Below are 71272 nucleotides of genomic sequence, written 5' to 3' on the forward strand. Positions count from 1 at the left end.
ATTCCTTCTAACACGTTCTACCCACTTCAATCAAATATTGTTAAGTTACCCTTTAGTACCCGTAGACTATTACACCCCACTCCTATTCTCGGATTTCATCCCCTTGACCCGTGAGGTAACTGTCATTGAAGAAGGGTGAGGCTCATATTGGGTATAAGGCAAGACGAAAAATTTAAAATACAACATTTAAATCACACTAAAGTAATAAATGTATGCATATAAAATTGAAAGTGTGTTTTTGCGCTTTTATCATGTTTTGTCTATTATTTATTTATCATTTTAACCGCAAAATATCATACTGTTCAATAAGGAATTCGTCCTGATCCAAAAAAATTACATAAATACGCCGGATATTTCACATTTCGATTATTATAAAAGCTATATTTCATTTGCCTTAGCAACCGGCAAACATACCCGGCGTCTCCCAAGTCAAAATTAATTGGCAACGTGTAACTGTTAAAATACTACTATTGAAATTATATAAATATATGTATGTACATATATCATTTTAAATTCGGCATATTATATTATGTAAATCTGGGAAGATTTTATGTAAATACGTTCTAAATATATGTACATGCTCGGCGTCACCCAAGACTTAATTATTATTCAATAGCAGCCAATCTGATACTGACTATTTTTGTCTTATTTTATTCATGTTTTGTGAATATTTATTTATTTATTTTTTAAAAACAGAAACAAACAGCAAAACACATAACATTGATGCCGAAAATAGATTACAACAATAAAATAAAATAAAAACAAGAAGAAAAGCATTGAATAGTGGTATATATGAAATATATGTATATGATATTAAGGGCGAAAACACACTGAGTGGTACGGGACGTAGCGTCCTTTGGCTCACCACTGTGACTGTTTCACAGTGGGGGTTCCCCAAATTGAATTCGGGTGAATTTGCACGTGCAGAATACATATGTTTGAGAGCTCGCACGTGTGTGCATATCCATATTCAACCGAGATCAGAAAAGTTTCTCCTACATTTCTTCAAATATGGGATTGTCAAGCAAGGACAAATACAACGATAAAATATCACCGAAAACACTCCAGGGGGTGATTTTTGGTACTGTGTACCATGTATGTATATGGCCTAGAGATATTTAAAAGTATCTAAAAAAAAAACACGTACTACGTACCATTCAGTGTGTTTTCGCCCAAAAAATATTGACCATATACGTAAAAGAAATTTAAAGCAATAAAAGGCTCAACAAATTGGATCAATATGAGGGGTAATATTGTTCAGAAAAGAGTTAGATCTTAATATATAAAGAGGAATTACAAGAATAGTCAATGAGTAGAACAGGGATTAATGTGAAATAATAATGTATTAAAATAGAATATTTTTTTTTTTTTGTTATTTAATATTTATAAAATGTAGTATCTATTGAATTTAGAATTCTGTCAAAGACGAAGTCATTAGTAATTTTTTAATTTTGATATTAATAAGTTTTTTAATTTAGTAATTAAATTTAGTTTAATGATAGCTTTACTCATTTTTGATAAAAAAAATTGATGGATGAAAGTTTGCTCTTCAAACCAGAAACATATATTTTATTATAAGATAAACCTTAGCGTGGAATAAAAAATCAAAATGTGTTCTAAATTAGTTAAGTTAACTTTTCAAGTCAACCAATTCCAGATTGAAACGTATTGAATGATAAATAAATTTATTGTTCTGGTAAAATGATGTACATACAGTCGAAAGTCACTGTCATATCCTATCTCATATTGTTGAGCCAACCATTAACTATTCAAAATATCGCTCATTTGCATTTATAATGGAGATAATTTATTACTTACAATTTGAAAGGAAGCCATAGCGATGAAGGTAATGATATTACGAAGGGAACAAACGATAGGTCGTAAAGGTAGATCGGTTGCGTACTGGCGGACAAATTAGTTGCAATATCATTTTATACGGCGATCGAAAGCGCGATTTCTCGCCGTGAAATTGATCTGAAAAACGGAAATAAACGAGACAATAAAAAAAAGTAACGGCAAAATATATGTAGTTCGATTGAGACATTTTTTTTATATTCCTTTCGAACGGATAGCGGTTCGTTAACCGCTCTGGACAATTTTCACTCTTCAAGATCAGCGAATGTTCCGGATCGATTCGCTTCGGTTTCAAACACGATCACCCCAATTTCCTATTATCTGACGCAGATTTCGACGCACGTAGTAAAGGTGGTTATGCACGATGCAAGTAGATAGGCACATACATAAGTCAGGTCAGTCAAAAAAAGTATAGTCACTTGCATTAATGCTGCAGATTAACTATAAATATAATATTGTAACGTGGGAATATGGGAGAGAGTATACACTGTCTTTGTGCATTCTTGGGTGAACAGTAAAGACCCCGGATTAGGCTAACGGGACTTATTCGTAAGTGCCCGGACTAAAGATACTCTGGAGTTCTCACAGAACTGGACGAGTGCGTGCGTAGACAATAGACTCGCCAAAGTAGACCTTAAAGTGCCTAGACAATAATGGATCGGGAAAGCTGTAGTGTGCAACTTGTCCTTTATAAGGAGGTGCACGCGGTATATCAGATTATTCTGGAGTGAGCATGAGGACCTCTTGAATCGTGGAATAAATGCTGTAAAGCGACTTTGGCTTTTCATTTGGATGCTGAACTCCATAGAGATTATTGGATGCTTGCTTCATAATATACAGCATTTTTTTAGCTTTTGTCTGATAATTTGTTTCGGAGTAGGGCTTCCAAGGCGGCTTAAAATCGAAAAACGATTTTTCAAACTACCAAAAATCGGCTTTTTTGGCTTGATCAACCGACCTTTTAAGGTTTTTTTTTTCTCAAAGCTAACAATTATAAATTTCAAATTTTTATGAAAGAACGATAAAAATGAGCATATGCAAAAGTTTTTTAGGGAATAGCACTTGAGATTTAGGAACGAGCGAGGACCAGGTCATAAACCAATAAAATATTGAAATTCGAAAAAGTTAAATAATGCCACAGAACGCAAAGACTCGAGAGGTGATTAAAACGAGAAGTAAAACTTTCTTACGACGAAAGATACAACATATACCATGGTTCTCCAACGGATCGCAAACTTATTTAATCCAGCGTAGGATTTACCTTGATTCCAGCTCGTGACCCTTTTATTTTTAATTTCTAAGCTTCACCGAAATAATTAAAAAAAAAACTGTATATATATAATTTCCGATTACATTATTATATTCAGAATAATTTTTTTTATTTTTTCGAGTTTTTCATGAATATTTTAATCTATTTCTGGTTATTTTACAAAAAAATATCAGTAAAAACTAATTCAATTAAATTTATGTATAAGCAATTATTTTATTTGCATTAAGGTTTATAATTTACAATTTTTCAACAATACAAATTTTAAACTTAATTTTAATATCTTAATTTTCTGAAGCCTGTGAAAACCGGTTAGCCGGCTTTTGATTTGTAAAAAGAGACTAAATAGTTGTCTGCAAAGTGTGCTGAAACATGATTTTGCAAAATTACCTATTGAATTTCACTGATCAAAACAATATCTTAATATTGTTTTCATATGCTACCTACTAGGTTTTTGAGCTCTTTTTCCTATTACGCTGTACATATGTATTAACATTATAATAATATAATACTATGATTACTAACAAAACTAATTTAAAATTGTAAAATAGAAAATTATCAGTAGATCAGTAGCTATTAAAATATATATAAGATGTATTGTGAACATAATTTAGTAATAATAAAAAGCATTTAAAAATCAAAATATGCTACCTATTAGTCTATCTTACTAAGTCTATCATCCCTGATGATAAATTGTCCAACTAAGTCGTTCTGTCTATATGCTTTTAATTATTGTATATAGTTAAAAAGTACAAGTAAACGTGGTAAATCAGCATTTACATATAATATACAAGTACATACATATGTATGTAACTTTGATAGGTCCACTTGAGAATCTAACCTTCCTCCTACTTATGTACATACATACATCGTGAATAGACAATTCTTTTGTAGATACAGTTTGCACCAACGTTGAATTGAATTGTGAAATCGCATGTAAAAATAGAGCTATACACGACAATATATTGTGAACACGCCAAGTTTGAAGCTCATAAATCACTTGGTAATAAAAATTATGATCCGATTGTCGAAGAAAGTAAAAGTGGCCGATCGACCACATCCGAAAGCCATTTTTTAGCTCACCGTTCCAGCGGTGGCGTCAAAACAACGACTTTATCTTAGACAAGGTGTACCCAGCCCACCTTTCGAGTATTCGACAACTTATTTGGGCCATTTTCACGCTTTTTCGCTCGCAAAAACTGCGTCGAAATCGCCCACGGCGAACGCGGAAAGAAAAGTGTGGCGACAACTAAAAAATCCGGTGCTTTGTCTTTTTTCACGACCCAAGAGTGTTGTGGTCGTATAAATAGTTAAAATTCGAAACCGAATGGCACAATAGACGGTCGATTCTCGTACAGCAAACATGAAGATAAGTGACAGGACTCGTATCCAGGTTCGAAACGATACGGTAGCAGTTGATTTGTTGCATATTCAAAGTTGAGGCTAATCTTTTGTTGTTGTTTGAAGCTGGGGGTGGTGTTGTTGACAGTGGTGGTAACAGTCAATAGCGTCAATGTCGAAAAGGTCAACAAGAGACAAGTAGGTGCTGACAAAGGTGTGCTTTTGGATACCACCGAAGACAGAACTGCAGAAGCTACAGGTTTCCTTGGAGCTGGAGCTGGAGCTGTCCAAGCACATTCCAAATACTTCCAGTCAGTATAATAACCTTTCGTTGCAAATCTTTTGGGTCCATGTAAAATTACATACAATTTCAATAACTAGTTAGTTAATCTAAACAAATGCTCCCATAGTTTTACACGGTCTTATACTCAAACATACTTAATGCGTTTACTTTCAGTTGAATTCTTCTGGGTAAAATTTGTAAGGTCGTCTTTATTTGTGATCTTCTTCTTAGTCTGATTGTGTTGATGTAAAGTGGGGCGTTTTTATAGGGACTTTTTTTCCGTGCAACTGGCACCTCACAAGATAGAGTTTGGCCACGTGTGCGAGAACCCAGACGAGTGGGAGCAGCGTTACGAGAGAAAAGACCTCAAAAATCACCGAGACCAAGGAAAAGTAATTATAAAATGCAACGTTCATGTGTCATTCGTCTTTTTCTTCTTTCTATGTGCTCTCACTGTGCTGCCGAATTAACCCACCGACTAATAACACTTTCCGCTGATCTTGGACTAACAATGGCTAAATAACAATGAAGGTATGCGCACGTGCCCCACAAGGACCACTATGAGGTAGGGCACAGGAAGGGCAACGACCACCACTTCATCGAGAGACACGAGAAGGCCCACCCCCACGCTGGAGAGTTCAAGACCAAAGTACGACATGATTCACAATTACAAAACTACAAAATGAAAACTTGGGTCTGACAGTTGACTAACCCCCACATCCTACTTGTGTGTGAAGGTGGCCATTCGCGTAGAAATTTGTCTAGAGACAAGTCTCTCGTAGAGTCACTGACTATGACATATGTCGTAGCTATAGACACAAGTAGAGAAACATCTGTTATAGCTATAAGAGACAAATCTCTCGACGTATTCTTTCTTCTTTCATCAAATGCAATTTTAAGATCATAATGGCTAAAGAAACTAAATATCATCGTTACATGATGTATATTTTGACTTGTGTATCTGTTAGCAGACTACTTGTTGAGTCTCTGTGGAACTTGAGATTTGTCTCTGTGTGAATTCCCACCTTAAAACTATCTAATTTCCAAATGGGTTAACTTAATTTTGCACCCAGATCTTCAAATCTCTCTGATAACATACCATCTAAAATTAACAGTTATACTGCTGCTACGCTTCGCTTCGGAGTGCAGTGGGTCAAGCGGTAGTGGGTTGAAAACTGTAACCCATTCTCACTAACCAGATTGGCTTTACAACTTGTCATGTTCTAAGTCTGGTTTTGGTTTTTAGGTTCGTTGGGGGGACAAGCACGGAGGGTACGGCGAGCATTTTTGGGACTACAATCACGCCGGCCACGGTGACTCTCATGATGAAGGCACTGAACAAGTCGCCGACTACCAGAACTATGAAGATGGACAAGCCAGGAAGAAGAGACACCCTGACGAAGAGCAGGAACCATCTCTAGTTCTGGACCAAGATTCTGGAATGATCGTAGACCAGATCACGGGACGCAAATACGTGCTGAGACCCATCAACTGAGTCAGAACAGAGAGTCGGATCTAGTGTTCTGATTCAATTAAAATTATGTTTATAAAAGCTCAAACACCAAAGTTGTACATGAAGCACTTTTCAACCGAGTGCTAATGTACTAGGATATTTTTTTAAATTTAAGTCGAATCAATTGTAACACATTATTTTGATTAAAAATAAATATTATTTTTCGTATGATATTATCATTTTATCTGAATAACCCTTATTTATTGCGAAAGTCTCTATATATATATATATATATATATATATATATATATATATATATATATATATATATATATATATATATATATATATATATATATATATATATATATATATATATATATATATATATATATATATATACATATATATACTAGATGTTTGTACTATGCAGTCTACGTTTGACAAATGTTTTCACATTTTTTTACTCCTCGATTAAGACACAAATACATTTACATATGTAGTAGGTAAATATTTGGTAATCCAGACTGATTGATCATGAATATTATAATACTAGTGTTGTGGCCGATGAAATATCATCGCATGGGCTATGGAATATTAAGCTATTAATTAAAAAAAAATTAAAAGAAATGTGTCTGTCCTGTGTTCGATCCACATGCGGTCGTATTTTTTTTAAACACCTTTTAAATATATTTAATTTAATATTTATATTTAATTGTATAATATGAAAAAAAGGCTAAAACTACCTACCTACATATAAACAATATAAAACACCAATAGAAAAATGAATTAATGAAATAAATGTTCAATATATGGCGCTAAATACCCAAAGACTTATTAGCCAAGAGTAAATATTGATAGCAAACAGTATATATAGAAGTTTTTTGTTGATCTGTTATTATATTCGTACGTTTTGTTAGCATTGTTTTTACATATGTACATATGTCGAATCAAAACGATTATTATAGTACGGCGAGCGTCATCTCAAACAGACACATACACAGACGCACAGAATAGCGTTATTATATAATTTTTTCTATTTAGTCAAATTTTTGAGACAAAGACAAGTTAAAATAGGATGAACTAGGGTTATGTAGACTTTTACTAAAAAACAAATTTTAAGGAAGCTGAAAGTAAAAAATGTCATGTATTAAGTTTGTTTTTCATTTTAAAACATTTATCAGCTAAACATACTTAGCTATATGGCCAAAACTTAACAGGGACTTTTTTCAGCAAGGACACAAAATCGTCAACAATAAAAATGTTGATGGGATTTCACTTGATAATATTCCTAGCAAATGATATAATCATAATATTCCTAGAATATGTATTATTTTGAAACATATTTATTCTTCAAATTAAGATAAATAAATATAAATCAATTCGTTATCAGTGGGTCCAAATTTTTAATTTTAAAATTTGTCTTACTTTGGAATTGTTGAAGTTAAATATGCATATTTTTTAGTGCTGTTAATACTACGAGTATACATACATAAATATAATATGAAAAAATAAAATGTAAATTAAGAATGTAATAAAATGTACAGTAAGAAATTAAATATAGCGCGACCCACAGTTTATAGCGCAACCCTTAAGCCGAAGAGAACAATGCCTCGACCTTCGCAACCCTTATTCGTATTCAACAGGTAGGAGTAAACAGGTTTTCACTGTCCAATGAATAGAAATGGTCAAACAATGAAAGGGGTCGGTTATCTATTGAAGGGGTCACGTAGACTTCACCCCATGAAGAATACGGTTCAACCCCATTGAAAGTGGGTGAGCGCAAATGCAATACTTACTCGTTGCATCATTACTGCAATAAAACCGGTCACTCCGGTTTTTTGCAAGGAAGTGTCCTTTCGACGGACACCCCTGCGATTCGCGCCAGAGCAATTGCACCCCTAGCGCGTAGGTTCGAGGGGCCACTTTCGCTCGATCGGGGGTGCTTCTCACGGTGTCTATTGAAAAATAGCCAAGAGTGGTCTGTCCAGTTTTGAACCGATGGGAAAGCGGAAGGGTTAACTTTTAAGTCCCTAGACAAGGTATGCAGGCAAGTGATGACCTCAAAGGAAAGCCAGTACCCCAGAAATCAGATAATGGAGACAATAAAGTGCCACATTCTAACTGCATAATGGCCTTTTGTCCGTTTCGAAGGGACATTGGACAATTTTCAACGAATTTTTAAGGAACAGTAAGTGGTAGAAGGGGTTGAATCGTCTTCGCCAGCGGGTTAAACTAGTTCCTTGACACAATCGTTTCGAGCTTTGCACTGGCAACTTCTTCAGACCACTTCCTGAAAAGGCGAAAGAAAGTAAAAGGTCAGTGTTTTAATACAGAGTTCCTTATATTTTTTTTTTCAGTTGGTATACAAATTGTTTTAGTTTACACTCTGCATTTTTCAAAAGAAATCAAAACCAAAATATACATTTTTTTGTTATTTTACAATACAGTTCGAATAAAAAGCGTGACTTCTGTTTAAAACTTCTCAAATGCTTTGTTCGCTGACAAATTAACGTGTTGTGGCAAATTAAAATAAAACTTTTGTTCGTAATGATCGATGAGATGATTGATTCATGGTGGTCGAATTTAACTTCTGGTGGTTTCTTCTTTTAGTTTCAGTTGCAGACATTTCACTCGTTTTCTATTTTTTTGTAAGATTTTTAAAGTTGATTTTTCATTTTTTTTACTATTTTTCAATTATTTTTTATATCCCGCGAATTCTCAAACTATTTGCGTTGCATTCGAAGAATGCCCAACTTTTGATGTTCCTTCTTCAGTCTTTATTTCTGGTCTTTTATGGCGTAGTTCTTGGTTTATTCTGGTTCATTGAGACGAAGACGTGCAAAATCTTCGAAGACAATGTTGTCCTCATCTTCGTTGGTGTACAATGAGTTTTCGTAACGATGACGTTCAATGGATTGCATCTTCTTCATGGCATTAACGCGTTGACGTTCAATGGTGCCTATTCAAAACAATCACAATAAGTAATCATATACAAATTTAAAAATCTATCATTTCAAGAATGGTTATAACCTGGTGCTGGATGCAACAGTTTGAAGGGCACATCTGTGACCAATTCTCCTCCCAAAGTACCGCAGTTCAACTTAACTCGAACTGAGTACGATATGACGATACCAATTGCATCCGTAGTGCACTTTCCTTCAGCTACCAAAGTAGAGCTAGCCAAATTGACATCATCTTCCTTCAAGTGGCCATCGAGAGCAACGCCTGAAAATAAACAATCGATTAACTTCAATACTCCAATTTACGCCAAAATGAGTTGTATAGTTGTACTCACCTCGAGAGTCCTTGTTGGTGCGAGCTAGAGGCACCATGTAGAATGTTTTGGAAAGGCTAGCTCCTGGTGTGATGGGGCAGCCCTCCCTGCTCTCTAGGGATGCAACGTGTCTGCTGAATTGCGAGTTGATCATGGTAATCTCACAGTGTTGGATCACATAGCACTTGATGCCACGCACTGATTTCCTGGAGTTGTTGGAGATGATAATGTTGGCGGCAATCTTTTCACCATGATAGTAGGTCTCGCGGTCCAAAGTAACTTCCAAATTGATCTTGCCATTGCTGAAAGTGAAGCCCTTGCTTACCAAGGAGCTGGGTAGACGACGGCCACGAGTGGCTGGTGCGTATTGCAACTGAAATTTATCATAACACCAATGTAATCAACTCATTTGCCAGCTTTTTATAAGACCAAACTGATTAAAATCCATTTTATAAACCTTCTTTATAGCTAGAGTGACCGAGCTTCGTTTGTGTCCTTTGTCATCTTCATTGTCTGCCACGTACGTCCTGACGCTGTACTCCACTCCAAGAGGCTTTCCCTGATCATCATCACCAGGTTGGAGTGTGATCTAAAACAGCAAAAATTAGTTTTACTCGAAAACAAAAGGTGAGTGACTCTATTTGTACTGGTATTTGCCAAGAATACTACTGACTGAGCTGGGTGACATGTCCGGGAAGTTGAAAGTGAACGGGAACGCGTTAGGTCCCAACTTCTTCAGCAGTTTTTCTTGGATTGGCGTCAATTCCATCTTGTTGTTCACCATCGGCACTACTTGTTCGTGGTTTAAAACCATTTCCTTTGAAAACTTGAGGCCCATGACTTCATCTTCTTCGCGACCATATCGGTAGGTTGTTACGAGCTGTAAAAAGACGTATGTATATTATGCACTACGATCTTCGACGAAGCAAAGCCACACGTTTGGTATATGTACTCGTCGTTTCATACCTGACTGTAGATTTTTCTTCCTTTGAGATAATCACTGTCGACGACTATAATTCCGTCGACGGGATCACAGAAGTCCAGATGGTCGACAAAGTCCCTCTTCCCGAGATAGACGGTGACTTTTCCATTGGGTGTTGTCTTCTTGAAGACCTTGACGGCCACGATGAACACTAGGCCCAATAGAGAAATCATCTCGGTTGTTTTGGGTTTCTGTGAGATCACAACTTAGAGCGAGCGTCCGCTGGTTTCACTGGTGGAGTCTATCCACCAGAAGTGTCCTCAAATACCGAGCATTTGGTTTTTATACTACTGTGGCATTTGTGAGGATTCGCATTATCGATCCGTAATGGGATCAGGCAGAATCTAAACAAGATTACATACGGGCGACGTGTCATCATCCGACGAAAATAAACATCGGTTATTGATTCGTTCTTCCTTCACCCCACACCCAATCCCCACCCCCATCCTCCCAATAACCATTCTGAAGCTCATGACACATGGGGGTGACACCCCTTCACCCGGGCATGCGTTATTCCGCATGTGCACGTCACACCTTCATAGTTAAATATATGTATATTCACGATATAATATATACATACGTCAGTTCTATTGAATTTACCATTCTTACCTACCTATTGGTTGTCTTACAACATTTAAAACTATTTTTCAAAACAATAAATAGTAAATCGTTTGAAAAAAAAACATGCGGCTTAAATCGCAACATAGATCTACATAAATATGTTGCAATTTTAGAATGTTTCAAAAAGTGCAATGGAAGATTCAATCGACGCATCCTGTTCAATGTTTCTCCAACTGTTTCGAAAGTACACTACAATATATGGACAGTTTTTTTTATTATTATATTACAATATATGGACAGTTTTTTTTATTATTATATTACAATATTAGAGACGTTTATTTCGCCAGTCATTTAGTCATTTCAGTGGCCGTATTAATATTGATATATTGAAGGCTTGAGGAGTGGATGTCAGTCATTCAGTCAAACAGCTATTTTTATACAATTTTGTAAAATAATATAGTCAATTGAAGAAAAATCAATAATAGTCAATGTTCAAATGTATGATTTACCACATTTTCCCTGTAGAATTGAGTAACGTTTCGACAACGTGGTGGAATTTAATGACATATTTAGCCTCAATGGGTCCGAATTACTAAAGAACCTATGTATATTGTAAGAATTTATCATTATTTGGAATTCTGATAAAAAAATTGTCAGCCGAAAAAACGAAAGCAACTTGATATGAGGCTTGTAACAAAATCGTTAGTGAAGTAAGAAGAGGCTAGTAAAAATAATGATTATGAGTAAAAAGGGAATAAGAAATTGAGAACGTAACATGCAAATTTATTCATGCTCTTTGCGATGGATTTATTATAGTCATTATTAGAGGTAGGACCGGAAGCGCGCCGTCTATTGTTCCATTATTGTAAATGCTTTGTAAAAAAGGTTCGGCAAACCTTTAACAATGCATTTACAACATGTGAACAATAAACAGCGCGCTCTGGGTCCGCTCTTTAGTCATTATACCATAAAATTGGATAGTACTGCAATGTTTAATTATTTTAGTTTACTTTTTTTATCATTTTCATACCTTTTTCCATTACACTCTATAATATTATAGTATACTAGTGTTGTACCCGATGAAATATCATCGCATGGGTGTTGGCATATTAAGTTATTAAATAAAAAAAAATTAAAAGAAATGTGTCGGACCTGTGTTCAATCCCCACGCGGTCGATTTTTTTCAAATACCTTTTAAATATATTTATGTTTAATTGTTTAATATGAAAAAAAATGGTAAAAACTACCTACCTACATATATAAACAATATAAAATACCAATAGAAAAATTAATTAATTAAATAAATTTTCAATAGATGGCGCTAAATGCTCAGAGACTAATTTTCCTAGAGGATATATTGGTAGCAAACAGTATTTATTAAGTTTTTATATTCGTACATTTTGTTGACAGTGTACATATTTATGTCGAATCGAAGCGACTATTATAGTACGGCGAGCGTTATCGCAGATACACAGATACACACCAAAGACACACAGAATAGCGATATTATATATATGATTACATTAGAATACTTTTGATCTTAGTGAAAAATAAAATTTTTAATTGTTCTTCTTATTCTATAAATTTTCAAATGAAAAATGTTTCATTTTACTGCAGTATATTTGATTTGATTTTAATAAGAATTCATCTTGGAAAAGTCCAAAAATAACAATACTTTAATTTCCATTGCTTTTTTAAATTAGTATTTATGTCAAATTAACTATGATAAAAACGAGATTAGATAATATGTATTTGAAAGAATGTAAATGTGGCGCGTAACAAATGTTGGGAGTGTGCGTGACGTCAGTTTGCGCAATCCGTTCGCTCAATATGTGGTGGCGGACTTCAAACCGGATGACAGCCGGTCTGCTCTGGACGGGCCTTAATCCGCTGGATTAAATCCACATCCTCAAACCAGTACTCGACGCCCGATTACCAAACCATGCCTAACTACCACTGAAACGTCAGGTAAACCTATCGACACGTTCCATTTCCCCACTTTGACACATCGAGCATTTTCCATCAACTGTCAAAACGCCACAAGGAAAATTGTATCAACTGTCAAAGTTGGCATCGCTGTTCGGAAAATGGATCATATTCATAGATGATAAAAAATATATTGTTTTCTACAATTTTGTTTTTTTTTTTATTTACATACATTTATTTTTCAATTCCGCAAATTTTGGAATAAATTTGATATATTTTCTGATATATGTAATTACAATATATGTCATGTTATATTGACAAATTTAATCCAAATTAAAATCACACTCTTTTACATATATTTTATATCAAAGGTTGAACAATGCCATGGCTTTGGCATGGCATGGCATTATACAAAGAAAATACTGCAGTGCTATTTAAAATTGATAAACAATTAATATAATTGATTTATAAATATGCGTTCAAACCAGGAAATTTTCTTTGTTTTCCTTCGGATTTTCTACTCTATCACAATCTACCATATATTCAAAAACATCGAAAAATTCACATTTTTAAACCTGCCTTTTATTACAATGCTCCAAAAATTGCCATTTCATCTTAATTAGTATATATTTCAAGACATCACCGTTTGCACATTGATGTTGTATTGTATTAAATAGTTGAATCATAAATTTACATTATTATTGATTTTTGATTTTTAAATGCTTTTTATTACTACGAAATTATGTTCACAATATGTACATCTTATATCTATTTTAATAGCTACTGATCTACTGATCATTTTCTATTTTACAATTTAATTTAATTTGGTTAGTTATCATAGTATTATATTATTCTAATGTTAATCTACAGCATAATAGGAAAAAGAGCTCAAAAACCTATTTACAATCCTTATAATGCTCATAATACACCTAATAGATAATATTAATTAAAGACTCTCTAAAGTCGATGACCTAAAGCAGATTGTGTTTAGGTAATCTGTGTGTTATACCTGAAGGGTATAGACATATTGTTGTAATCACCGAGACTCTTCACAGGTGTTTTAGTATGGTTATTAGTGATTCTGTCATAGAATCTTCTGGTTAGTTTGTTAGTAATGTCTGTAACAAACATTATTATTAACATTATACAATACATCTGAAAGCAATGAATTATTCCCATTCTTAAATCTATCATCGGTTTCTACGGTATCGGGACATGTACCCCCTGGACACATACACTTGGACGTATACCACCAGTCAAAACCCCCCTGAACATTAACCCCCATGCAAAAAACCCCTGTCATGGATAAAAATATTAAATAAATATACCAATTTATTTCAATCAAAAAAATACAATTCGGATAATACTTCAAAAGCACCGAAAATTTCATCTATCGGAACAAATCCGAGAGCTGGTATCATTCTTAATTTCATTGCAAAATCGGAATCTTCTTGGTAAAGTCGTTGCATCCCATTCTCTATAATTTTCCGATAGATGTTTTGACTTAGATGAAAGAATCATCCTTTAATTTCGCAGTCTCAGAAACTTCTTTTTCATCTGTGCCAATTCAAAGTCAACCATGATGCTGGTTGGACTCTTTAGTCTTTTGTTTTGTAGTAAAACATAAAGACAAGGAATGGCTCGGTCACGAATAAGTGCATTAATAGTGTATAGTTGAAAAGTAATGTACGAGCTGTTTTGAAAGTCCCATCCGAGAACCAGTGCGATGTTGTTTCTAACAGTCGGAGACTGTCACGTGTTCCAAAGATTAATCATTTATTACTATTTTTAAATAATTTTCATTCATGGCGGGGGTTATTGCTCAGGGGTTTTATTGCATGGGGGTTTAATTTCCAGTGGAGTTTTTGAACGGTGGTGTGTGTCCAGGGGATATGTGTCCACGAACCGTTTCTACTTTGAATATCTATGGTCCCATGCAATATTAAACCAGCATTCTTAATACTTGTACTGTCTTATTAGATCATAAATACTCCAGTGTATCAAATGTGGGGAAAGCTCAAGTTTCTGTCTCGTTGCTTAACATACCCATACGTATTACTAATTCTAATTTTATAACTTATATATCATGTTTCACAATTATTATGTAGAATATGAACGTCATGGCTTAGTACCGAAGTCTTAATAATATCGATAAGACGACTCGCACATGACCTCATGCACTGTTGACGTCAAATCAATTGATTTTTATACATGTACTATACAAAGCTATATTGAATTGTGAATTTTTACTGACATTTCCAGCACATAATTGAAATCAAAATGCCCACATTCTTAACACCAAATCGACACGGATACAGTGTGAGATTCTCTCCATTCAATCCGGATAGATTAGTGGTCGCCACCAGTCAATACTATGGATTAGCAGGCGGTGGAACTCTATTCCTTCTGGAGTTGTCTCCAGACGGAGCCGGCGTGGTCGAAGTTAACACATTCCAATGGAGCGACGGCTTATTCGATGTGGTATAGTATATTAAAATCGACATTTCGACTAAATGTAGTTGTGAAATTTGTAATAAACATGCAGGTGTATATTGCAGGTTTGGTCTGAGGCTGATTGTAATACGGTAGTATCGGCGTCAGGTGATGGAGGACTTCAAGTGTGGGATTTATCCAGACCGGCGATGGCTCCGTTGTCATTGCGAGAGCACAAAAAAGAAGTATATTCCGTGGATTGGTCCCGCACTAGGCAAGAACAGCACATTTTAAGTGCATCTTGGGATTGCAGTGTTAAATTAGTATGTAGTATATTTCTAAAATGATTTGAACCATCTGATATAGCTTGGATGTATATTTATTTGATTGTTCACAGTGGGATCCGAATAGACAGAGTTCGTTGAATACATATTTGGGTCATTCGCAATTAGTTTACAATGCTATGTTTTCGCCGCATATACCCAATACGTTCGCTTCTGTGTCCGGAGACGGCTATATGAAAATATGGAGTAGCATAAACACCATCAGGCCAACGATGAGTGTCAAAGCCCACGAAGCCGAGGTAAACTTTCATTGTTAATGTTATATTTGAGTTCATATCAGCACTTCAAGTAAATACACACATTGTAAGATGTATTTATAAAATTGGTTGCCCTTTCGCATTCGAAACGTATCCATAAAACGTCACGGAAACCTTATAAATTTAAGCCGGCGCTTATGTAAGTGATTTTAACGATTTTTAAATACAGGTGCTTTCGTGCGACTGGTGTAAATATGAGCAAAATATTTTGGCCACTGCCGGATCAGATGGCCTAATCAGAGGTTGGGATATTCGCAACCTGACGGCTCCCATATTTGAACTAAAAGGTATATATTTACGACTTTCTTTCGTGTTTTATGTGTAAAATTTGCTCTAAATTGTGATAAATGTTTCAAATTGTTTTTTAGGTTGTGAATACGCCGTGAGAAGAGTACAATTTTCTCCACATTCCCTCTCCGTCTTAGCAGCTGTATCATATGATTTTACTACTAGGTAAGACGGTGAATTCTTAGTTCTCAATGAGAAATCTAAATATTCACCTGGGAATTTATTATCTGTGAAAAAACTTGTTCTATTGTCATAAATCTGGTTGCCAAGGATATTTAAATATTGTTATACTTATAATGGTAGATATAGATCTATATGCAACTTCAAAATCTATCACACCATATAAAAAATACATAACAGTAATTTGATTTACCAAGGTTTTGAACCATTGTTTTTTCATATTAAACAATTAAATATAAATATTATATTTTAAAGATATTTAAGAAACCCATGCGATGATATTTCATCGGGCTTATCATATTGTATAGATAAGCCCTATAATATTTCTAAGTGATAGACATGACTAAAAATTTACAGAATTGGTGTCATATTACAATTTGTTTTATTTATTTTATCTTTAATTTATACCAGGAAGGCCTAACAAGTAACCCCAATGCGCCTTCCTGGCCAGAAACATTGTACATTTGATACAAATATTATACAAAGTACATAAATACATATCAATTAATATCCACATAGACATTTATGGTTAAATTTGTAGATTTACAGCATTTTATACAATTCTAAATTGCTGAAAACTCGAGATTTTGCGAGAAAATGGATAAGGTTGCCAATTTGTTGGAACCTTTTCAATGATAATCAGATAAATTGGTAATTATCTGATAGGAAACGATCGACCTGGAGTCACAAATCCAAGGTCTGGCCAGCAGAAACAAGTGGGATTTGAACCCCTGACCACTCTGTTCAAAGCATTATATGCTAACCACTAGTCTTTTCTGCTGATTGCAATGTCATATAACTTTATTTCAATTCCTTTATCAATTGCTTTTCCAAAACCACAGGCATAACACGGAAATATCAACGGGCATAACACTAGTTATCTATAAATTTAATCTATGTCTTTAAACCATTTTCTATAGTACTGTAATTATTGAAAAATAATTTAATATTATATCTGAAATGAATTGATGATTTACTATGAAATTATAAATAATTTGTTACAAATTTATACATAGATTTATATAATAAGGTGACCATTTTTTCCAAATTCAAAACCAATGCATTTTTTTCCAAAAACGTATTTCTAAATACTTCAATTATTTAAAACGAAGATTAAAGAATCATAGACGCACATTTATGAAAAAAATATATCATTTTCTTGAATGCTCTTATAAAATTATACACAAAATTAAAAATATAAATAGCTTAAAATTATACTAAGTGATTAGCAAACATTCAATTTCGTTTTATCAGACTATATATTGTTCATCAAAGTAAAAAAAACCTTTGGCTGGTACATTGTTCCTGATAAATGGAAACAACATTCGACTAATTTGCCAATATTTTTATAAGAGACATAATTTTCGCCGAATAATTTGTATATTCATCCATCTATTAGATAAAAATATTCTATTACATAAAAAAGTGTACTGGTTTTACCTAAAAACCAGTACTGTCCTGGTAAAATCAGTACGAATGGTCATCTTAATGTATAAAAAAAATAGATTAAGCTTTTTAAAATTATGTACATATATATTATATAATATGGCTGCTTACAAGTAAAAAAAATGAACATACATCCGTTTTATTTCAGGTTATGGGATTTCAAACAAAGTTCAGAATCCATAGAAACTATAAAACATCATTCCGAGTTCACGTACGGCTTGGACTGGAACGTTCTGAGGAAAAATCAAATCGCCGACTGCGGATGGGACTCGTTGGTACATGTCTTCTCGCCGAGATGTCTTCAAAATTTGAATTGACGAAACACGACCGGCCGCTATGCGCTTACAAAAACTGTTCTTAAGTGTACGTCTTCGTCGACTTTAAACACCGCAGAGAGATTCAAGAATAAAAGCGCCGAGTGAAATGTTTTATATTGAGCGAGACTTCCTAAATTATATTTTGTTAATCGTAAAGTATTAATGGTGCTCCCTTTTAACTTAATGTAGTATAAATGAGCCATATTTTATTCTACATGTATTGCTACGGGTCGTCGGATTGAAAATCACATGACGGTTGTATATTTATTTTACCGCAAACTATTCTAATCATGACATTTTTAATGCTAAAAAAATAACTCGGCTGTATTTCCTTTGACACAACGTCGTCATAGCCATTTTATATATACTACTGTATTTATGTTTTATATATATTATACATATTATATTATATGTAGTGGCACAAAATCCTTGGGTGCGTTATAAATTAAATTAATGGTTCCTAAACACGTGTAAATATTTTTTTTGAATAATAAAATGTAATAGAATTATACACACCACTATTATTTGTCATCGATGACACTTTTCCCGTGCATTAAAACTATCTTAGGAAGTTACCCGTTGATGTGATTGTGAAAAGGTAGTCTTTTTTATTGTATACCTAAAATGTAAAAGTCTTTTCATTGTATACCTAGAGTTTTATGTTGTGTAGTTCCAAGTCCATTTTTTTATAAACTATTTAAAAATTGTATTTATTGTTTAATATTTAATATATTTTTATTTACCAATGGATCATTTTTAGATCTAAATTATAAATATATATATGTATACTCAAAACTTCAACATATTTAAGTAGAAAATGAGAAAAATTTTATCCAATGAAATACACACAAGTTCATATTATTTATTAATTTACTGTGATGTGGCTTTTTGAATAATAATTTTTAAAAATTATACAACCATTTTTATTATTTCACCACATTTCAACTAATACATAGCAGCATAGCTCGACTAATACATAAATACATATTTATGTATCAGTATTATATTTATTTATATTTATGTATCAGCATATTTCAACTAATACATAAATACATAGCAGCATAGCTCGGTTGTTAAGCTTCTGCTTAGCGTCGTGAGGTGCCGGGTTCGATCCCAGGGCCGGGCCTCGAGTGAAAATGAATTTTTCAGAGTATGCTGCTGGTTAGACCTGGATATTTGTGACTCCAGGTTGATCGTTTCCTATCAGAGTTTGCCAATTTTCTCTGATTTCATTGTTGAAACGGTTCCCGGTAATAATCTATATATATAAAAATTAATGTCTGTGTGTGTCTCGAATAGGCTCCTAAACCACTGAACCGATTATGATGGAACTTTCAGGATTTTTTGTGTGCATGTCCGGGAAGATAACTGAAAAAAACGGGAATGGGTGTCATTGCAACGCAATAATTTCAAATGTATTCGTTACCTGCGTTTTTCCGACAAATGAGAACGGGAACTGCATGCGTTAATATGGCATTGCAATGCATGCCGGGGTTCAGCTAATTTGTATATAAAATTATTATTTTGAATAAAAACAATAATTTTATTTCACTACCGCCATCTATGTTTAAAACTAATAAACAAACGATGGATAAACGTCAACGACTATCTCGCCGGGCAGATATCAAACGCGTCTTACACGATAATTTTGCACCATCGAAATGGCTGAGGATCCATTTACTTATATAGATGACCAAAATGAGCAATACGGCAAAGTATGAAAACGATCGGATAAGAGGCAAACTTTTTCCTGAATTGTAATCGTAAGCGTAACGTAAAGGAGGTATGTAATAATAAAAATTGGCCAAAATCCTTCCTATATATACAATATGTCACCAATAATTTGTGTTTGATTAATGTGCAATAAATAAGTTTGTGTACGATTTGATAGATGTCTCATTGATTTGCGAGTTTTTCAGAAAAATGCTGCAATATTTGTAATTGGCCAGGAAGGCGCATTGGGGTTGCCTATAATGCCTTCCTGGTATGTATAAAAAAAAATATATATAAATATAAATACCAACGCAAAGGTCATACAATAAAACCAAATTGTGTAAAAAAAATATTTATTTTAATATAAAATATAATATTTATATCTAAGCTGCACAATTAAGTATTCATTTTTTTCATTTTAATTTTTAATACTTATCATAAACCTTTTGAATGTCACACATTTTACTAAAACCAATATTAAAAATGCTGACACTTTCCGCATTGTATATAATATTAATACTGTAAAAAGGCTTACATAATGTAATACAAATGAAAAACGTGCACGTATAAAATTAAAGTCACTTATTAATAAATACATTAAAAGTCATTTGTTCAATAAAAATATTCGGATAAGTACAAAACAATTTCTGCTTTTTGATGTATTTTAGAGTCTCTTTTGTGTGTGGCTTCAATTCAATTTTTAATACAAATTCTAATTAAATAATTTTATCCAAATAATAATAATATACTAAAAATAATAAACACTACACAAATTATATTTAGAAATCATACATTAATCGAGTATTATCATCATTAACCTTTCCACCGCGTACGACTACTATACATTTCCTAGCGAACATGCCCTCAGCGCGCGAGACACGCATAGATGTCTTGGAAGTTCCAACCTGTATAAGAGCCGTCTATTGTGTTAAAATTTTATAACTTGGTTGAAAATATTACTAAATGTATACTTTACCAAATTCAATAGATGGCAGTAGTCAAAAAAAATAAATATAGGTTGTAAAATTCAAAAAAATATTACAACCTATATTTATAGTCGAAAACGCGATAACAAAATCCGCAAAAAAGCAGGGCATGTTCGCTAAATTTGGTGACGCGGGCAAAGGGTTAAAATACGATATTAGTCAGGAATATTTATACAGTAAATGAGAAACACTATAATATCATGTAGTGTAAAAACACTCCAGACACTTATTCAACTGTCCTTTTTGATTTTTTATCGTCACGGCTAGTCGTGAATTACACACCTCACAAGTATCAGACGTGAGCCTGGTGGAGAATTTAATAACACTCTCCCCCGACTCCGTCAACGAATCATCCCTTCCCTTACACTCAGTAGTAGACTCTAAAGCAGCTAGCCACAGCTGATCATTTGCCTCATCATCTACAAATTTATAGCTATTACTGATCAACTCACTGAAATTACAAATTGCAATAATACATTTCAACATCTCATCACCATTTAATCTCGACATCCGAAGCCTCTTCAAAACCTCCGTATTCGATAGACTATTATCACAATCTATATTCTCATATAATTGTTTATACGTATTGCCATGACCTGCTGTTTGACTTTCATCGCTGCTCTCCAATACATTACCATTTTTACGATTTTCCTGCAAGTACAAATCAAAATTTAGCTGCATAGACATTCCATCTTACGGTCAACTTATCTATACATGCCGAACGTGTATTTACTACGCAATAAACGATAGATTGCATGTCATAGGTCACAGATTACATGAAAGTGTCAAAGAAATGCACTCTATAGCCATAACTCAACAATATTTATAATATAACATGTCTATTTATTTCTACTTACGGGACACATTTTTCTGCAATTGATCTTTACACATTTTGAACTTGGAAACATCGAAGCACAAGGCACTAATTTAGACATAGTTTCATCGTATTTATATTTATTGTCCTCATCGTCAGAGTTTTTATACTCATTGTCATCATCTACGGCAAATAGATACACATATTATACATTAAATAAAATATATATATATATATATATTATAAAATGCATTAAAAAATGAAAAAAAAAAAAACACATTACCACGAGACTGAAGAAAAATCCAAAAAGCCTTTTGTAAGAAGTTTTTAAATCCTGGTATTCTTCTTAGCGTTTCTACGGCGGCTGGATTTTGTGCTAGCGATTTTGTGCAATGATAAACTAACGAAGCGGGACAAGACATCGAATAAATAAGCCTAATTGCAGACTGAGATGCCGTCGAACTAACCATTGGAAAGAGTACCGTGTGTTTTTTGAGACCGTTGAATGCAATTCCTGAAATTTTAAACATTAACGAATCACACCAACTACACTAGGATAAATGTATAGTGAAAAGAATGAAAACAAACCCATAGGTTTTCTGTTGATGTAGAATTGAAGAGTGCCGAGCCACATGTCCAAATGCACTCCTATTATCACACCTTGGCCAAATTTACGTCCGTACTGTTGTATTTTACCGTCATGCTGAATTCGTCCCATATATGAAAAACCGTAAGAATCCGAATCCAATCCGAGGAATGAGGTGAATCTGTGTGCAACGCTTTGGACATTGACGTTCTCTGTTCCTACGCCGATCATCTATAATTTAATCTCAACTGAATGAAAATATGAATTTAATTTTTTCTAGTAATATTGATTCGACATTGATCGTCTCGGATAAGACGTAGAGACGAAAAAAGTTTAGTAAATACATACACATGTACAGGGCCGGCTCAAAGGTGCAGTAAGCACGTGCCTAGGGCGCTGTAAGGCGCCCCCATTATTATTTTTTTGATTATTAAATTGAAAACATAGTATGGCTTTCTTTGATCTGATAAAACATTCTATATTCAACTTATTTTTCTACTCGAAGTAACAATACTGATTGTAAAATATTATAATTTACAAGGAACGCAGGAAGTTGACTGTCAAATATCAACGACTCACGAATAAAACTTGCAAAACAGCAAACTGTAGTCGGTACAAATGGTTATTTGGAATTGTATTTTATTAGCCAGCAGCATGGCTCCGTGGTTGGGCTTTTGCCTAGCATCGAGAGGCGCCAGGTTCGATCCCGTGAGTTTACCTCGATTGAAAAGAATTTATTTCGAGTATATCTGTAATGCTAATTTGTGACTCCGTGTCGATCGTTTACTATCAGAGTTTGCCACTTTTTTCAAGGCTTATCTATGTTTCATTTCGCTTATTGGTCTAACATTCTACATTATTATATTATATTATATTCTACATTCTCCCGATTCGTTTTGAAACTTTGCCATTTTGCGCGGTTTGGTCAACAATTGATATTCAAATCAATTCCGCCAATACGACGGTGAAAAATAATCGTAATAAACCCGTTTGAAAAAGCAACAATTTTTACCATCTTGACGTCTTATTCTGATTTCATTGTTGAAACAGTTCCTCGATTAAATTGGCTAAAAAACCTTCCTGTCTACTATGTCACCACTATTTGAGTATGATTAATGTACAAGTTATAATTCATAGATGTCTCGTTAATTTCGAGTTTTCAGTGTCTCGTAGGTCAGCGACTTAATGTTATAAAAAAATGCTGCAAATATGGGATACACCGTTTTTTTTGCAAATATGGGATATGGGATTTTTTTGCAAATATGGGATACACCGTTATCGATCACTGTCAAGCGTCGTCCGAGGGTCGTCGAATTGGTATATATCACCGTCAAGTTAGTATAAACAATTCTATAGAATTTCAACGAGACCGCTCCGATCCCGCACGATCCCGTAAGATCCGGCGTATCATACCGGGTATGACCCTACATTTTGTGTGTGTTTAAAACTATCTAAAAAAAATATCCCGCGTACAGCATACCGCTCCCTCGCTGTGTGATCGCGCCCTTAAGGTTCAAAATTGGTTGAATATATTACTGAGAGTTGAATGCCATCTATTCGATTTGCTTAAAATGAATATATACCAGTCAAAATTAGTTTTTTGTGGAACCATACTGAAACCTCGTTTATGTGACGTCACGTCTGTTGAACAATGGCGACGATACGTCTCAATTGTATGAAGAATGATTATTTGACAATTAAGCAAAAACTACGAAATATATTATGTATTTTATTGTTTAAAATAATACCTTATGTGTTAATTAACATATCTGGTTACTTGAGTAAATATTAAAATCTGTATTTAAGGTCGAAAACTCGATTGCCAAATTCGCGAAAAATATGCCGCCGCGTACAGGGCTTAATATATTTTTTATAACTGTCATGAAATTTACTGTTTAAATATTTAAGGGGGGGAGGGCTGAAATCAATCTGCCTAGGAGAGCCATATACCCTCGGGCCGGGCCTGCATATGTACTATTAAAAAATGATCGCCTGTAATGTGATGGTGCAATAAAACAATACTCACAACATCAGTGCCGTAAAGCTCTGTCAAAATTTTAATCTCCCAATAGTAATGATGGTCTGCTACGAGGGGTGTGTTTCCTCGTATGACGGCAGTGCCAGTGCTGTACACTTTGTGGAACGTCACCTCTCGTCTGTCCATAGTGAATGCAGTGAATGCGCCGAAGCGTATCTCTTCCGATTCGTTCTCCGGCAGCTTCCATTGCCATTCGTTGTCTGCAATTAAAATCGAGTTAAAATCACATGCATGCGAGACGATGAGAGCGTTGCAAGAGACATGCAACTGCAACTGACTTTGGTGGTCTTCCTCGCAGCGGCAGTCGGGTTTGGGGGGTTTGAGGCGAGACGAGGAGCGGCGGGGGGGCACGGGGGGCGCCTCCCAGCACCTGCAGTAGGCCTCCGCCACCGGCCGCCACAACATCTCGTCGGACAACAACAAACCGTCGAACGCTTCTGTCACTGACGACTCGCACCTGTCTAACAACGGGCTCGAAACCACGCTTTCGGCGAGCATTGTCTGCGAAAGAAATTCTACATGAACTACATTATATTTCAATATGTATGTCACATTTGAGGCTTTTCTTCAGCACTAGTCTGACAGGACCAGATCGTAGCCAAGTGGGAAAATATGTGTTTGAATCTCAAAGTATCACAATACCAGCTAGTTGTCAGGCGTCATGAGGCAAGCTGGTTTGAATGTGGTGACCGTTGGCTACGACCATGAACTGTTGAATTATTTATGAGAGTGACAAAAAATCACAAATTGAATTACATATAAATACACGTTGTAAAACATAGTTTTCCTGGATATAAATATTGGCCATCGCTAAAAAGTAATATTTTGTTTTCAAAATGAACTATTTTGGGTCTGGGCCACTGCATCGAAAGTCGAATGCCGAAAGATCGAAAAGAATGTAGGCATGGTAAACGGGTTGGGTGATTACTACTCAAATGTGAACCGGCCACAGGACAACCGGTCGCTCTAGATCGGTCACTCGTGATCATCCGTCACGCTAAAACTGGTCACGAGGAAACTGGTCACACGCTAAAACTGGTCACGAGAAAACCGGTCACGCGCTCTCGTGTGACCAGTTTTCTCGTGACCAGTTTTAGCGTGACGGATGATCACGAGTGACCGATCTAAGGTCTGTTCATACCTAGTCAGCACGGCACATCTCAGGTTTTGTTTCCTACCGCATGCGCGCTTTATGTGTTCATGAGTTGTTGTTGGTTTTGTACTTGGTTATGTACAGTGTGGTTTTTTTATTAGAACAGTGATGTGCGGTTGTTCTTGTGCGATATTCATGAACAACCGTCTCGTTCTCCGACGAAAGGGTCTCTTGGACTGTATTCGTCGGGGGGGTGGTGGCCTCATGTTGAGGGCTTTAAGGGTCAAATTCCGTGACCTTAAAGCGGGCTTAGTACCTAGTCAGCACGTACCGACTTCAGCAGGTATCCGGCCGTACGAAAAGTATTCTTTGGTACATTTTGTATGGGTATATTCATACCAACCGTCATGTTTACGCCACGGCAGGCTTACAGCAGTACCCGACATTTCCTGTTCATACCTTACAGCAACATCCGTCAACGTATCGTATCCGTTTTTTTGGCTATCGTGGAAATATACACGCGAATTATATGTCATGAGTCTGCCGCTTTGCTGTTTTGGACCAATTATCGATAGTGACAGTTGACAGCTGTTCAATCTTTCGACATGATTTTGGCGCAAATATTTAAAAAAAAAATTAATTTTTTAGGGAAATATTTAAAAAAATTTTGTCCATCATCCACAAGCTCCTTATACAGTGTCCAAAGCTCTCCTTCGGTTTTTCTATTTTTTAACATGATATGCACATCAAAACGCCTCCGTGCTTTTTTATTGCCTTCTTGAGCTTCTTCTTCCAACAACAACGCGATTATACATAATTTTTCGTTCGATAAACGCCGAAACATTTTTGCAGACTTGTATTCTAACGCGTAGCTACGAATGCACATGTATGCATTCATATTGTAAGTACTCGACAATACGACGTAAGCAATAGTGCGCCGTATCGTCATGGCCTGTAATGTATAAGTAAGCCGATTTTGCCTTGTACTTGGCCAAAGTGCTGTGAACGTGACGTGACCGCGACGTGACCGCGACGTGTAGGTAGATATGAATAGAAATGTAATAAAATGACATATTTGAAACGGAGTCGTGCAGTGCTGAAGCCGTGCAGTGCTGTTAAGTATGAACAGACCTCTAGAGTGACCGGTTGTCCTGTGACCGGTTCACATTTGACTAGTAGTCCGTTTACCGATAAACGGTACTATATGTACCGGTTGCCCATGAAAAAGTCGAAAATATTCGTTTATCATGCATACATATGAAAAACGGTTAGTATATTTATATATATCAGTGGCGTGCGGTAAAACTCTTTCTCCCCCCGTCATACATCCTAACTTAATTTGCGTGAGCAGGATACTACAGGAACCAGAGGAACAGGCTTTTCCTTCCGTTTTCTGCGCGCGCACATTAAACAAGGCTGTATGACAAAAAGAGAAATAATTTCACCGCATGCCACTGATATATATTATATTATACATAGTGTGGCGGCTCGCTTATACGACATGGTCGAGTTTGGTTGCCTTCCTGCGAGTGGGGACCAACCCGGCTGGGTTCGGAGAGCCACTACTCACTCTGTCTTCAGCTGTCATATAATAAACACGTGCATTAACATGCCAGTCGTCTCATTCGTTCATCCTCCATAATAGCACCGTTTACCACGCACCCTTTTTTTTTGATCTTCCAACTTAAGATCGTTCGATTTTCGATCTTTGCCTTCCGATATTTACTTTTTCGACCTTTTCACTTTCGGTCCCGTGAAGTAGACCCCTATATATGTATGGTAATGCTACCTGCTCTTCATATGTATGCATGGTAAACGGACTATTTCACATATTGTCGTAAAAATCGCGAAAATCTTGATTTTTCGACTTCGATCAAGTCAATTTCGTTGCAGTGACGGCCACCGAATTATTTTATGTGTTTTTCTTTTGATTTCAAACTCTTAGTACAGAAGAACCAAATTTTATTTTATGTACACAGCAAACGATCGAAAAGATAGCCAGCAGAATTGCTCGGTGGTTGCGTTTATGTTTAGCACCGACAAGTTCCGGGTTCGAGCCTGTGCTACTCTTTAATGCTGCTGGTTAGACTTGGATATTTCTGACTCCAAGTCGATCGTTCCTGATCAGAGTTTGCCAATTTATCCGATTTTCATTGAAACGGTTCCTCAAATTGGCAAAAAAATCATCCTACCTGCTGTCACAAATATCTGAATTTGATTTATGCACAATATGTAAAAAATTATGTAAAAGTCTAAATCCATAGATGGATTAATTAATTGATCATTAATTTCGTGTTCAGCCTCTCGAAATACAGTGATTTATGTAATAAAAATGCCACAATGTATGTAATTAATTGTCTAGGAAAGCATATTGGTGTCTATCCAGAGAGATAATAGAGGGGCCCTTACGAATAAATAATTGTTGTCAATTTTACGCGGTACATCTCTATAAATACGCGGTAAACGGACTACTTGTCATATGTGAACCAGTCACGGGACAACTGGTCGCTCTAGATCAGTCACATGTGATCACCCGTCACACTAAAACTGGTCACACCCAAAAATCGGTCACGAGAAAACTGGTTGATCGATTTTAGGGTGTGACCAGTTTTAGGGTGTGACCAGTTTTCTCGTGACCACTTTTAGTGTGACGGGTGATCACGTGTGACCGATCTAGAGCGACCGGTTGTCCTGTGACCGGTTCACATTTGACTAGTAATCACCGAACCAAATACGCTACATCGCACGGAATACAATCGGATCAATTCACTTATAAAAATGTATCCCATGTTGTTTATTGTGTGTTTTTGAATGTATTGTGCAATTTTTACCGATGCTCGCCCATCTTGCGAGTAATATAAACGAACGGAGAAGTTTTTATCGGACATACGTCGAGCACCAAGCGTTGAATACGACTGATGCTAAAATTATTTAGATCTGTCCGTGGACAGAATGTCACTTGACAACAATAGAACACCTAAAGCCACTTCTATTAATATTACATTTCTCTATGTCTATCTGTCAGGCCTTCCTGTTATATATCTATGTAAATAAAGTTAAATCTGAATTTCAACGCATTTGGAATGTAGGCGTGGAAATAATGATATAAAAAAACGCGACAGATAATATATGAAGCCATTTGATTGAAAATGTGAAAAAAATAAAAGGGTTGGCATTAGACAGGGTGGTAGCACAGTCAGTACTTGAACGGTGTGTGTGTGTGTGCATGTGTATGTATGTTTCGTGTGGTGTTTGTTTAGAGGCGCAGCCCCACGGCGATGCGCCCCCATCGGTGACTCTGCCCCTCACACCCCCTGCCCATCACCATCGCTTTCTACTGAAGCCTCGTCCCACCGCCACATTCTTCCTGAAATGTTCGTCTTCCCGGATTTCCGGTTTTCATTCATACTGTTCTACGTTCGTATTCATACAAATAGCACATTCAACATTTTTTTATCAATTAATCATTTTTTTAATAATTACCAATTTTTTTAATTAACATTTTTTTTCATATCAAATACTGAATGGAATAATCGATTTAATATACAACAAACGAACCTTTCAATTGTCAACCAACTCAAATATCAAACTCACCCTTTATCAATTCTTCACGATATGGTACATTACATGTAAGACTGGACTGGAAAGGAAATGACATTTTTTTTTCTTTAATTGCATGTTTTATATTTGATAGTTCTATCTATGCAATTGAAGTATAGATCTTTATATGGGAAAAAAATGCTACATTCTCTGTAGGATTGATTTGCTTCAGCATTTTGGACAGCTTTTTATAACTGCTTCTTTGGTTTCATAAAATATTATCAGAGCAAAAACAATTTCAATTACAGAATCGATGCTTTATTGCAATAATAAAATCTACAATCATTCAGTAAATCAGTCAACAGCTCATGAGAATTCATAGTGGGTTTAATCAGGCTGTAGTATAGCTCGTTGACCATATTGGTGATCAGCTGCGGCTCGTGAGAATTCCCAGCTGCCGAGATTAATCAGGCTGTAGTAGCTCTTTGATCATACCGGTGATCAAATGCAAACAAAAATAGCATGTATATGTACTAAACTAGTAGGGCTGCAGCCTCGCAGACCATATGATCGACAAAAATACTATTCATATTTACATATAGACGAGAGCCGATCAAAAGAAAACAGAAATAGTATCCATCTGTACTATTCTGAGAGGCTGCAGCCCATGTGGACAACAAAAATAGCATGCATTTGTATTGTACTGGGAGGACTGCAACCCACAGCCCATATGATCGACAAAAATACTATTCATATTTACATATAGACGAGAGCCGATCAAAAGAAAACAGAAATAGTATGCATCTGTACTATTCTGAGAGGCTGCAGCCCATGTGGACAACAAAAATAGCATGCATTTGTGTTGTACTGGGAGGACTGCAGCCTCGCAGACCATATGATCGACAAAAATACTATTCATATTTACATATAGACGAGAGCCGATCAAAAGAAAACAGAAATAGTATGCATCTGTACTATTCTGAGAGGCTGCAGCCCATGTGGACAACAAAAATAGCATGCATTTGTATTGTACTGGGAGGACTGCAGCCCGCAGCCCATATGATCGACAAAAATACTATGTATATTTACATATAGACGAGAGCCGATCAAAAGAAAACAGAAATAGTGTGCATCTGTACTATTCTGAGAGGCTGCAACCCATGTGGACAACAAAAATAGCATGCATTTGTATTGTACTGGGAGGGCTGCAGCCCGCAGCCCATATGGACGAGCTGCCAATGCATAAAATGCAAAAAAAAAAATCAAAATAATATTTTTTAAGCTTACATAATGTACCTATATATGATTGAACTAATCAAGTGGATGTTTTATAGTTACAGTAGATTTGTTTTTTGTAGATCCTTCAATTCAATTCAACTCAAAATGTCCGTTTGTTCTTTTTTCAGCTTGTGACGTGTATCCTGCACAAACGACAGTAATACGAATATACATACGTACTATATATCCGAGGAATAGAACGTCGAAAGTAAACAAATAAAAAAAGAGTCCGGACAAGTGAGCTTCGCTCATGCATTTCTGGATAGATAAACGAAGTCAGTGCGGGTACAGTGGACGCCGGGTACCGCCGTCCCTGTCTTCTGGTTAGTCAAATGCTACTTATCCAGGAAATGTTCCGACTATTTGCTTATATTTATTCAGTAAATTGGTAAACCAATCGCCGTGACAGTAAATTAACAAACGAGTAACTGAAAACAGTCTCACTGCACTATCCTAATTTTTATAATAACTCATTAATATACCTAATTTTTGCAGTTGGAAGAAAAATACACAATTCCTATTGATCAAGATTTTTTAACTGATTGGAACATATTCATAACAAAGCTCATCGAGGAATATAGAGTATGCCGTCTGCCAAGTCAACTAAATATACATTATCGATTAATTTTAACTTGGGTGATGCATTTCTCCCAGTTGCTAAGACTGAATAATGAACAACACCATACAGACTATATGTTATTGAGCGATTTGAATCTTAATTAATAGTCCCTCTATTTTAAAACGCATTAGATAAGCTCTAAACTGTAAAAGCCGTGTAATAGGAGGGGACATGATTATATTTTGAACCGTTATATTTGAACTTCACTATTCTTCATTTCGAGAAATATTTCTTAATAATTTTAACAATATTTAAAAATTATGGTGGCTTGTAATACTTTTATTCTGCTTTTCCCAGATTCTAGACATACCCAATTAAAAGATAGTGCAAAAAGCGAAAAAAGGGAGTTGTGAGTCCTTAGCGTTGATGTCGACATTGTCCGCGATCACTACCATTCCTATCATCGAAGATAGAATGGGGTGGTTGAGTGGGGTGGAAGGGAATGAGGATGAAGGAATGTTCAGAAATATAGAAATTTGGTATATTTTTAATATCTATTATATATTCGCTCTATTGTCACGGATATTCCATTGGATCCGACTTGTGGAAGCGTCTGGAATCTATGGTCGTTTGGGTATCACTTTTGATCCTCAACTAACCTTTCACAACCACATCAAGACAGTCGCTGACATTCCTTTCGTCGACTCAAATTTTTTTTGAGATATGCTAGGCTATTCTAGAATCCTTTGTCTTCTCGCTTGCTTTCCAACTCGCTTGTCAGAGGCAAGCTTGAGTATAATGCGATTGTGTGGAATCAGCATGAAGAAAATTAGTCTCTAATGATTGAGAAAATGCAAAAAGTATTTCTTCCATTCCTATATAGGAAAGAATATGGGTATTACTCATATACATATCTACCCTACTACTTTCCTTTGGGCATGCTTGGGTATAATTCCTTTGAACTTTGGAGGAACTTCTCATTAATTCGTTTTGCTCTCCAGCTTCTACGTGGTAATACGTCATGTCCGTCGTTGCTGGAACAGTTGAGACTTTATGTCCTTAATAGTTATGTGCGTAGTAGACATCATCGTTCGATGGTTGTACCTCCTGCTCGCACAGTTCTTTATTAAATGGCTCCTATTCCAAGAGCTATCCGACTTCTCAATGAAATCTTTGCTGCTGAGCCTGAATGTGATATTTTCCACCTTAGTGAGTGTAGATTATCAGAGATTATTTTAACCTATCTATCTGGTAGACTGCACTCATCCTTAATTTCATAATTGAATGTGATGTATGAGTGGAATTTTGATCTTATCTCTTCCATTTGGGCCTCGCAGGGATGTTTTGTATTTGCATCTGGCTCTTATATATTGGTGCTGGCTGCAGTTGCAAGACATTACCTACTTTGTATTTTATTACTCGATATCTGCTACTATTATGATTATGTTTATTATTTGTATATATTTTTATTTCTTTCATCTCTCTGTATTTTTCGACCATTGTGGCGCATTAAGGATTCCTGTAATGCCACAATGGTCCAAACTTAAACTTAAATAAACAAAGTAATACCAATTTGTGAATTAAGTCAAACATAAATGGTGTTTTTGGAACTGAGAATTGTACTTTAATATAACGGCTCATACTACCAAAATAATTTCTATAAATGATATTGTAGCGTTAAGTAGACATGGCTTGTTCTAAGAAAAACGTATTTTAATAGGATTTTTTAAGCCGAAAAACGTTCATAATAATACTAACAAATAATGTAATGAAATTATCATAACGATTCGTATCAACAACACAAAAAGTTCCCGTATATGTATTTAATGTTGGGTTTGAAATGAGATTAAACTCCAGGCAAACATATGAATACACATGTAAAGCAATACAGACACGTTATTTACCTTTGATTGTGTTTTTTCAGGTGTTGGAAGGACACGACGGGAGCGTCAACCGAAGCGAATGGTTACACCTGTGCACCGTTTTCAGAGCGTAGAATGTGTGGCGGGCTCGGCACGTCGACCTCCCGGTGTATCACATTCACCTCGAATCCAGCAGCCAATACCCAACACATCCAATTATAAGTAATTGACTGATTCTGTAATCTCGTTACTTTTTTTCTTTCCCCACATACGGACCTTATCACAAAGCCTATACCGTCTCTATTTCTGACAGTATCAACTGCGAGACATACCGCTGTTGATATAACTTAATGAGACGACTAATTAGTACATGCAATAATTATATTATTGCATTGCATCGTAAGGTTATCATAGTCTCAGATAATTCATAATATTATCGTATATTATTAAACGAGCTGATCATGTATGATTTTTAGACATATATCAAATCTTTTCACGTCCTCTAATTCTGGTCTAAAAATCAAACTGGTGACATTTAGATATTTTGCATCCTGTTATAGCACAAGCTGATAAGATTATGTGCGAGCAGAATGCAAGATGCAAATGTATTCAATGTGTATGTAGCTTGCTTGCAGCAGCTGATCTTATCTGAGAACTTATCTCATTATGGACGTATGGACGTACATATGTAGTGACGCTAAAAGTAATAGATTTTGTAAATTAAACATAACCCTTAAACCTTTCTAGCAATTAAGTTCAGCTTTTTTTATCAGATCAGTATTTGTCAAACTGTGGCGATTGCTATATTGTATAAAGTTGTACAAATATCAAATAAGCCTTTAACCCTTTGCCTGCGGCAATAAATATAGCGAACAAGCCCTGTACGCGGCACCTTTTTCGCGAATTTGGCAATCGAGTTTTCGACCGTTAATACAGATTTTAATATTTACTCAAGTAACCAGATATGTTAATTAACACATAAAGTATTATTTTAAACAATGAAATACATAATATATCTCGTAGTTTTGGCTTAATTTTCAAATAATCATTCTTCATACAATTGAGACGTATCGTCGCCATTGTTCAACAGACGTGACGTCACATAAACGAGGTTTCAGTATGGTTCCACAAAAAACTAAGTTTGACTGGTATATATGCATTTTAAGCAAATTGAATAGATGGCATTCAACTCTCAGTAATATATTCAACCAATTTTGAACCTTAAAACAGTTGAAATAGGCGCATATAAGGCTCAAAATCCCGTGCAAAGTTCAGAAATTCTATGGAAGACAGCCGCGCTACAGACTTGTCGCGCAAAGCTTCCATAGAAGACGGCCGCGGGCAAACGGTTAAGAGGTCAATGAATTTGTTTATTGGTCTGTAGGAATATAGCACAATTTGTGTTATCCCGAATTGAGGTTGATGATCTCATATACATATTTCTCCTTAGAGCTGGGCCACACCGAGCGACTTGGTTGAACGTCACCAGATCAATGTATGCAGTTAGATGTGGCGTGCCACACCCGTCAACTTCTTGGTCGCTCGCATATCCATACATTTTTTCCAGTGGCGCGACTAGTGGCCCGAATCTTAACGCACAAGTCGTACAATTGCATCACTGTTTGAGCAGGCAAAGCCCGAAATACCTTCGTTCACACAAGGGAAAATTACTGCTCTCCACGTCTAATCTACACACAGCCATTTCGTCTTCAACAAACATTACAAACCCTCTAAATTACCCATAGTTAAGAATTCAGTACATCATTTTCCATATATTTTTACAATCCTTATCCAGTATACGTACAAAATTTGGTAGAATTGATTATTTTTTCATCCCAATCGATTCACATGTTAAGAAGACGAAATGTGCAGATAGAGGTGTGATGATGATTTATTAATTCTCAATTTTTCAATTTTTAATTTTTATGTACAATTTTTTAAATGTTTTATTTTATTTGTTTTTCTATTATTGTTGTTTTATTTTTTCTTATGTATTTGATCTTTTATGTATTGTCTGGCCACAGTGTCATATTGGGGTGACCTGTAAAGACTCTGTGGTATACTTGTATATTAAAATAAATAAATAAATAAATGTAACCATTAATATCTTCGGGGTATCGTAAAAGGTTATTACAAAAAAAAAACTTACAATAGTTCAGATCGATATATGTAACTGTTTAGAATTGAATAATAACAAACAAACAAAAAGTGTACGTGTATGTTTGTTTATTTCAGCAATGCCGTGGTCGGTAATGGGGTGCTGTATCCAACGGCGGGCAACATACGCGGAGCAGTCGAGGTGGACAGCAGTGTGTACTTGGAGATGTCTCGTCAGGAGACGGTGAGGACTGTAGAAATCGCACCGATAAATCCATCTCCGCCGCAGCAGTTGATGCCGGCTCATCTCAAATGTGGAATTTGGGCATCTTTCACGTTCGCCACTCTCTTCGTGGCGGGGGCGAAGTTTTACTTCGATCATCAGGTATGTGATTATTCATACATATGCACCCATATTGCTTACTTATTACCGCCGACTTGTCAATGTAATGTTATATTTGCAGATTGTGTACGAGCAAGGAGCTGGTATGGAATTGCTCGTCTTTTGTGCACTGATGGTTGTGTTTTTATTGTGTGCTTGCACGATTTCGCTTTGTCGAACTGGAATTCCTCCGATGCCACTACTCACTCCACCTATTCCGTCGCAGGTAATTGAAGCTCGACTCTGGTTGTTTATTTTTACATACATATAGCCAGCAGTGTGGCTTGGTGGTTGCGGTTATGTTTAGCACCGAGGAGTTACCGGGTTCGATCCCGAGCTAATCTTTAATTCTGCTAGTCAGACTTGGATATTTGTGACTCCAAGTCGATCGTTTCCTATCAGAGTTTGCCAATTTATTTGATTTTTATTGGAACGGTTCCAACAATAACCACCATAACATAGTGGTCACGGGTTTGAGTCCCACTGGTTGCTGCTGGCCAGACCTTAATTTGTGACTCTAGGTTGATTGTTTTCTATCAGAGTTTGCCAGTTTATCTGAATTTCATTAAAACGGTTCACGGGTTCGAGTCCCAGCAGCCAGTTGCTGCTGGCCACACTTTGGTTTGTGACTAGATCGATCGATTCCTATCAGAGTTTCCCAATGTATCTGATTTTCATTGAAACGGTTCCAACAATAACCACCGTTGCAGGTAATTGAAGCTCTTGAAGCAGAAACATTGTACATTTGTATTATTATACAGAGTAAATACATATCAACTAACATCCATAGAGAGACATATATGGTCAAATTTTTTAAATTTGCAGCATTTTATACAATTCAGCAAATTCGAGATTGCTGGAAACTCGAGATTTGCAAGAAAACGGGCAAGGTTGCCAATTTGTGGGAACCGATTCAATGAAAATCAGATAAATTGACAAACTCTGATAGGAAACGATCTGTATCATATGATTTTACTACTAGGTAAGACGGTGACTTCTTAGGTCTCAATGAGAAATCTAAATATTCACTTGGGAATTAATTATCCGTGAAAAAACTTGTTCTATTGTCATAAATCTGGTTGCCAAGGATTTTTAAATATTAATATACTTATAATGGTAGATATATATATGCAACTTCAAAATCTATCACACCATATAAAAAATACATAACAGTAATTTGATTTACCGAGGTTTTGAACCATTGTTTTTTCATATTAAACTATTAAATATAAATATTATATTTTAAAGATATTTGAAGAAAAAATACGACCACGATGCGAATAACTTAATATGCTATAACCCATGCGATGATATTTCATCGGGCTTATCATATTGTATAATAATATTAATAAGTGATAGACATGACTAAAAATTTACAGAATTGGTGTCATATTACAATTTGTTTTATTTATTTTATCTTTAATTTATACCAGGAAGGCCTAACAAGTAAACCCCAATGCGCCTTCCTGGCCAGAAACATTGTACATTTGATACAAATAGTATACAAAGTACATAAATACATATCAATTAATATCCACAAAGACATTTATGGCTAAATTTGTAAATTTACAGCATTTTATACAATTCTAAATTGCTGAAAACTCGAGATTTTGCGAGAACATGGGTAAGGTTGCCAATTTGTTGGAACCGTTTCAATGAAAATCAGATAAATTGGCAAACTCTGATAGGAAACGATCGACCTAGAGTCACAAATCCAAGTGGGATATGAACCCTTGACCACTTTGTTCAAAACATTATATGCTGCTATAACCCGTGACCACTTTGTTCAAAGCATTATATGCTAACCACTAGTCTGTTCTGCTGCACATATGTAGGTTTTTTTGGGTTTGAATGAAATGCTTTCCTACGAACCATCTGTCCACGTTGCTGGTTATATTGATCAAACTGATGGATTAGTCTTCTATGACAGTATACATGTTGTAATCGATGTTTACGTTTTTTAATCGGTGTTTGATTTGATCTTCAGCAGGATTCTAATGAAGATTTAGCGTTGGGCACGGTGTTGAGTGTTCAGGTGGCGCAGCCGGCTGGTCCTCCTTCGCCCGAGCCTCCTCCACCTCCGTACCACATAGCCGTTCTGCTTCCGCAACGAGACAACACAAATTCAGAAGCTCCGCCCCCTACTTACGAAAAAGCTATAAGCTAGTCATTTCACTGAAATTATACGTTTTTTCGATATTATTGTATGTATTTAAACATTTAATTGTTACTAAAATAGTACGTTGTTGGAAGTAAATGCGAAGATGGGTAAATTATATTATACATTAGTATATATAATATATACATATATATATAAAATCTAATATGATAGGGTCGAATATTAATCGGATTGAAATCTGGCATATTAAAAATTGTATATTTTTCGACGTTAATTTTTCAAAAAATAAAAAAATTAGTATTAGTTATCATCATTTTTTTTTTTTTTTGATGATATAATTTAATTTAATACATCAATTGATTGAATCGTACATACATACATATGTGATTTTTATTTTGTTTTATATTATATATAAATTTATTTCATTCAAAGACGTCCAAAGCTTTTTACGGCAACGTGTTTTGATTTTACTCGACGTGTATAAATGTACGGTAGTGTTAAAGTGTGGGTCCATTATTTAGTAAATCGACGTGCGATACATCCACTGTGAAATGGTCTGTCGTAGTTTTTCAAGCTTTACTGTACTATTCGGTTGCTGCTAGTCACTATTTAATGTAACCGTATGTATTTGTTAATAGATGTGAATCCGTATGTAATCCAATTCATGTGTATTATTATTATTGTACTTCATGATGTTTGTAATAGAAAAACGTATATGTACGTGTAATATAATATAAACAGTGTTTTTATCTCACGACGGCGTATTTTTACAAATTATATTAAGCCGATTTTAAACGTAAACGCACATCGAGACTGTTTAACCCAAAATTAAATCTAAAAACATGCATTTTTTTATTTGAGAAATTTGCTATTGTGAGATAAAAACATTTAATCATGTCTCAATCTAAAATACTCAACCATAATAAGTATTATATGTATATATTTAGTTTTACATATTACGAATAAACTACCAATAATCGAATTCATGCACAAACTTTTATATTACATAAATTGATATTTCGTTCACATGATTGTTTTTACATTTTTTAATACAGGGTACAAGTTGTTTTGAATGCTTAAAATTTTAATGTTTTTTTGAAATTAATGATTATAATTTCATTTAACTTGTTACATATTGAAACGCCGTTCTGTACTTGTATATTAAAAAATAATTGTATCTCGTACGCATGTACTCCACATATAAGGGCGAAAACACACTGAGTGGTACGGAACGTCATCTCGTTGAGTCCTCGCAGTGACAGTGGGTGTGCCCCAAACCGAATTCAGGTGTAGTTGCATGTGCAGAGTGCATGTTTCTCCTACATTTCTTCAAATATGGGATTCACCGTAATCGATCACTGTCAAGCAAGGATAAAATATCACCGAAAACACTCCAGGGGTGATTTTTGGGACTGTACCACGTATATGGGCTGCGTTTTATCGCATGTTTAAAAGTATCTATAAAAAAAACACGTCCCACGTCCTGCTCTGTGTGTTTTGACCCTAACTGTCCAATGATTTGATTTGCATTCCATTATCCAATGTTGTTCAAATTTCTCAACACATGCTTAAATGTAAGTAAAATTTTTGATAATTTTAAAATTATCTACAAACGATGTTGCAATTTGTATCTGAAAATAATCAACTTAAAACAAAAAACCATAGCAACAACGACAATGCATCGTTTATTAAATAATATACGTTCTAGTCATTTTAAACCAAGTACAAGTATATATATATAATTCAATAATTTGTATTGACGACGAATGTATCTGCAAACGCTCCGAATATATCTATGTATGTTTGATTTGTATATCGGCCTACGTTAAGCCACATATACATAAGTGTTATATTATATTATATTTGTAGCATGAAACTGAGGCTTTCGATTAGAAGAAATAATAATTGATAAAATACATTATTCATTATACGTATACTCTTTATACATTATTCATTATACGTATACTCTTTATAAATTATTCATTATACACTTCCACCTGCCCTTTTATGATACATATGTATACAAATGACCTTTTTAGATACATATGTATACATATATATATATATATATATATATATATATATATATATATATATATATATATATTCACTCATGTTAATTCAGAGATAACATACATGTGTGTTAAGTGTGTTAAAAGATCAAAGTGTGTTAGCATCTGAAATCTGAAACTATTCAAGATAATAAAATAACTAGAAGTGAATCAAATCTTAAAAGAACTACATATAAGTGATACTGAAAGTCGATGCGTCTGACAAACAAAAGGTTTATCGACTAATTGAAAGCCTCAGTGTAAAGCCCTATAAAGTGTAATGTTACTAGAGATTATTTACATTTAAGTATACGGTGGTCCCTCGAATAGGCCCTGTGCTTTTAAATATTTCCATTCGCAATCCTTTTTAATTAAAACAAAAAACAAAAACGAATCAACCGAGTGATTAATCGAGGTTCCGCTGCATCATGTATTTGTGATACACTGTGCATACAACATGACTGTCCCCGTAGTCTTCTAGTATATATTTATTACACACACACACACATATATATATATATATATATATATATATATATATATATATATATATATATATATATATATATATATATTTATATTTAAGATGGCCGATACGTGTAGCCATATTTTACTCTACATTTAAATGGGTGTTCGATGTTTATATACAAATATATTTCATAGTCAGAAAATATGTGTCAAATTTGCATTTTTTAAACGTATTCATTGTGTATTCCGCTGTAAGCATTATATATCTATTATATTTGAATATACAATTATGATTATGATTATTTATATACATATATATATGGTATATTAAAACTACATATTATTGTACTTTTAAGGTGAATAGTACTAATACATATAGCCATATTCAATATTAGAGTACTTTTGCGACTCGAGAACGTTTTTTATAATTTCGATTTTTAAATACATGTATCAAAATAATCGCCACGTTTTATTTCTCCCTGTGTTAAATCAAACGAAACCTTTTAATTGTGGATGTTTCTTTTTTTTTTACTTTGTATATGTGCTGCTCCATTATACATACATACATAAATCTAGATGACAATCAAATGCATTGCTCTGGCTTTAATAAATGTGCCAAGTCAATTGATATTATATTTTTACTAGTCGATGTTGTAGTGTTGGTAAATTTCGGTGGGGGTTTTATTTTGAAATCGGCGATTTTGTCGTTCGGCGAATTCGCATTGGATTTGAAGCACTCTTCGCTGCAATACTTTAAGTAGAGCAAAATCAAATTTGCTATCCTTTCGTCGACTTCCGGTTCAAGATGACATTTTTCCAAACTGCCATCGTTTTCGTTCTGAAAAATCATATCCGTGTACAAATACATAATGAAAGACTTATTTGCTTTTTAATTATATGTAACTGCACCTAAGATTTAAGATGCTAATATAATATCATAGTAATTATCGATTACTGAATATTAAATAAAATTGTACAGAATGATTTACCAATCTTTCACCCAATTCGACGGGATGATTGCAGTCAAATAAATAATAGCTTTCATTGTTGCATTGATGTGTATTTGCTTCACTGAGAAAACCGTCATCTTCAAGCTATTACGAAACAATAAATTTATCAAGTTAGGCGTACTTTTTCCGGTAAACAGACTATTCCGCAAAAAGCGATCTCGCGCACGTCACTAAAATCTCGAGCACGGAACATTTGGCACTCGAGTTCTCGTTAGTACAATATTTCGCGTGGATATCTTTCGATTGATGGAGTTGTTGGGCGCCAGACGTTCCGTAATCGAGATTTCAGTGACGTGCGCGAGATCGCTTTTTGCGGAATAATCACCGACCCATGAAATCAAATGATATATTTTTTTTAATCAATTTAAGTCAGTAATTTTTATTTTCGCTTAATGTTTTTGATATCGCACCCTTAGAACACAATACCCAATTTGGTTCGGTGATTATTATTGGTCACAAGCGCTCGCCCAAAAGTCACTAAAATCTTTATAACCGAACATCTGGCAGACGAAAAGTCCATCATACTAATGATAACTATCATACTAACAAGAACTCGAGTGCCAAATATTCCGTATTCGCGATTTTTATCGCAAAAATTGTCTTGGGTAATCACCATGTGACCAATAATCCAACTACCACCCAATTTATCATGTTGTCGTTTTAAGGATTGCTATAAAACAGTTGACTTAAATATAAGAATCATAATTGTGTGTAAATATTTTTTAATCACTTCATCGCCATAAGCGCATCGGTGCGCGCTCCTTCGTATTTAAGGTTATGACTCGAAATTAATTTTGGTTTCTTCTTAGTAACATCTAAAAATATCCTGTGATACTAATGAAATTGAAAAAAGTTAATATTCTTCGTTAGTTTGTGATATATTCAAGAGGTAGTGTCAAGGGTTGGCACTATACACATATAATAAAACAATCGAATCGGTTTCTACAAACGCGTGGCGATTAAGTGGTTAGTAAAAAAGAACCAGAAAAAAATTCATTAATATTGTAACGTGGGAACATGAGAGAGAGTATCCACTGTCTAAGTGCATTCGTGGGTGAAAAATAGAGACCCCGGATTAGGCTAGCGGGACTCAGTAAGTGTCCGAACAAAGGGTACGCTGGAGCTCTCACAGACCCGGGCGAGTGTGAGCGTAAACAATAGATTCGCCAGGGTAGACCTTTAAGTGCCTAGAAAATATACACATTCGTGGATCGGGGCAGCTGTGGTGTGCAACTTGTCCTTTATAAGGAGGCACACACGGTAGATTAGATTATTCTGGAGTGAGCGGTGGATCCGTGTGGAGCTCTTTAATCGTTGAACAAATGCTGTGAAGCGACTTTGGCCGTTCATTTGGATCCTGAGTCCACCCCTATGCAACAACATTCATCCAAATCACAACTGTGCTCTAAGACACCGATGATATATGTATGTAATTTACAACCAAAGTTACTGACCAATTAAATACAGAATATGTATATTAAAAAATACTTAATACTTCTGCCGAATAATATTCAATTAGGGTTGGTATTTTTTCTTTGGACTCAATATTGCCAAGTTTACACCAGCTTCTTCGCCTTTTGGGGATTTTGACTGCCCGAAAGCTTTTCTTCGACTTTTTCTGCTCCGTCACATTTAATTTGGCCATTTTTTCGCAATACATTGCAATGCTTTTCAGGTAGAGCCTGTTAAATATTCAACATCATGAAAGAATCTAAGAAACAAGGGGACTTTATTTTTTCTACACATACTCGTACTTCTCTTCTGCGGGCCTTTTATTTTTCTGCATCGACTTGACCGCAGTTCCCTTTTCAGGCATGTACATCGAAAGGCGTTGACCTTAATATAAATCATTTGCATTTCACAACAAAGTAAATTCATTTACTTCAACGAATTATTATATACAATGTACATAAATACTGACTTAACGGTACAATTGCGCCATTTCTTAAAATCTGTCCTGGATTTATTTTAATATTTTCGTTTAATTTTGAAGTGAAGGAATAATTCTCCCATTTTGAAAAGTTGAGTGAGTACATTCCGGCTGTTTTAATCAAATAAAAGAACTAAACTGCATAATAATAAATAGAAATAAAAAAAAAACAAACGAATGTCATAATATATTTATTTAAAGAACTGAATACGTTTCAATACACTTAAAATTATCAATTGACAACTTTTTAATAAGAAAATACGAGTAAAAATGATTTTAAAGAAAGCAAAACAACGCTTCACTTGCATCAGCATCGGAGTATTCAATACAGAGAGATGTAATAAGAATAGAGGGGCCCTTACGAATACATAATTGTTGTCAATTTTACGCAGTACGTCTCTATAAATACGCTACATCGCACGGAATACAATCGGATCAATTTACTTATAAAAATGTATCCCATGTTGTTTATTGTGTGTTTTTGAATGTATTGTGCAATTTTTACCGATGCTCGCCCATCTTGCGAGTAATATAAACCAACAGAGAAGTTTTTATCGGACATCCATACGTCTAGCACCAAGCGTCAAATACGACTGATGCTAAAATCATTTAGATCTGTCCGTGGACAGAATGTCACTTGACAACAAAAGAGCACCTAAAGCCACTTCTATTAATATTACATTTCTCTGAATACGACTAATCTTAACACAGCAATCAGTGTTTAATTGAACGAGTCTTGTACAAAAAGTTTGAAAAGTCACTCAGTTCCTTTTTAATGAACTGCTTCAACGGCTTATCGATTTCCATCGTTATCAATGACAATTCGCTCGCTATTAACTCTTCGGATATTCTGCAAACAACAATATAAAAATTAAAATATACACAAACACAATGCAACCAATGTGACCAACCCATGATATTTTCTATGTATTTGAAGAATATAAAAAGTATAAAAAACAAAATTCGATAATGAAACATATGTATGTACATACACGTTCACACATACTGGGGATGAGAGCATTTTCGATACAAATTGAGCCGTAAATGTAAGGAAACTTACACAAGACCAAAGTTCTACTTCCGGTTGTCGGATTTTGTTTAAACATTTTTTTAACACTTTACAACACTATATATGTATATATTATAAACATAAAATATCAAGAAGACAGAAATAATTTAAAAGGCCAAAATAAAATAATGAAATATTGTTTTAAAAAAAAATACCACTTCCGGTTTACCAATTCTAGCCAAAACCTTATCAACTCTAAGTTAGTACATAAAGAATACAAATACAAAATTTTAGCTTGATACGTTCAGTGGTGTGAAAAAATCGTGTGGTCACAACATTTTTGACTTTTCTTAGAGGAAAAAATCCCACTTCCGATTTATTTAATTTGATACAAGAATTATACCTGAATTTTCTCGTGAAGAGCATACAAATTTAAAGGGTCGAAAAAAATAGTGGAAGAAAAATGAACAAGAGTAAACAAGCACTTCCGGTTGACAGGCGTTCACCAAATTGCTAACAAACTTGCTAATAAACGTAAGCTTCTAGATATGAAATTGGTGCTACTTTAGTATGCGGTCTACATTAGCATGCGATCTACCTTTGAATCGCAGTCGACTGTTTTTTTTTCATTTGTATCGTAGCAACGACCTGTTTATTATATTTTTTTTATTAGTTTTTTCCTGCCACCTCATAATGTTGTCGAAGCATTTCTATCAAAATATTGTCAGCAGCGAAGAAAATACCGGCCCTAACAACCTAATCTTAAATGAATAGGGCCAACCCTAACTTAACCTAACCTAACCTGACCCTTAAATAAATAGGTGTTGGCAGCTAAGATACGTTTTTTTTTTAAATTTTATTTCATCAATATTTTCACAAAAAAAACATATTTTAGCAGCCAATACCTATTTATTTAAGGGTCAGGTTAGGTTAGGTTAAGTTAGGGTCAGCCGTATTGAATGTAAGATTACGTTGTTAGAGTCGGTATTATTCAGTCACACGCGAGAACAGAGACAGTGACACCGCATACTAAAGTAGATATATGAAGGTAGACCGCATACTAAAGTGGCACCATGAAATTTTAGTTCAATACAACCAAAAATTTTTGAGAAAAACATTAAAAAAATACCTCCATTTTCTAGAGTAAAAGTACTACTTCCAGTTGAGGTAAAAATATTACTGTATAAAATTTATAATTTCTATTACATGTAAAAAATTTCATTCTGATCAGTTGAGCGGTTTGGGAGATAAATGAATCCAAAAACTTAAAAAAATAAGACACCTATAAAGGGAGGTACCATTTCCGGTCCACTTAAAAATTTGAAAAAAATTTACATCGTATCGATTAGTATTTCAGAAACCGATACTAAGTTTCATTTCGATATAACTAACGGTGTTCTATTCTACACATACTAACAGACACACACACGCACACACACATTTATTTCTAGATCATGAAAACGTGATCAGTGATCGATTCTGAGTTCGAATCAGTCAAAATTTCGAATTCGAATTTTCACATGATCACAAAACTTCATCTATTATTACTACCTACATATAGATAAAGTAAAAAGAAAATGTCATAACATACTTGCTTATTTGAGATGGCTTTTTTCTATATTCCGATTGATCGTCTCGCGTCGACAATGTCTTATTTGGACCGATTGCTTCTTTAGTACCACCATTCTCATCCACGGTTCTTTCGGCATCATCCAGTATATGTTTTATTGCAGAGTCTTGAAAATAATGTGATGGTGAGTTCGGGGATTTCAAATTATCCGAATCGTGTGACACAATCACCATTTGTATATTCTGAGTGGCACTCTTTCCTTTATGTTCTGTGACTGCATGACTTTTGCAACTAAATGAGAAATTTGCAAAATTTATATCATGTTCATATTAGCCACAGTGACCAGACATTTATTTATTTATTTTTTACATATGTATATACCAGGAAGGCCTTACAGGTAACCCCAATGCGCCTTCCTGGCCAATTAATAACATTGCAGCCTTTTTTTATTTTTTTATTATACAAGACACTGAAAAACTCGCAAATTAACGAGACATCTATGAATTGCACATTGCACAATTTTATTGTACATTAATCAATCTCAAATAGTGGTGACCTAGTTAGTAGGTAGGAAGGATATTTAGCCAATTTTACCGGGAACCGTTTCAACAATGAAATCAGAGAAAATTGGCAAACTCTGATAGGAAACGATCGACCTGGAGTCACAAATATCCAGGTCTGACCAGCAGCACTGCAGATATACCCAGAAAAATTCTTTTCAATCGAGGTCAGCTCATGGAATCGAACCCGGTGCCTCTCGACATTAAGCAGAAGCTTAACCACCGAGCTATGCTGCTGGCTCAGTGCATGTTTTATTTTATTTTACATAGATATATACCAGGAAGGCCTAACAGGTAGACACCCCAATGCGCCTTTCTAGAGAATTAATTACAAACAATGCGGCGTTTTTTATTACATAAATCGCCGTATTTCGAGAGGCTGAAGAACACGAAATTAACAATTAGTTAATTAATCCATAGAGACATTACGAATTTAGAATTTAATTTAATTTTACATAAATTTGTACACATTGTACATACATATCAAATTCAGATATTTGTGAGGAACCGTTTCAACAATGAAATCAGATAAATTGGCAAACTATAACAAGAAACGATCCACTTTTAGTCACAAATATCCAAGACTGGCATAAATCTACTGACATATCACAAATATCCAAGACTGAAATATCCAAGCAGTATTTAAGATTAGTACGGGATCGAACCTGGTAACCTCTTGGTGCTAAACTCAAACGCAACCACCGACCCATACTGCTGGCTAAATATACATATACATATATGTGGGATTTGATGTGTGAATGTAATGAGTAGAGGTCGGTATCTGAAGGGGCCGGAAACGTGCCGCCTATTGTTCCGTTGTTGTAAATCCTTTGTAAAAAAGGTTCGGCAAACCTTTAACAATGCATTTACAATCTTTGAACAATAAACAGCCCCTTCAGATTCCGGGCTCTAGTAATGAGTGTAATGTTGAGGGGTGGTGTACAGGCAGTGGTACACATGTGTGTTCACTGTTAGGAGTTGGCACCCCAGACACTGACTGAGAGTCGCGGTGGGGCCGCTGCCGGATGGCCGCTGGCAGGATGCGTACGCGCATCGTGTATATTCTTATACTGTAATAAACGTGTAAAGTGGCCTAAGATCGCCTTTTAATGTCTCTATCCTGCAACCATCCCTATACCCGACTCCTACATATACATATTTATTTTTATTTTTACATACATATATACAAATATACCAGGAAGGCTTAACAGGTAAACCCCAAATGCGCCTTCCTGGTCCACATAATTATTACATAGATACATGTAAATCTAAACAATATCTGACATCTATGGTCAGATATTACAAACATCGTATTAATACGATAAATAACGATGAATAACTTTCATGTAACAATACGAATTTTATATTCGATAAACAACCACAGAGACATCTATGGTGAGCAATATGGCGAAACCTAAGATATAACAATAACTAAAGGTTCGCAACAGAAAATTGGGAAGGAAACGCCAATTTTACAGGAATCGTTTCAATGAAAATCAGAAAAATTGGCAAATTCTGATAAGAAACGATCGACCTCGACAAACCAAGGTCTGGCCAACAGCGAGACGTAGCGGGAATCGAACTCGTAACATCAAGTACGAAATAATTCAACATTCACCGCTAGACCACGCTGCTGGGATATACATATATATAAAACAAGAGTAACAAAAAAAATAATTTGTTTTATTATTATTAAAAACATTACCTTTTTATTTTTCCCTCTTTATTGTTTGAAGCGAAGTTTTGTACTTTTACTGTGGAATTGTCGACCTTTTTAGTAGTTTTCACCTTTAAACATTGCAATAAAGATATATTGAATACGCCAAGTGATCTATTAATTGATTTATATTATTATAATTTCAGAATGTACCTCGTCGATTGCGTTTTCATACATTCCCCGAAAGTGATCCGCTATCAGCGGTATTAATCGCTTTACAAGAGCTTCGTCTTTTTTGTCCTGAACTAATACACTGTCATCGTCATTTTCACTAATATTCTTTTTAGAGTCTTCAGTAAAAAGCAGTCGCTTTGTTGTCTTTTGATTGTTTTTCTGCAATATATGGAGATGATTTTTAGCTTTAATACATATGTATATTTAATTCAATAAAAGTTTGTGGTGTATAAAACATTCACACTTACATTACTTACAACTTTTATATTAACATCTTTATTCTCCTGTAAGTGCTCTCTGGCTTTATTCTCCTTGTCGTAATTTTTTTTCAAATCGTTTACACTTTTTGACGCAATAAAATTTCTTCTGGGGTGACAATTTTTGTGATAATTCTTTTTATTTTCTTTATTTGAAAGGATGTTTTGATTTAGCGACGATTTGTTTGCAGTCGTCAATCTCTTAAATCTAAAACGACATCAAAATGTTTATATAAAGTACCACTCGTCGAAAATGAATGAACTATGCAAATGTTTCGGTAATAATTCATTTAGATAAAATTCACTAACACATCTGAATTCGGTTTATCACACTTCTCATCTACACAGCAAACTTTACAATTGAATCCATTTTTTACAACTTGTTTATTTTGATACATATAATACGGATCAACTAAAATGAAAATAAAACAATGATATGATTCTTTCGAGAAAGTAAATATGTATATGTAGCTGTTTAATAACAGACAACCTGAACTAGCACTTCGAACTCTTCTTTTATTGATCGGGACAAAATCAGAGTTTGTACTCTTCGCCGAGTGAAATTTATTCAAGGAACTATTAGCTGACTTGATCTAAAAAAGACAAATAGTTAAATAACACATCACAATATACAACTATATACACATAATTCGCTCTTATTCTTACCCGTCTTGTGTCGGAAGACATTTTTTTAGGCAACGATGCACACATTGATGAATGAGTACAACCGATTGAGTCTTTTATTGAATCCATCATTCGACGAACGATAGTTTTTAATTCATTCTATACAAAGATTCTATTTTTTTAGCTAGTGATTAAAATCAGGTGTAAAATTTTGTTGAAAAAAAAGATTCTTACCAACATGGGAATTTCTTTTAACGTTTGAAAAGCTTTGGAAGTGTTTAAGATTTTTTGCGTCACATTAAGTAAATTATTAAGCTTTTCGGCTATCCCATTATATCCCCAGACGATATACATGTGACGATAAAATGTCTGAAATTATAAAAATTACAATCAGCAACCTTATGATGATATAATAAAAAAAAAAGGTTGTGGCTATTTGCAGGTACTATATCGGCGACAGGCGCAATGCTTTCTGCGCATGCGCGTGAACTGTCACTGTCAGCGTGTTAACTGCTAAAATTTTGTTTTAAACCTCTTGACATTTAGTTCGAACTCGTAAAGTGACATAGAGTAAAAAATATAATCCAAATTAGTTAATATTATTAATTCAATCAAGTCTAGCCTACATTAAATGCTAGAAATTATAATCGGATTATAAGTTCACGCGCATGCGCAGAAGGCTTTGCGGCTGTCGCAGATATAGTACCTGCAAATAGCCACAAAAAAAATAGACATGCACACTTACATAATACCCTAAAAGTAAAGTTTGGAATAACTTTAAAATCTTCTGCGATTGCATTAATTTGCCAGTTTTCGTTGCGGAATATTGATTCATATTATTATCGATGGACATCAACAGATTAAACTGTAAAAATATGTATCAGAACAGTGATCATTTAAATTGTTAAATAATTAAATCATTCCTATCAAATATGTACATATATACCTGAGATTCGATTTGGTAAAAGTGATTCCTGGAGAATCGAATACAAAACTCTGAAGCTTTTCGATGGTATTGAAGTATTTCAACAGACGTTTCAGGCTCTCGGAAATTGTTCAAATTAGATCTAAACGCAATTAAAAATAAAATTACATAGGAACATATCTACTTTATACAGTATAATTTCGCGTAGAATATAAACGTACTCTATCACTTCCATAACATTCAATATTTTCGAACACATGAATTTGATTTTCTCTTCGATTTCTTCCAATTTAGATTGGATCGTGTGTTCCGAATCTGAGCACGGCAAAGAAATGGAGGTAACATTTGAATAAGACAAAGACATCTCTTTGTGAGATGGCAATTTTCTATCGAGTTTTGTGTGGTGTAGCTCATCTTGAAACTTCAGATCGACCATATTTTTCATATGTGAAAAACACTTTTTCTTATTCTGGAATTATATAAAATACAATAAGTTCATTTAAATACTTATGAGTATTTAGAGTCTTTTCTTCAAAAAATCATAGCAAATTGTCATTCTTGTAATTTTCATATACATATTTGCTCACTCAAATCTTGCGAGTATATAATAATCTTATGTATGTATCTACGATATCGTCATCTACAGCCGCTCACCATCCACGGCTGGATGAAGGCCTCTCCAACACGCTTCCACTCGTCTCTGTTTTGCGCAACTCTCATCCATCTCACTCCACACATTTTCCTTATTTCGTCTACTCATCTTCCCTGTGGTCTTCCTTTTGCCCTTTTGCATTCTCTTGGGTACCATTCTAGTACTTCTTTTGTCCACCTTTCGTCCATTCTTCTAGCCATGTGGCCCACCCATAGATATAGAATACCATAGATACGCCCTGACGCTCTAAGCCGATCACCCTGTTGGACCATGCACACACAAAAAAAGTACAGATCATGCACACTCTCTCTCAGTAGCTAGTTGGCTTCTAAGTAGGAAGGTCGATTGACATTTTTCGAAAATGCCAACGTGTTCAGTGAAATTGTGTTACAATTACTCAAGAAAACATAAAAAGGCGGATGGCATCACATATCATAAGTAAGAATTAATATATAATGTCTTCAATTATAGTAGTATTTTAACATATAATGAAATATCGGCGCGATGTATGTACTGATGGAACAGCGGTCGACAACCTGGGTGTCACTAAATGCACGCGTATATCTTGTTGGCACTGAAGGAAATTCAGAAATCGACATTAAGTTTAAAACTACAAACAATGAACTAAATATTAAAGTGTCAGCTTTAAAATTGATCCTTGTGGAAGTTACTAATGTTTAAATATTGTAATAGTTAATGATGGTTTTATTATAGTAACATACATTTGTAGTTTAATATAGTGTGTATAGCTAAATATTTTTTTCTTAATATGGCTTTATTAGTTTGGTTTACGTTGGTTCACGCGGAGTGTCCAATAAAATAAAGTTATAAATAAAATAAAACTTCAGTACATGTACATATACATATACATAAACTGGTTGCTGACCACTGCCGACCGCTGCGTCCTTCCTTTTTTTCACCACTTCCCCGCTAGTTAAACCCCCCGTATCCCTCAGTTAGTGGCGACAAGATCTCCAACGAAGTTTGTATGTAATGGCATATCTAAGTTATTCTACATCTATGGGCCCACCCATTGCCATTTAAATCTCTTCACTCTATCCACTACTCTTGTCATACTTTTCACCCACGTATTCCGTTTCATCTTTCCTCGTTATGCCAAGCATACAGCGTTCCATACTTCTTTGAGTGCATTGAACTTTCCACACATCCACACGTCATCACTGGCAAAACGCATTTTTGATTTAAAAACAACATTCATTCGTCCAAATGCACTCCATCCTAGTTTCATACGTCTCTTTATTTGTTCTTCTTTAGTACCGGGCATGTTAATTATTTGACCTAAATATAAATAATTATTTCCTACTTCTACTATTTTATCATCTAATATTGAACTTAAAATGAGATACCATAATTTTCTTTAAATAATTTACCCAGTTTGTATCTGTACACAATGCGTGATCTTTATAATCATTATCGTCAGCAGTCTTTTTACTGGAGTACGATGACGGTGTCTCATTTTCTGAAAATAAAGATTAATTTATTTTTTCAACAAATGGACGCTTAAAATTATAACGTGATGTAGATATATATTTTTATAAGAACTAACTAGAACGCACGTCGATATCTTGAATGCTCAATTTTTGCAACTCTTTACTGCAAAACTCAGACCATATCTCTTGTTCCTTCAATTTGGTCCGTTCTCGTCTCACTTTGGCTATCGCCTTTTGCAAGTCAATCTCGTTGACAAACTTCATGAAATAAAAATAGATCAATGGAGAATATACATATGTGTAATCAGACACACATTCTAAATTTTATACATATGTATATAAATAAATAAATTATAATATGTACATATGTATATGTCAATAATCAATATACCTACATATATTATATACATATATACGTATACTTACTTTGAATTGCGATCTTAAATAGTTTGATGTACTCATTTGACTTGAAAGAATTATTATTAAACAAAAAAAAACCAACAACTTATATTTGAAGCAGCTTCTGTTGTGACAATCGGTTGCTAGGCAACTTCGGCTTCAAGCGTAAGAGTTACCAGACTTGAAAATAAAAAAATATCTGATGAGCCAAACGGTAATTGGATTATTAGTCACATTGCGGTGGTCATAAATACAATTTTTGTCATTCAAATCCCGAATACGCAATATTTGGCACTGAAGTTCTCGTTAGTATGATGGACTTTTCGGCTGTTATAGAGATTTTAGTGACTTTGTGACCAGTAATCACCGAACCGACCCAAACACGTGAAACCATGCAGTGCCGGTTTTAGGGGGGGGGGTTGGGTTGGGCGGCGCCCAAGGGCGCCACTCGATGCACCGGAGGCGCTTTAGAATTTAAAATTAAAGCGCCAAAAACCCTACAAAATTTTAGATTAGAGGGCCAAAGGCGCCTCTACTTTCTTAACTGTAAACATGTTTACATTATGTTCAGCTTCAATATATCGCTGGAAGATTCTAATTGATTCACGTGCAATTATATTCCTTAAATAATTACTTATTATCTGACACGATGGTAAAAGAAAATAACAAGTGTCAGAGTAGTTCGTTATCAAATTGTTGACGTTCATGATGCTTTAATTACGTTTTTTAAACTGAAAGAAAGGATCCAGGTGTAGCTCACGAAGCAACCACATTACGGAACAATTACAAAATTTCAGTTTTCTTGTTTCATTAATTATTTGGTCCGATGTTCTTTTTCAATTAAATTAATTTTTAATTCTTAGATACAACTTTAATTTAATAACAGTTAAACAAATATCCAGAGACGTGGGGGGTTTTGTGTATTTTGTAAACTTTCTTCCGGAAGAGCCGATCTTCAAATTAAGCTCACTGCAAATTAAAAATCTGATATTATTAATCTGATAACTTAGCGATGAAACTATTAATTTAAAAGCCTGTCTTTCAAATAAAGTTTAAGGTAAATTTAATCCACTCATTGTATTAAATTTTATAAAACAGCACGATTTACAAAAAATTTATCCGAACATTTTGGTTGTTCTGCGAATTTTGACACTGCCTGAAACTGTATCAAGTGGTGATCGTAGTTTTTCGAAACTTAAAACTTATCTCTGGTCTACAATGTCATAAAATAGATTTTCCGGTTTTGAAACGATATCTACTGAAAATGATATCGCTGAAAATCTTGATTTTTCAGCTTTAATTATAGATTTTGCTGAAAGAAAGGCTCGGAAAGTTCACTTCTAAATTATCATTTTATTTATTTATTTTTAACTCCACCTGGGGTTGGGAAATCTTGTTAACCACTTACCTGCCGGTCCCAAGTCCGGAAAAAATAATTAAGCATTAGCTATACTGGAGTTGATAATCTTAATCACCAATTTCATTACTTTGCAATTTTTTTCTGGAAATGTCTGCACACAAAGCGCTTCTTGATGAATGATGCGATGGTAAACAAGTACCTCGTGATAAATTTTTCGTTTCAAAATAGCAACAAACCCTTTTCTTACGCCGGTTATACTTTTCGCCCCGTCTGTTGAAATTGACACAATTTTAGGGTACTTTGGAAAAAGAGCCACGGTTAGCCGACCCTTGGCTTAGGATGATGAAGTCTGTTTACCAAAATTATCTCAATTTCATCCAATAAATAAAAATTATTATATTTAAAATAAATAAAACAAGTAAGCCAAATAATAGATGTGTTATTTAATTTTCAATTATTATTTCTCTTAAAATTATTTAAATACACTGCAATGAGGAGAAATGTCATGTGAGGGGGGGCGCCAGAAACACCGTGGCAAAATGTAAAAATATTAACAGTATTTATATAATAACAATTTTTTTTATATTTATCCCAGTGTGCAATTTATTATATGACCAGAGGATAGATTTTCGAGTAATGATTTTAAACAAATGTCACATTTGTGTGGTTTTATCCAGCATGCAATTTTTTATGTTTCTGGAGATTAGATTTTTCATTAAATGATTTCAGACAAATTTCACACTTGTATGGCTTTTCCCCTGTGTGATATCTCAAATGTATCACAAGTGTATCTTTTCGAGTAAATGATTTTAAACAAATGTCACATTTGTATGGTTTTATTCGAGCATGCAATTTTTTATGTTTCTGGAGATTAGATTTTTCAGTAAATGATTTCAGACAAATTTCACATTTATGCGGTTTTATCCCAGCATGCAATTTTTTATGTTTCTGGACATTAGATTTGTCAGTAAATGATTTCAGACAAATTTCACATTTATGTGGTTTTATCCCAGCATGCAATTTTTTATGTCTCTGGAGATAAAATTTTTCAGTAAATGATTTCAGACAAATTTCACATTCATGTGGTTTTATTCCAGCATGCATTTTTTTATGTTTCTGGAGATAAGATTTTTCAGTAAATGATTTCAGACAAATTTCACACTTGTATGGCTTTTCCCCTGTGTGATATCTCAAATGTAACACAAGTGTATCTTTTCGAGTAAATGATTTTAAACAAATGTCACATTTGTATGTTTTTATTCCATCATGCATTTTTTTATGGGTCTTGAGACGAGATTTTTGAGTAAATGATTTCAGACAAATTTCACACTTGTACGGCTTTTCCCCTGTGTGAGACCTCAAATGTCTCACAAGATCATTTTCACAAACATATGATTTTAAACAATTTTCAGACTTGTGTGGTTTTATCCCAGCATGCAATTTTTTATGTTTCTGGAGATAAGATTTTAAAGTAAATGATTTCAGACAAATTTCACACTTGTAAGGCTTTTCACCCGTGTGAGATTTTAAATGTGCGACAAGTGTATATTTTTGAATAAATGATCTTAGACAAATTTCACATTTATGTGGTTTTATCCCAGCATGCAATTTTTTATGTGTCTGGGGTTAGATTTTTGAGTAAATGATTTCAGACAAATTTCACACTTGTAAGGCTTTTCACCCGTGTGAGATTTTAAATGTGCGACAAGTGTATATTTTTGAATAAATGATCTTAGACAAATTTCACATTTATGTGGTTTTATCCCAGCATGCAATTTTTTATGTTTCTGGAGATAAGATTTTTCAGTAAATGATTTCAGACAAATTTCACATTTATGTGGTTTTATCCCAGCATGCAATTTTTTATGTTTCTGCAGATTAGATTTTTCAGTAAATGATTTCAGACAAATTTCACATTTATGCGGTTTTATCCCAGCATGCATATTTTTATGTTTCTCGAGAGTAGATTTTTCAGTAAATGATTTCAGACAAATTTCACACTTGTATGGCTTTTCCCCTGTGTGATATCTCAAATGTATCACAAGTGTATCTTTTCGAGTAAATAATTTTAAACAAATGTCACATTTGTATGGTTTTATTCCAGCATGCAATTCTTTATGGTACTTGAGAAGAGATTTTTGAGTAAATGATTTCAGACAAATTTCACACTTGTACGGCTTTTCCCCCGTGTGAGACCTCAAATGTCTCACAAGATCATTTTCACAAACATATGATTTTAAACAAATTTCACATTTGTGTGGTTTTATCCCAGCATGCAATTTTTTATGTTTCTGGAGATTAGATTTTTCAGTAAATGATTTCAGACAAATTTCACATTTATGCGGTTTTATCCCAGCATGCAATTTTTTATGTTTCTGGACATTAGATTTGTCAGTAAATGATTTCAGACAAATTTCACATTTATGTGGTTTTATCCCAGCATGCAATTTTTTATGTCTCTGGAGATAAAATTTTTCAGTAAATGATTTCAGACAAATTTCACATTCATGTGGTTTTATTCCAGCATGCATTTTTTTATGTTTCTGGAGATAAGATTTTTCAGTAAATGATTTCAGACAAATTTCACACTTGTATGGCTTTTCCCCTGTGTGATATCTCAAATGTAACACAAGTGTATCTTTTCGAGTAAATGATTTTAAACAAATGTCACATTTGTATGTTTTTATTCCAGCATGCATTTTTTTATGGGTCTTGAGACGAGATTTTTGAGTAAATGATTTCAGACAAATTTCACACTTGTACGGCTTTTCCCCTGTGTGAGACCTCAAATGTCTCACAAGATCATTTTCACAAACATATGATTTTAAACAATTTTCAGACTTGTGTGGTTTTATCCCAGCATGCAATTTTTTATGTTTCTGGAGATAAGATTTTAAAGTAAATGATTTCAGACAAATTTCACACTTGTAAGGCTTTTCACCCGTGTGAGATTTTAAATGTGCGACAAGTGTATATTTTTGAATAAATGATCTTAGACAAATTTCACATTTATGTGGTTTTATCCCAGCATGCAATTTTTTATGTGTCTGGAGATTAGATTTTTGAGTAAATGATTTCAGACAAATTTCACACTTGTAAGGCTTTTCACCCGTGTGAGATTTTAAATGTGCGACAAGTGTATATTTTTGAATAAATGATCTTAGACAAATTTCACATTTATGTGGTTTTATCCCAGCATGCAATTTTTTATGTTTCTGGAGATAAGATTTTTCAGTAAATGATTTCAGACAAATTTCACATTTATGTGGTTTTATCCCAGCATGCAATTTTTTATGTTTCTGCAGATTAGATTTTTCAGTAAATGATTTCAGACAAATTTCACATTTATGCGGTTTTATCCCAGCATGCATATTTTTATGTTTCTCGAGAGTAGATTTTTCAGTAAATGATTTCAGACAAATTTCACACTTGTATGGCTTTTCCCCTGTGTGATATCTCAAATGTATCACAAGTGTATCTTTTCGAGTAAATGATTTTAAACAAATGTCACATTTGTATGGTTTTATTCCAGCATGCAATTTTTTATGGTTCTTGAGAAGAGATTTTTGAGTAAATGATTTCAGACAAATTTCACACTTGTACGGCTTTTCCCCCGTGTGATATCTCAAATGTATCACAAGTGTATCTTTTCGAGTAAATGATTTTAAACAAATGTCACATTTGTATGGTTTTATTCGAGCATGCAATTTTTTATGTTTCTGGAGATTAGATTTTTCAGTAAATGATTTCAGACAAATTTCACACTTGTATGGCTTTTCCCCTGTGTGATATCTCAAATGTAACACAAGTGTATCTTTTCGAGTAAATGATTTTAAACAAATGTCACATTTGTATGTTTTTATTCCAGCATGCATTTTTTTATGGGTCTTGAGACGAGATTTTTGAGTAAATGATTTCAGACAAATTTCACACTTGTACGGCTTTTCCCCTGTGTGAGACCTCAAATGTCTCACAAGATCATTTTCACAAACATATGATTTTAAACAATTTTCAGACTTGTGTGGTTTTATACCAGCATGCAATTTTTTATGTTTCTGGAGATAAGATTTTAAAGTAAATGATTTCAGACAAATTTCACACTTGTAAGGCTTTTCACCCGTGTGAGATTTTAAATGTGCGACAAGTGTATATTTTTGAATAAATGATCTTAGACAAATTTCACATTTATGTGGTTTTATCCCAGCATGCAATTTTTTATGTGTCTGGAGATTAGATTTTTGAGTAAATGATTTCAGACAAATTTCACACTTGTAAGGCTTTTCACCCGTGTGAGATTTTAAATGTGCGACAAGTGTATATTTTTGAATAAATGATCTTAGACAAATTTCACATTTATGTGGTTTTATCCCAGCATGCAATTTTTTATGTTTCTGGAGATAAGATTTTTCAGTAAATGATTTCAGACAAATTTCACATTTATGTGGTTTTATCCCAGCATGCAATTTTTTATGTTTCTGCAGATTAGATTTTTCAGTAAATGATTTCAGACAAATTTCACATTTATGCGGTTTTATCCCAGCATGCATATTTTTATGTTTCTCGAGAGTAGATTTTTCAGTAAATGATTTCAGACAAATTTCACACTTGTATGGCTTTTCCCCTGTGTGATATCTCAAATGTATCACAAGTGTATCTTTTCGAGTAAATAATTTTAAACAAATGTCACATTTGTATGGTTTTATTCCAGCATGCAATTCTTTATGGTACTTGAGAAGAGATTTTTGAGTAAATGATTTCAGACAAATTTCACACTTGTACGGCTTTTCCCCCGTGTGAGACCTCAAATGTCTCACAAGATCATTTTCACAAACATATGATTTTAAACAAATTTCACATTTGTGTGGTTTTATCCCAGCATGCAATTTTTTATGTTTCTGGAGATTAGATTTTTCAGTAAATGATTTCAGACAAATTTTACATTTATGTGGTTTTATCCCAGCATGCAATTTTTTATGTTTCTGGAGATTAGATTTTTCAGTAAATGATTTCAGACAAATTTCACATTTATGTGGTTTTATCCCAGCATGCAATTTTTATGTTTCTCGAGAGTATATTTTTCAGTAAATGACTTCAGACAAATTTCACACTTGTATGGCTTTTCCCCTGTGTGAGATCTCAAATGTGACATAAGTTTACTTTTAGAAATAAATGATTTTAAACAAACGCTACATTTATGTGGTTTTATCCTAACATGCAATTTTTTATGGATATCGAGGAAAGATTTTTTAGTAAATGTTTTTAGACAAACTTCACACTTGTAAGTATTTTCCTCCTTGTGAGATCTCAAATGTGACACAAGTTCTTTTTTTCGAAAAAATGATTTTAAACAAATATCACATTCGAACAGCTTTTCCTCAGGATGTGATCTTTTGAGTAAAATAAATTCAGATTCATTGGGAAATGACTTTAAGCACATTTCACTATTATTTCCGTGAATTGTCGATTGTGAAGGCTCATCGTCCCATATTAAATCTTCCAATAAAATTTCTTCAGTCTTGATCTTCAAGCAATCGTCTAACCTCAATTGAGACGATTCGTTGTTTCGAAAACAAGCCTTTCGAAAGCTGATCAACAATTCCAGACTGGTCTTACACGAAAGACACACCCTGTCTGGCAACCTATCGCCTCTGTTAACCTGCAGATGGAAAAAGTAGGATCAAGCGGTGAGAAGAGTTAACGACAATAATTGTGACCTGTAACCAGCACCGACCTGAATTTGACAGCAGGTCCGAATGAGTTGCTCCAGACGCTTTGGATGAGGATCGCCGAAGAGGGAGACGGAAGATGCGGCCGGAGCTGGTCCAAGACAAAGCCTGCACTCCATCGTCCCTGTGTTGAACTCTTGACAGCAACCAGATCGGCTTGCCCTCACCTTGCTATTTTTTTCAGTGACATAATTTGGTCTAAATGTGGTACTATGTAGTTATACCAGAGAAATGTAAGGCCACAAATTATTTGGTTAGTTTATAATTCTAAAAGGTAAACGGACTACTAGTCAAATGTGAACCTGTCACAGGACAACTGGTCGCTCTAGATCGGTCACTCGTGATCATCCGTCACGCTAAAACTGGTCATGAGAAAACTAGTCACACGCTAAAACTGGTCACGAGAAAACTGGTCACACCCAAAAATTTAAAATTGGTCACACAAACAATATTATTCTCAAATACTTTTTATTTACGAAATTTTTATTATTATCGACTAGCCGCTTAGACGCCCAGCCGACGCGCTGAGCGTATAATAGAAACGGCTGTTTGCGCCTTAAGACGCTTTGGGCAGCTAAGCGGCTAGACATATGTTCGAGCCAGTTTTAGCGTGACGGATGATCACGAGTGACCGATTTAGAGCGACCAGTTGTCCTGTGACAGGTTCACATTTGACTAGTAATCACCGAACGTTCCAAAAGTGGTCAGTAAAAAAATGAAAAATTTATCAGTAGTCAATTATAAACTTGATCAGCAACTTATTCTAAATGAACATTAGAATATAATAAACGAGCGGTAATTTCAACAGTACAACGAATAAGAGCCAAATTTCAACAGTACAGCGATTGAGATTTCTTTTGAGAACCAAAATTCTTTAACTTACATAAATTATATACGGGTATATTGGTTCACTTCCAAAAGGTTCAATGACACAATGTACCCGACAATTAGTTCATTGGCAATATGTCCACGCGACAAAATGTTAAAAATTCCTCGACCGTATCGAAAATTTTCGAAATTTAATTGAAAAGTAACTTTTAATTGTATTATATATATATCGCGGATTTTATTGAATTAATGGGAATGCTGCAGGTTTGTGGTTATTACAGCAGGGAGATTTTCCTAAAACAAATAAAATAGTAAAAGTAATATAAAATTAATATTATATCGTGTTGATGAACTATTTTTTTAAATCTAATATATAATTTTGAAAGAGACTAAACAATGGCGAAGATTTGAAAAAAGATTTGATTTGGCGAAAGAGACTAAAAAACAGCATTCATCCGTCCAAATGCACTCCATCCTAATTTCATACGTATCTTTATCTCTTCATCTTTACTACCAGACATGTCAATTATTTGACCCAAATATAAATAATTATTTACTACTTCTACTGGTTTATCATCTAATGGGATGCTATCAGGCATGCAATAACTATTGAACATTAGTTTGGTCTTATCTACGTTAATTTTTAATTCTACTTTTCTACTTTCCCTATCGAGCTGTGTTAGTCTGCTAAGTAGGTCAGACTAGCTGTACAGTGTACTGATATCTAATAGCATAGTGTCAATCTAACATTAATTGGTGATGTGCCAATCACCATACACCAGCCTGCAGTCCCTCTTCCGCACTATTAAATAAAGGAAAGTAAAAACGAACAGAAAGAATTATTATTAACAATATCAACTACACATTTTTCCATGGTCACAGTCAGCTGAATCACGAGCTATTAAAACTATATCGTTTGCGAACCGAAGGTGACTCAAGAAGCGACCGTTGATGCTTACTCCGGCTGTGTCCCATTCCAAGTTCCTGAAAACTCCCTCAAGCACCGCATTGAATAACTTGGGTGAGATAGTATCTCCTTGTCTTACTCCTTTTCCTATGCTAAATCTATCTGTACCTGAAAAAAATTTAACCGCAGCTGTGGCATTCTTATATATTGCAGCTAACAGCCGCACATAGGGTTCCGGACTCCCTGTGTTTGTAGAGCGTTAAGTACTGCATTGTGGCTAACTGTTTCGAAGGCTTTCTCATAATCGACGAAATTTAGGCACAATGACCGTTGATATTCGTTGGCGCGCTCGATTAGTTCGCCAACTACTTGGAGGTGATCCATTGTGCTGAAATTTGCCCTAAGCCCTGCCTGTTCTATAGGTTGGTTCTCGTCGAGGATATTCTTCAGCCTTTCTGTAATAACCTTCGTGAAGAGCTTGTAGACTGCTGAAAGTAAACTAATGGGTCGGTACTTCTTGATATCGCTTTTATCACCTTTTTTGTGTATTAAAATGATAGTTGCGTTATTCCATCCTTCTGGTATAACTTGGTTCTGGATGCATTTGCTGAAAAACCTAGCTAAGATATTATTTAGGGGGGAGCCGCCACATTTTAAGTCAATGGGAATATTATCTTCCCCTGGGGTTTTACCGTTCTTTGCAGTTTTTAGCGCGGCCTCTACTTCGCTAGGCAATACTGCAGGAACCCTTTGGCCATGTGTCGATTCCGGAGCGGGAAATTGACCGTTGTTGTTCTCGTATAGTTTTGCATTGAACGTGTAAACTCTGTCTATGATCTCTTCTCTGTTCCTAATTATTACTCCGCTCTCTGATCTGATTGCGATCATTTGGTTTTTGCCTAAGAAAAGATCCTGTTTGTAGTTTTTCAGGCTACGGTTATTCTTAATGGTATTTTCTATTAGCTTGCTGTAAAAATCCCTGACATCGCTGACTATTCTCTTTTTAATTTCCTTATTTACTAGATTGTATTCTTGCTTATTATTATCCCTATCTAAATTCCTTTTATGCTTAATTAGGTTTTGTGTTTCCGCTGAAATTTTGCTTAGCTTAATCAGTTTCCTGAATCCACCTAATTTCTTACCTGTTGAGGTTAGAACCGAACTAATTACAGTGTTCAATTCCTCGATGTCTCCTTCTGGGTTTAATTTCTCGTATCTATTTCCAAGTTCGAGTTCAAATTCCTTTTTCCTAGACCTTAGTTGAGCGAAATCTGTAGAGTTACTGCATCCTTTTATTAATTTCCTACGTTCGCAATTTATATTAATGGCCATCCTGGCACGGACTAATCTGTGATCGCTACCTATATATACTTTACTTAAAACACTAACGTCCTTAACGGAGTGCAGGGCATTTGTTAGGATGAAATCGATTTCGTTTCATTTATTGTTTGTGTTTTTCATGAAAAATGAATTAGTGATAAAGAGCCTGTTGAGTTCTGCGAATTCTATGAGGCGATCGCCTCTTTCGTTTCTTTGGCCGGTACCAAAATTGCCTACTGCTCTTTCTGTATTTGTCTTTTGTCCTATTTTTGCGTCAAAGTCGCCCATGATTATTTTAAAGTGGTGGCGGCTTTTATCGTATGCGCCCTGCAGTTTTTCGTAGAAGTCTTCTATTTCCTCGTCTGAGTGGCTAGATGTGGGGGCGTACACTTGGAAGATTTGACAAGTGTACCTGCTCGAGATTCTTAATACCACATAGCATATACGTTCCGAAATGTCGCCTATTTCTATAATACTTTTTTCTATTTTCTTATTGATAAGAAACCCTACCCCTCCTATTCTACCATTTGGTAGCCCTCTCCAGTAGAGACAGTTACCACTTTTTAGGATTATTTGGTTTTGCTGTTTCCGTCTTACTTCACTAAGTCCTACTATATCCCATTAGATATTTTCTAATTCATTCTCTAATGCAAGCACACTTCCTTCACTCGATAACGTTCTTACATTGTACGTAGCTAAATACAGATTTCTATTAACTAAGCTATCATCCATCGTCACTATTACCTTGTTGGAGGTTTGGATATTATTTTTCTCGCATTTATCCAAGATGTGTTGAGAAAAAGGCGGTACTTGAGAGAGAATTCCATTCATGGAGTGAGTCATACCGTACGTAGACCCTTCTCTGTATTCAGGTGTGTCGGATGTTCATCCTAGGTATCGCTTGGAGTTATGAGTTATTGCATGCCATTTAATAGGGTAAGTCGTTAGTTATGGTAATAATAGGTTAAAAATTGTTATACTACTTTTTCAGATCTTTAACGCGAAAAGCCTCTTTGAGATGGCGGATTTATATATGTATGTGGATGTGCTTTTCAATTCAATATTTTAATAATGAAATATAATAGAGATTATAAAGCTCCAAGGGTTAATTTAAAGTAAATTACTATGAAAAACTATAAGATAGTTGGGGAAAAGGGATCATGTGTACCCTAACACAAAGTTCGTTAACAATGATACAGATCTTTAACGTGAAATGTTTCTTTATATATATGTATATATGTATGATGATATCGTACAGCGTCAATTTCAATTGAATGATTATAATTAATACAACACATTTGGTTTTATATTATTTATTTATATAAAGTTATATTTATATTACACTATTTTAGATGACTGTTCAAGGATTATATTTACAACTATGAGACCACCTGCTTAAGGACAGATCTTCGGTATTGAACGACACACCACAAAATGAACACAGCCAATTCGGCTCAAAGCCGTGGTTATTAACTAGATGCACACTCAATTCGTATGGAGCCAAGAACGAGTTGTAGGTAAGATTGCATAATGTGCATTCGTACGACAGACAATTATTAAGAATATTACTCGAAGCGAAATTATCGCTCAGTATGAAACTAAGCTTGCCGTCCGTAGTCAGATTGTATTGACATGAGAACTTAACCAGCTCGAATTTAACAGCGGGATACGTTATCTGTTTCAATCGAACTGTTACAGTTTCTTCTTCGGCTACATTTTCCGGCGGTGGTGTATTGTCTCCTAAATACCGTATGTAAGGATGTGGAGTTAAGTTTGCATAGTATTCAGTGTTGGTGTCTACGGAATCTGTGGCGAGGACGAGGTCTTTGGTGAACTCGTTCAGAGCGGCCATTATGTCGTCTCTCTTCTTGGTAGTGACGACACTCTGATGGGTCAACATGAATTTAAGTTGGCTTATGTATGTGATGACAAAGGACGATATATACGTGTCGGTGAATTGAGAATGCCTGTAGTGCAGTTTCGTGTTCATCGGGCAGTCGGCGATGAAATTGTTCAGACGATGGTTTAAATTTACGACTGCAAACTCGTCGTGATTGAAATTCTTGTGGACCATTTCGAAGTTGGGCAGGGTCATGCGGATGGAGACGAACGGCCAGTTGGAGAGGCACTCGGTGGATATGTGCTTCTCCCATTGGTCTTTCGGTAGAGTCATGTTGTAGACGTGATTGCCGACGGCTTTGAAGTAGAATAACGACTTGAGCCACTTCAGTGGACATGAAACGACTAGACCCTCCTCTTTGCAAAGTTCCTTCTTTTGAACTTTGTCTATGTAAGTCGAGAGGAATGGCTCGACGTGGTTCCAATTGTGCGTCAAGTATTTGTGCAAGTTTGAATATAACTGGTCGACGCTTAGCTCGGCGCATCTCGACCAGCCTTTCCACCTGTGAAGCAGTATTTTGAAACAAGACACGTCGAGATTCATCATAATTTCTCTGGGTTTCTTTTCGGTCAAATGGGATATGATGGCCTTACAATTCTTGCCGGTCAACCTGTTCACTTTCTTTTTCCAATACTCTTGATTCGTGTGAGATTTTTCGAGATCGTTGACCAAACATAATAGTAACATATTATAATCTGAAACAAACAAAACACGGTACATTTAAACAATTCTTACTTCGAAAACATGTCAAATATTTACAAGTTTAATACTTTTTCCGGAAGTTTCTGCTTCCACCTTTTGTTGTGGTTTTATTTTTTCCAATTCGTCTTTTTTTTGGACTTCACTCGCTGCAATTTCACTCGCTTCTCCGCTTACCAGCATTACATCATCATTTTCCAATGGAGTTTTGGAGCGTTCCATGTCGTTTTCTGCGTTATTTGAATTAATATTTCTTTTTTTTACATTAAAATACTGTTTATGTATTCGGTCGTTCATTGCTGCATTGCCATTATTTAAATCTTAAATCAATAATTATTTTTATTTGTATCAATATTAATATTCATGCAAAAATGATATAACTCTCTAATCATCAACATCTAATACTAGACACACAGATTACCTAAACACAATCTGCTTTAGGTCATCGACTTTTGAGAGTCTTTAATTAATATTATGTATTAGAATGTATTATGAGCATTTATAAGAATTGTAAATAGGTTTTTGAGCTCTTTTTCCTATTATGCTGTACATTAACATTAGAATAATATAATACTATGATTACTAACCAAATAAAATAAAATTGTCAAATAGAAAATGATCAGTAGATATTAAAATAGATATAAGATGTATTGTGAACATAATTTCGTAATAATAAAAAGCATTTAAAAATAAAAATTAATACTAGACGAAGGCCTCTCAAATATGATTCATTCGTCTCTGTTCTGAGCAACACTCGTTCATCTAACCTCACATATTATCTTATAAAATCCACCTATCTGACTTGTTGCCTTCCTCGGATCCTTTTACATTCTCTTGGATACCAATTGAGCACTTATTTTGACCAACCTTCGTGCTATGTGACTCACCCATTGACATATCAATCTCTCTACGATGTCAACTATGTACTTTTGTCACACTTCGCATCCAAATAGTTCGTTGAGTGCAAAGTATTTTATGTATCACTCTGATATTTGATTCCCAAGTTTCAAATCCAAATTTCATTACTGGCAAAACACTACGGTCGAAAACTTTCTTCTTCAGTCACTTACATTCAGAATTAACCACAACTGTAGGCATCCGCTTCTCTAATTATTGTAATATATCTCAAAAATCATTGATGTAAAATAATGTCTGATACATATACACATATAGGTAGAACAAAATTTTTATTACTTATGACAAGAAAAATTGTATCTTGAAGTAAAAAATAATGTAAGCTTATTAAATACCTATTGAAAATATGAATCTCGCGTCCACTCGATATTAAAATTAAACGATATGGAGAACAGCAACTCAATATTAGTCAGTCTTGACAGCCAAGCTGCCAACCTAATATTTACACTCATTCTGCTAGCATTTTGACTAAAAAAGCTTTTTTAGTTTTATAATTATTAAACTGAAAACCTGGTACTCCTTTACTCGACAGATGGGGTACGGTGTATTAAATTAGTCCGATTGCCCAGTGTTGCTCGGATAGGTAAAAATTGGAAAAGGGGAATTTTTTCAAAAATATTTAGGCTTGTATTTAAATGATCAGTATTTTATACATTTTGATCAGTATTATAATTAACGAACTGTAGGAATCTCGTCACCGCAATCGAAACATCTATTCCGACGGAGGATACATTTCCCACGCTCAACCATTGACGTCATCTCGAGTCGACAAACTTCCACCCAGTGCCGGCCTTACAACTAATGGCGCCCTTGGGCAATTGTTTCTTACACCCTTACAAAAAATATATAATAATTATTGGATTGCCATCATTGATGTATAATATGGTTCGGTGATTACTGGTCACAAATTACTCGTCACAAAGTCACTAAAATCTCTATAACGGAACATCTGGCAGCCGAAAAGTCCATCATACTAACGATAACTATCATAGTAACGAGAACTTGAGTGCCAAATATTGTGTATTCGCGATTTTCATGGCAAAAATTGTCTTTGTGACCATCCCAACGTGACGAATAGTCCAATTACCGTATAATATAATCGATCCGCCCTCACGTGTTATACTTGTCTCCCTTTTGGGGCATGCAAAATACATGGCGCATGCACAGTTTCTCTTAGTAGGTAGGTAGGTACCGCTGCGTCGTAGGGAAAAAAACCCAACGTCCCCGGTAGTTAAATCCCCCGCACCCCTCAGTTAGTGAAGACAATATCTCCGACCAAAATAACACGTCTGGGCCCATCTAGTGTATTATACATCAATGATTGCCATTCTCCTTTTTCTGAGCTTAGAACCTTGCTATAGTTTCAGGCAGTGCCAGCAAAAGCATAGCAACACAAATATTTCGATATAATTCTTGTAAATTATACCGTTTTATAAAATTTATTACAATGAGTGGGTTCATTTTACCTTGAACTTTATTTGAAAGAAGGGCTTTTCAATTGATAAGTTTTCATTGCTAATAATATTAGATTTTGAATTCTCTGTGAGCTTAATTTGAAGATCGGTTCTTTCTAGTAGATTGTGTACAAAATACACAAACCCCCACATCTTTGAATGTTCGTTTAACTGTTCAAATCTAAGATATTGTTGCGTGGACGTGAAGAGGGGGTTTCCAGGAATCAGAGAGAAAGACGCAGGAGCGTTGTAGAAGGTGTTTATTCGTGTGCTCTCGTCGGGGTTCCAGGTCGGAATGGTTTCCAGACCGAGAGCGCCCTGTATTTATACCCGTTGGGCACAACACACATACATACATACACATGTAAACTATTGGTCGATGAGTGAGGCGATCCTATTGGCTGTTACATTCGGCGAGGACATTTTGGCGCGAACGAGAGATCGGGTGATTAGCGCTCGTAATCCATCGGTCCACGAGCGCCACCCACCTAATGTCTACGTTACAATATTTTTTTAGGAATATAATTACACGTTATCGGTTAGAATCTTCCATAAATATATTAAAGCAAAAAATAGTGTAAAAATCTTTGGAATATCGAAAAAAGTATCCGATATTACAGAAAATTTCGCTATACGACAAAGCACAAGATTTATATTGTGGCTGCCACTGGAAAACAGGAATGCGCCTTCACCCAATGAATAGAATTTGCCGAATACAAATGTTGAGTTTAGAAAGTAGAGCCTTTGGCGCTCTAATCTTAAATTTTAAAACGCATTTGGCGCATCGAGTGGCGCCCCAAATAATTTGGTGCCCTCGGGCGCCACCCGACCCAGCCCCCCCCCTAAAACCGGCACTGCTTCCACCCTAACAAATCAAGCGGAACGACGCGAAGTCGCATACACCTGCATCCATTAAAGTGCAGCTGTACAAACAACAACTACATTATAACCCATTAAACAAACATCCAGACTCCCTGGAACAAAGGGCGATAAAAACTAAATCGAGTGGAACGACGCCACATATTGGAGAATGTTCCACCCTAACAAATCAAATGGAACGAACCGCATTCCTCGCATCCCTTGCACACGAGCCGCATACAGCGGACTACTATATAAACCCACACAGCGGGCCCAACAGTCCGTCAACAGCCAGCAGCAGACCATGCTACACCAACAACCAGTCAGCTAGAAGCAGCCGGCCAACAACAGTCAAACTCCAAAAGCCAGTCAACACACAACAGCAGACCATGCTATACCAACAACCAGTCAGCTAGAAGCAGCCGACAAGCAACAAACCCAGACTCACTCAACCTGCAACAACCAACATGGAAGAACCGCTCCAGAACACAGCCGAATCCAGCCGCTTCGAGAACTTCCAGAACATATCCGCTTCATCAACATAATCTTTTATACACTTGTATACCGAAACTATATAATAAAAATAATTTATTCCAACAAAACACAACCGTGTTTCGTTAGGCCGGGATACGGTCAACATCCACTACCCCCGCCTACAGAACTTTCAGTATTTTATGCTTTATTGTCAGAATGAATTTATAATTCTATAGTATTGATTGAACTGTGTGTGTACTTATGTACGCATTTACATACATGAATGTTTACTTGAGGTGTGCGTACATTCGCACGGCACATTTCAGATATTAATTCCTAACGCATGTACGTCTTTATGGGATGCGATGCATCCGCTCTAAAATCGCCAGACAAATTGAACGACAGATTAACGGACGGCTGCTTTAAATGCAATTCTTGTCTTCTCGAATGATAGATTGCGCATCAGATGACGGGTAACCTTTCGATGTGCACAGATGCAATTATTAAAATTGAGTTGGATCTTTCAGGCGAGTTTAATAAGGCAAGATTCGATAAGTTCCGAATCTTGCCTTATTAAACTCGCCAGAAAGATCCAACTCAATTTTAATAATTGCATCGGTGCACATCGAAAGGTTACTCGTCATCTGATGTGCAATCTATCATTCGAGAAAACGAGAATTACGTTTAAAGCTGCCGTTCTGTTTATCTGGCGATTTTAGAGCGGATGCACCAAATCCGTCTTTATGTATTCATGCGTTGTTGTTTATTTTGTACTTGGTTATGTAGTGTTTTTTTTTTATATAGAGCAGTGATGCATGCCAATGGTGGATATCCATAGCATATTAAAAAATAATTTCTCTAGTGCCATAATTGACGAAGGGAGAAGTGTAATACGTTTGAATGGACAAGGCGCTGGTGTCCAGCCCTCTTAAATTCTCAGTAAACAACAAAGCGCTAATTAAAAATACTATTTTATTATCGTGTACATACATAAGTAAAATTGCCTTTGAAAAATTGGACATCATATCTGAGGCAATATAAGTATATACATTCAATTGGAATATTTTGACAACTTTAAAGCCGCTAATTTAATGTAAAAATATAATAAAAGTAATCCATTAATGTATTTTTCAAGTATATTGTATACGTATATATGTAGGTGTCATCACATCGCATGAACTTGATTGTTATTTTCGAAATTTATGTGGCCACACATTTATGTGTCCATCTGCCTCTCGATAGTACTTCGCTCGGAAGCATAACATCACATTTAGTACACGTCCAACTAGGTTCATATCCATGGAGATAAGCCACATGGTTGCTCATTTCAACGGCGGCATCTTTCGATTTGAAGACTTTCGAACATAGTTGACATTCATATATCACGGAATTTTCAAGACATTTTATGGAGTATTCACTGTCTGAAAATTTGAAGCTAATTTTGCCGGTGGGATCGGTTTCGTAAATAGCATTGAACTTGGACAGTTGAAACTTCACAGCGGGATAGGTCAACTGTTGCAATCTGACGTTCAGCGTCTCCTTGGTCACGGGAACAGTCTGATTATACTCCACCAGATTGAGAGACGACTGGTATGCTAGATAGCGCACGTACGGATACGGTGCAAAGTTCATGTAGTAGTCCGTTTTGACGGCAATGGCACCCTCGATGCACGCAATGTCTCTTATAAACTGGCTAATTATCACAAATAAGCAGTCTTTCAGCGATGACGTCAGCGATGCATTGAAAAGAAAATTTTTGAATTGGTTCAAGTATGTGGAAACGAATGACGGTAGAAATTCACCACATTTTTCTAATTGCTTATAGTGCAGATCGATGTTCATAGGAGATTCGTTCACGTGCTTATGATGGTGTTCCAAGTTGACAATTTTGAATTCATTGTGGTTGCAGTTTTCGCGAGCCAAACCAAAAGCGGGCAAGTCAATTTTAATTGAAACAAACGGCCAATTGTTCAAGGATTCCGCTGATACTTTGTAGCGTACAGGATGCGGCAAGGGAGTGGTTTTTTGGTATACAGTTTGGAGGTTAGGTTCGCTGCACAGAAATGCTTTCAATTGCCTATAAGAACTCGATAAAACAAGCAATTCTTCGAAATCAATTTTTGGATCGAGCAAACACTTTTTCTTGTAAATTTTAACATACGGTTGCAAATAGCTCCAATTTCGTTTCAAATACCTAAAAATATTGCAGTACACCACATTTCTTGCGCTGTTATGATTAAATTGATCAATTATACGATATTTTTTCCATCGACAGAGGAGTATTTTGAGGAAGAGTTTATTCAATACTTTTTCGAATGAGCCCCTTTCATATTTCTGCATCTTTTTTAATATATCTTTAGTATCCTCTGCGCTGATTAGCGATGTATTCTTAAGCCACTCCGTTGCTTGAGTCGACAAATCAACTGGACGTATCAAATTGATGAGTTTCATCAAACTGGTACTCAAAGGGACTGAAACAAATAATATTTTAGAAACACAATACTTTTTAATCAAATACTATGTATATAGACCACTTTCGAAAATAAAATTAACATCATACTAAATATGTAATTTAATTTAATATATGTAATTACACAAGTAATTTACCATATAAATCATTCGGATTTTCATAGTCTAGTATATACGAAGTGATTCCTTTTGTAGATTCTACTTTGCATGGTGTATAGTTTAAATACTCTTCAGTCTCACTTTCTTCGTCTGATTCAATGTTATATGTTATAACCTCGGGTGATGTCAT

General features: G+C 35.0%; 8 protein-coding genes across 11 annotated transcripts in view; 2 read left to right on the top strand and 6 right to left on the bottom strand.

The window, feature by feature from the left end:
• Positions 1-8923: 8923 nt before the first annotated feature.
• On the bottom strand, positions 8924-10713 carry Arr2 (arrestin 2). The gene is made up of 6 exons (XM_077429900.1): positions 10442-10713; positions 10149-10355; positions 9933-10064; positions 9497-9848; positions 9232-9426; positions 8924-9160 (listed from the first exon to the last, which is right to left on the bottom strand). Exons 1-6 carry the CDS (start codon positions 10628-10630, stop codon positions 9012-9014), a joined length of 1224 nt encoding a protein of 407 aa, XP_077286026.1. The 5' UTR covers positions 10631-10713; the 3' UTR covers positions 8924-9011.
• A 2100-nt stretch (positions 10714-12813) lies between these two features.
• Pex7 (peroxisomal biogenesis factor 7) lies at positions 12814-19113 on the top strand. Its single transcript, XM_077429901.1, has 7 exons — positions 12814-12986; positions 15207-15425; positions 15503-15700; positions 15775-15960; positions 16148-16265; positions 16347-16431; positions 18041-19113. The coding sequence occupies exons 2-7, from the start codon at positions 15225-15227 to the stop codon at positions 18207-18209; spliced, it is 957 nt and encodes a 318-aa protein (XP_077286027.1). The 5' UTR covers positions 12814-12986; positions 15207-15224; the 3' UTR covers positions 18210-19113.
• A 1148-nt stretch (positions 19114-20261) lies between these two features.
• LOC143911137 (uncharacterized) lies at positions 20262-32859 on the bottom strand. The gene is made up of 9 exons (XM_077429899.1): positions 32721-32859; positions 24625-24847; positions 24335-24546; positions 22311-22539; positions 22006-22236; positions 21766-21905; positions 21403-21559; positions 21060-21327; positions 20262-20740 (listed from the first exon to the last, which is right to left on the bottom strand). The coding sequence occupies exons 2-8, from the start codon at positions 24842-24844 to the stop codon at positions 21107-21109; spliced, it is 1410 nt and encodes a 469-aa protein (XP_077286025.1). The 5' UTR covers positions 24845-24847; positions 32721-32859; the 3' UTR covers positions 20262-20740; positions 21060-21106.
• On the top strand, positions 30446-37324 carry LOC143910824 (uncharacterized). The gene is made up of 5 exons (XM_077429421.1): positions 30446-30580; positions 32741-32900; positions 34914-35160; positions 35240-35383; positions 37145-37324. The coding sequence occupies exons 1-5, from the start codon at positions 30508-30510 to the stop codon at positions 37322-37324; spliced, it is 804 nt and encodes a 267-aa protein (XP_077285547.1). The 5' UTR covers positions 30446-30507.
• Positions 37325-42910: 5586 nt separating this feature from the next.
• On the bottom strand, positions 42911-52253 carry LOC143911136 (uncharacterized). Its single transcript, XM_077429897.1, has 15 exons — positions 52101-52253; positions 51791-51932; positions 51615-51703; positions 49793-50040; positions 49593-49713; positions 49392-49511; positions 48881-49015; positions 48689-48805; positions 48513-48615; positions 48332-48434; positions 48014-48230; positions 47745-47924; positions 47580-47662; positions 45336-45605; positions 42911-43585 (listed from the first exon to the last, which is right to left on the bottom strand). Exons 1-15 carry the CDS (start codon positions 52134-52136, stop codon positions 43450-43452), a joined length of 2100 nt encoding a protein of 699 aa, XP_077286023.1. The 5' UTR covers positions 52137-52253; the 3' UTR covers positions 42911-43449.
• A 4271-nt stretch (positions 52254-56524) lies between these two features.
• On the bottom strand, positions 56525-59512 carry LOC143911142 (uncharacterized). 4 transcript variants are annotated; one of them, XR_013260552.1, is made up of 3 exons: positions 59165-59512; positions 57953-59089; positions 56525-57197 (listed from the first exon to the last, which is right to left on the bottom strand). XR_013260552.1 is itself a non-coding variant. In XM_077429903.1 (3 exons), the coding sequence occupies exons 1-2, from the start codon at positions 59276-59278 to the stop codon at positions 58469-58471; spliced, it is 735 nt and encodes a 244-aa protein (XP_077286029.1). In that variant the 5' UTR covers positions 59279-59486; the 3' UTR covers positions 57995-58205; positions 58457-58468. The 4 variants fall into 4 exon arrangements, 2 of the variants coding, with proteins under 2 accessions (XP_077286028.1, XP_077286029.1); XR_013260553.1 differs by having other exon boundaries at positions 56735-57449; positions 58289-59089; positions 59165-59486; XM_077429903.1 differs by lacking the exon at positions 56525-57197 and having other exon boundaries at positions 57995-58205; positions 58457-59089; positions 59165-59486.
• Positions 59513-63533: 4021 nt separating this feature from the next.
• On the bottom strand, positions 63534-66150 carry LOC143910512 (uncharacterized). Its single transcript, XM_077429015.1, has 3 exons — positions 66064-66150; positions 64885-65133; positions 63534-64809 (listed from the first exon to the last, which is right to left on the bottom strand). Exons 2-3 carry the CDS (start codon positions 65108-65110, stop codon positions 63575-63577), a joined length of 1461 nt encoding a protein of 486 aa, XP_077285141.1. The 5' UTR covers positions 65111-65133; positions 66064-66150; the 3' UTR covers positions 63534-63574.
• A 3164-nt stretch (positions 66151-69314) lies between these two features.
• LOC143911144 (uncharacterized) overlaps positions 69315-71272 on the bottom strand; it is a 3391-nt gene continuing 1433 nt past the window's right edge. The window contains exons 2-3 of the mRNA XM_077429904.1: positions 71122-71272; positions 69315-70985 (exon numbers count right to left, since the gene is read on the bottom strand). The exon at positions 71122-71272 is cut by the window's right edge and continues 15 nt beyond it. Coding sequence (XP_077286030.1) covers positions 69715-70985; positions 71122-71272 — 1422 coding nt within the window. The 3' untranslated portion in view covers positions 69315-69714. The remainder of the gene's footprint in view (positions 70986-71121) is intronic.

This window comes from Arctopsyche grandis, chromosome 4 (assembly GCF_051622035.1).
Source record: "Arctopsyche grandis isolate Sample6627 chromosome 4, ASM5162203v2, whole genome shotgun sequence".
Classification (NCBI taxonomy): Eukaryota; Metazoa; Arthropoda; class Insecta; order Trichoptera; family Hydropsychidae; genus Arctopsyche; species Arctopsyche grandis.

What these genes read in the sequence shown, in the direction of transcription:
- Arr2 (XM_077429900.1), bottom strand. Translation starts at nt 10,630, where the DNA reads ATGATTTCTCTATTGGGCCTAGTGTTCATCGTGGCCGTCAAGGTCTTC. An exon ending in TCACTCTAGCTATAAAGAAG is followed by an intron (nt 9,849 to 9,932) that starts GTTTATAAAATG and finishes GATAAATTTCAG; the next exon opens with TTGCAATACGCACCAGCCAC. An exon ending in ACTGTTGCATCCAGCACCAG is followed by an intron (nt 9,161 to 9,231) that starts GTTATAACCATT and finishes TGTTTTGAATAG; the next exon opens with GCACCATTGAACGTCAACGC.
- Pex7 (XM_077429901.1), top strand. Translation starts at nt 15,225, where the DNA reads ATGCCCACATTCTTAACACCAAATCGACACGGATACAGTGTGAGATTC. An exon ending in GCGACGGCTTATTCGATGTG is followed by an intron (nt 15,426 to 15,502) that starts GTATAGTATATT and finishes TGTATATTGCAG; the next exon opens with GTTTGGTCTGAGGCTGATTG. An exon ending in TCAAAGCCCACGAAGCCGAG is followed by an intron (nt 15,961 to 16,147) that starts GTAAACTTTCAT and finishes TTTTAAATACAG; the next exon opens with GTGCTTTCGTGCGACTGGTG.
- LOC143911137 (XM_077429899.1), bottom strand. Translation starts at nt 24,844, where the DNA reads ATGCTCGCCGAAAGCGTGGTTTCGAGCCCGTTGTTAGACAGGTGCGAG. An exon ending in AGCTTTACGGCACTGATGTT is followed by an intron (nt 22,540 to 24,334) that starts GTGAGTATTGTT and finishes ATTAAATTATAG; the next exon opens with ATGATCGGCGTAGGAACAGA. An exon ending in CATCAACAGAAAACCTATGG is followed by an intron (nt 22,237 to 22,310) that starts GTTTGTTTTCAT and finishes TTAAAATTTCAG; the next exon opens with GAATTGCATTCAACGGTCTC.
- LOC143910824 (XM_077429421.1), top strand. Translation starts at nt 30,508, where the DNA reads ATGCATTTCTGGATAGATAAACGAAGTCAGTGCGGGTACAGTGGACGC. An exon ending in AGTTTTACTTCGATCATCAG is followed by an intron (nt 35,161 to 35,239) that starts GTATGTGATTAT and finishes TTATATTTGCAG; the next exon opens with ATTGTGTACGAGCAAGGAGC. An exon ending in CTCCACCTATTCCGTCGCAG is followed by an intron (nt 35,384 to 37,144) that starts GTAATTGAAGCT and finishes TTTGATCTTCAG; the next exon opens with CAGGATTCTAATGAAGATTT.
- LOC143911136 (XM_077429897.1), bottom strand. Translation starts at nt 52,136, where the DNA reads ATGAGTACATCAAACTATTTAAGATCGCAATTCAAA. An exon ending in ATTTAAGATCGCAATTCAAA is followed by an intron (nt 51,933 to 52,100) that starts GTAAGTATACGT and finishes TATTTCATGAAG; the next exon opens with TTTGTCAACGAGATTGACTT. An exon ending in ATATAAAAGTTGTAAGTAAT is followed by an intron (nt 47,925 to 48,013) that starts GTAAGTGTGAAT and finishes CATATATTGCAG; the next exon opens with AAAAACAATCAAAAGACAAC.
- LOC143911142 (XM_077429902.1), bottom strand. Translation starts at nt 59,278, where the DNA reads ATGGAGTGCAGGCTTTGTCTTGGACCAGCTCCGGCCGCATCTTCCGTC. An exon ending in GGACCTGCTGTCAAATTCAG is followed by an intron (nt 59,090 to 59,164) that starts GTCGGTGCTGGT and finishes TTCCATCTGCAG; the next exon opens with GTTAACAGAGGCGATAGGTT.
- LOC143910512 (XM_077429015.1), bottom strand. Translation starts at nt 65,110, where the DNA reads ATGAACGACCGAATACATAAACAGTATTTTAATGTAAAAAAAAGAAAT. An exon ending in AGCAGAAACTTCCGGAAAAA is followed by an intron (nt 64,810 to 64,884) that starts GTATTAAACTTG and finishes TGTTTGTTTCAG; the next exon opens with ATTATAATATGTTACTATTA.